Below are 71,512 nucleotides of genomic sequence, written 5' to 3' on the forward strand. Positions count from 1 at the left end.
GCACATATCCTCCTTATATAGACAATGAAAGACTGAAGATAGTTTATATAGACAATGAGAGACGGAAGATAGCATAAGGTTAAATCCCTTGTGCGTGTGTAGAGAGCCAAGAACCAGTAAACCGTCCGAGCTGAAAGAAAAGCCTGTGTGAAGACTACAAATGGCCATACCTGTTGCGAACACCGCATTTTCATGAATGGCTAGAATGATTACTGTTGAGAGTGAATGACTACTGTTGAGAGTGACAGATCACAACAAAGTGTCTCGTCATGCATGAAGTTGGATTGCCAAATGAGCCATGCTCTTGGGAGCTTAGATGGCAGGTATGGTGTTGCCTGCAACCCAGGCTGAAACGCTAGATGAGAAGAAGATGATGGTGTTGCCTGCAACCTGCAACCCAGACTGAAACCCTAGATGAGAAGAAGATGATGGTGTTGCCTGCAACCCAGGCTGGAAACCCTGGATGAGAAGAAGATGACCTCGCAGGATCCCCTCTCTCTCTCTCTCTCTCTCTCTCTTTCTTTCTCACACACTCACACTACACACACAAACATACACACTAGACCTCTCGTCTTTTTTCTTTTTCTTTTTTTTTGATTCAAAAGCTTAATATCACGGTTTTATGGGAAAACAAAAATAACAAAAAAACACTTTCTCTCCCTTTCCTCAAAATTTCAGTAGCTCTGGTCCCTATGGAGTAAACAGAATATTGTTGTGAGTATGTAACCTCTCTTGTATTGTTTCAGTACCTAACCACATTCATGATTGATGGTTTTATCGGAAAAACAGAAATAACAAAAGGAACCCTTTTACTTCTTTTGATGATTCTCTGTTTTTTTCCTCCAAAAGAGAAGAAGAAAGTTGAACAGAAATATTTGACTAATTAGAAAGGGAGTTTAAAATTTTAAGTTGGTGTCTATCTAAAATTTCCTTAATCCTTACCTAACAACCCATGTGACGCCAATTCAGATGCGCATGTGAAAAATCTCCACTGAGATTTTGATCTCGACCGTCCATTTTGGTGTGTTCATAAACCAAATCTCGACCGTTGGCTTCACGGTGCGCAGCACTGAAATGAAGCTTGTCAAAAATAGAAAGCTGGCCAGATGGCAATATATGATTGAATTTTCATACCCAATGGTCGAACCAGCATGGAACCAAAATGGGCAGCTTAACCATCTGGTTTATACTGGGTCAACATTCCAACCGGGTCAAGGAAACTTGTATATCAACCCTATTTGCATTTGTAGGTAAGGGGTTGGACATTAAACATTTGGCCAGACGAGTTATGTGCAACGCTAGAGTTGCTCCATTGTGAACAAACGTGCATTCCTCTATTATCCAAATCCATGCAGCAAGAACTTCAGGGTTACAGCACAAAATTCTGTTTGGATCAACCTTAATCGTCTCTTCTATCACCAATTACTTCATATGGAGAGTCAAGAAGCTCCTACCTTCAACATTTTAGCCATAGCATGAGAGCCAAAGCAGTAGCTAAGTAACACTAGTTGACCTACTTGGGTGGCCACAAGGATGGGGCACACATATAGCATTCCTCGATAAGGACTACAATCACTATTAAGAATAGCATTCTCATTATGGAGATGCCTGATAAGACTTGTGATTAAAGCAGCTTGAAAAGTTGAGGGTTCACCATTTGATTGTGTATGTACTGCAAATTACTTGTATGAGTCGCCGTACTACTGTGAAAACATTCCGATTACATGTACTACACAAGGAATGCAAGCAAAGGATTGAAAATAGAACAGGGGAATCATTTTTATTTCAAAAAGATGATTCAGTAATACAACTCTTCTAAACACAAATCTGATAGAAAAAAACGCCTTTCCTCCTCTAGTTAGTTCAGAAACAGATTTCCTACAAAGTAAAGAGAAAACACCCTCATGCTCCATATTTAGGGGCCTTCCATAGTTTAAAGGCTGCCTCATGCAAAAAGCGATCTGCTGGCATAGCAAGGTTTGCACCATTCTGTATAATGAGGCATAAAAAAGAGAGGAACAAGTTAGAATTTGAATTTCAGCAAAACAATATATCCAATTTTGAGATTGACCCACTTTTTTGGTGGTATGTAGCCAATGTACAACTCAGAATTCCAGTCATGCAGGAAACCAGAAAATGAAGGGGCCCAGAAGTGGTAAGCTATCATTCTAAAGGCCTCAAACGTGATTGAGTAGCACCACGCATTGGCAGTACTCAAATTTTTCCTCAACACGTTTCCTACAAGACCAACTAGCCTTGCTAGCAAAGCTGCTGTTTTATGACCAAGTTGTAATCCGGAACCTATCTTCTCCCAACAACCTATGAATTATACTCATTTGACCACCAAAAGGGTTTCTGGTAGGGTGGAGTGATTTCACCATCTTTTTTTTTTTTTTTGGAAGGGGGAGGACATAGTGAGGTCATTCAACTGAGAGATACTCCAAACCTTTCAAGCCAAATCCCAGATAACAACCTACAGGACTAGTTCCAGGACTAGTAAGAGAGGTACTAGATCAATGTAGAGCTTCACAGGAGGGGGGAATTATATGTGGAGACTGGGGTAAAAGCATCACTGCATGATCTGTATAGCTGATCTTAAAATTCATTTAATCTCCCTCTAATTCTATATTGTGACTCGGCCAGTTGGCCCTCTATTTACACTAACTCCACTTTAGAAAAGAGAATGCGACAGGAAACAGGTAGATGATATCTAAAAGTTTGCATAATTTCAAAGATGATAGATTCAATAGGCCGGTAAAACTTCACTTCATTATAAACAACTGTTAACAAATAGAAAAAACTATATCCACTGTACAAGAGTTCTGTGTTTAGCAGGTTCCAAGGAGGATCAAATCTATGCAGGTTCTTTTGGATGTGCTTTTGGCACAATGGTGGCAGCCTCCGATACAGAAACAGTAAGATCAAAAGAAGGTCTCAAGTTCAAACCTCCGTTCCTCCATATAACATCTTCCCCTCCTCCCCCCCCCCCCCCCCCAAAAAAAAAAAAAAACCCACGGCCTGGGCCCCCTGTTCCTTGCATCTGCTCCCCAAAAAAATTACTGCTTCAAATTTTGTGCTAGCCTTAGCTAAAAATATGTAGGTGATCATTTCCCCGGACACAAACAAAAATTTCTCCAACCAGCTAAGCATACTGAAGTTCCAGGTGGAGAAAAAAAGGGGTGGGAGGTCAACATACTAAATAAAATTGGACCAATTGCAGTAATGTCCTCTGCTTCCATGACAGCCTGGTAACTGAGTAATGAGTATGAAACCACAAACCTTCTAATCGCAAAATTATGAAAGCAATAGTCATGACTCAAGTAATATATGGTCATATTAGTTTGAATATTAATTTTAGATACTACCTCCTTAAATTCCTTGAATGAAAATGTCTCCACCATATCCTTCCGAGTTACAGCTTCCTGCCATTGCGCAATAAGCATTGGACAATGGTGCCTGCAGCATAAAAGTAAGATGATTTCTTGTATATTTTGCAACAACCATGAGAAACGGTCAGTTTTACTTTGCACTTACCTAATGTTATTTAGTAAATGTCCTCCTTTCATGGTGTACGTTTGATGAGGGATGAGTGACGAAAGATTGGAGGTTATCCCCTTTTGTGAGACCATCGATAAATTAGGATCCTCATTGTTAGACACAGCTCCATAGCTCACGATGATAGAAAAGTGAAGACGAGAGCCAACTTCTGATCCAGGTAGAGCTGCTTGAATAACCCCACCAACCAAATGATCGACCCACTCCAGCTGATTTTCCTTCTCACCACGCCCAACATGCAATAACACTAAATCAAATGAACATGTTTCTAGGACCCTTCCCTCTTCAAAACCCAACAACTTTAATATCTCTGAGACTAGAACATCCTGGGAGGATGAGTCAAGACCTTTAGTCAACTCATCAGACTGGATCACAGTTAAGCCAAGTTTTTCCCCAAAATGTTTAACATTTGCATTCATTGTCAAAAGGGCAGCTCGTAGTCCCATGAACCTGAAGTTTAATACAGAAAGAACTTGCTTTACAGTCCACATCAGCATCATATTTGCAGAGACCAAAGCTATTTTACCTCTCTGATATAGTTTGCAGTAGAGGTGCTTGCTGAGATTCAACAGTAGCAGTATGCTCCCTCTTCTAAAAAGTGAAGTACATCAGCCAACAGGTTCAGCTAAGTCCATGCTTTAGAACATCAATAAGTTCTATAACTTACATCACTGGTATAAGCATCATGGGAATCCAACAGCTGTGCCAATTCTCTAACCACTCTCTCATCTTCAGCTTCTGCATTACAAATTCAAGTGAATCTGAAAGTTTTAGACAAATCAACAATAGAACTGCAGTGATCTTGAATAGGAATCCTACAGTGATAGAATCCCCATAAAATACCACTAGATCGAGCACCAGTGATTTCAGATGCGGAGAACTGTCAGTCAGCTGTCAATACTAGTCAGAAGTGGTAAGAAAATAATTTCATTCCTGTACCATCCTGGAAACTAGATAATGCATGCTCTACTTTGCTCTTAAGCTCCACATTTTTATGTTGAAACCTGATATTGCTCACTTGGTGATACCTAGGTTTAGAGAGCATCAATAGCTATGTAAATAAGATATGACTTCATCTTCTAAGCCTCCTCCAAGTCTCCTATGTGTTTCCTAGTGATGATCGCTTCCTCCTGAGTTCAAACTAAGTACTCTAATCCTTTAGGCAAGCTCTATGGAGACATATTACCAGAGAGAGCATGAAGTCATAGTTATCAAGGTGTCACCTATGCGTCCAGGCGCTGTGGTGGTTCTCGGCGTCGAGGTGTCATCTTGTCACCTTTTTTTTGGTGTTGCCTTGATTTCCTTCCCCCCTTGGATGCCTTGTCGCCTAGACTCAGTGACATTTGTGCCTGAATCATCTGAGAGGAACAAAATATATGGATATTCGTAGTCGGAAGGCATGAAGAGAACCTAGAATAACAGCTTCCAAGATTGACACACTCCCAAACACAGCCTTTCATTCTATCATCTACAACTGAGGTGAAATTGTCAATCCACTTCACAACCAAATTACCACAAATATGTCTGACAAGTTCAGCCCCTGATGTCTTCTATGTTTCATCTGTCAACCAGGGTCTAATGAGATTATCAAATCACCAACATGAATATGGTTAGAAAGCCACCAATAAATCCGGAACCAAAGGGACAGGAACCAAAGGGACAGGAACCAAACCATATTAGAGAACACCCAATAAGATGAATAGGATCAGTTAGATTGGCTAGAAACTCTCTGGTCGGATAGCCTGTTTTACAGAATTGAGCAAAGTATGATTTGGATATAATGCTTAGATCCCAACATAAGTAGAATCCTACAGCAAATAGGAGAATCAAAACCTGCAGTATGAATGAAAGAATTTGACAGCTTTAAACAGAATCAGTTTAAGCATTTGTGATCCATGCTGCAACAAACTTGAAACCAGAACCTGTAAAAGAAATCATATTAAGCATATCAAACCAGAAAAGTGACATTTTGAGGAGATGTACTCGATACAGGAAACCTCAAATAAAATGATTAACAGAACCTGATCCCATATTCAGTGGGCAATCGGAGAGAGATATTAGCAAAATTTCATCAAAGAAGAATGCTGTGATTAAAGGTGAAATAAGGCACAAACTAGAAATTTTGAATTTTACCGCAAACTCTATATCGCAGGGATGAGGATTGAAAATTCTCACCAGGAAAGAAGAAAAGATAGGAGAAGTAATAGAAGATTCAGTTCTTGAATCCACCCAAACCAAAGATCTGGAAACATACCAAGCGGTGGAATCCACAGAAATCCAGTGAGTAAGACCACTTAAATTCAGAACTCAGAAGACACAACTGCAATTGACGAACCAAGTTGCATCAAGCCTCTTCTTCATTCATAAATCTAGTATGGCTTAGTTGTGTACATGCTTATATATCTACCATAATGTAGACTTGGAATCAACAAAGGAAACAGTAATAGCAAGCGTAACCCCCCACCCCCCAAACCAAAAAAAAAAATCAACCCAGCTGTGGAGGTGTCCTAACTGGAGTGGACTAAACAAAGGAAAAACGCTGAATAGGGAGTGGAGTTCTAGATACCTAGTCCAGCCTAACTAAAAACAACTAAAACTCGAAAAGAAAATAGCAAAACAAGCTTCAGGATTGGAGGTTTCACAGGAAACCAAGACAAGGCCGGGAACCAGGAAACTGGTTCCAAAACAGGAATTGGATGCTATTCAAGCCTTTCTTCTTCTTCTGTCTTCAGTTAGCATTTCCCAAATATTGCATCAGAGTCAGTTAAAATGGAGCACAGATCACTGTGATCTAAGCTTGACGCATCTTCTTCACTGCATATTCATACCATTCTACAGCAGTAATTGGTCAGATATCATTTGATGATAAAGCTGCATGGAGGCTTCTCACATTTTGTAAAGAGAACTAAGGCAATCATCCGCACCAAGATCATATTGACTTTGGGATAACCTCATTTTGGTAATGTACTTGCAAATGAACTAGGTAAAATCTAGGTAAAATGGTGCACAACAGGAAACATGCTATTAACCTCGTAAAAAGTGTCATGTACAAGTTGCATCCACACTATGACACTACACCTGAACAACAGTAAGAACTCCTAAGCACATATCAATGTGTAGCTTATCACCCAAAGTAGCACTAACCAACATATCAATGTGTAGCTTATCACCCAAAGTAGCACTAACCAACCATGATTTGAGCAAATGGGTTTGCTGAAATTGTGCAGTCAGTAATCAATATTTTCCTAAGCTAAAAACAATCTAGAGTTGCTGAAGACTCATAGTAGTCATCATAGGAATATGTTCTTCAGCCGAGGACCTATGGGATCATGTTTAAAGGTGAGCAGCTGACGATTTTGAGCACATCAACTGATCAATGTGACTTTAAAAATCCCTGAAGATAGTCAGTCAATGAAAAATCACAAGGGTCTTGATTTGGCAATTCAGATTGAACACCTTCCTTTTCAGCTGCTTCCTAGAATAATGAGTAGGGGTATAAGTAATAAGCCCTTCAACAAATAGTGAGTGAGCTAAATACCTCCCTTGAAATGAAGTCCATTGGCCCCATCTTGATTCATTGTAGATTGGAGAATAAATGCTGACTTAAAATTCCCTGAAATGGATCATTACAGCTGAAATCCCTTCCCCCCCCCCCCCCCCCCTGGGGGGGTGGGGGTGTGGAATACCACATTGCCAAGATTCTCAGGTTGCATGGTTTTGACATTGTTCTGAAGGCCCCCAACCCAGACAATCACAATAACAAAATCCAGTTTTCTTGATTGGATCAATGACCGTAATGGAACAAAACATCATTGTCATAGCATCTAGGTGACCAAAGGAGTTCGACAACCAACGTGCCTTCCTAGGTGACTAAGGCAACCAAGGCACTATGACAACTTTGGAACAAATTTATATCTTACAGAAGAGGGAAAGTTAGGAAAATTTGTACCAACCTGCATGAGGCAACCAAAGCACTATGACAACTTCAGAACTAACTTACAAAAAGGGGGAAAGTTAGGAAAATGTGTACCAACCTGCATGAGGGGAATGTGGAAGGGAGAGGAACCCACATACACCTTTAGCTGCAAGAGAATGGAGATTGGCATGTGAAGGAGAAATCAGATGTGCCAGCCCATCACCATACAGCACTAAACCTCGGCTTGGTTTGTCAGCCATTTCTTTTTCAAAGCAACCTATAATCTATAACAATGGGAAGATTTTAGCTGTGGTTGAAGGTAAAAAAAAAGTGGGAAACATGGACATCGAATTTGAAATATGAAGTCTAACAGTAATGCCAATATGTAATTAAAGTAAGAAGAATGCATGGGGACACAAATAACCTTAAGTATAAAAACCCACTGTACACTAATACACTGTTTTGTTTGCAAGAGAAAAAAGGGCAGGAATGATAGAAAGGTGGGACACACTGGTAGTGGGGGTTGGGAAACTCGAAAGGAAGGGAGGAGAAGCAAAGAAAAACATAGAATATGTGGACCCCACAAGCTTATTTAAGTTTTCCACAAAGTCCCACCCAAAATAGTGGGATTTTTTTAGCATGGGGTGGGAAAGGTTAAGTGACACATCAGCAGACAGGTTCTTTAATTTGAGGAAGCTTGTCCACTCATTTTCGCACCCCAATGAACCAAACAAAGGGAGCTTTTAGAATTTCATTGAAAAGAGTATACTTTTCCCACCCCATTTTATTCCAGCAAACAAATGGTCTATAAGGCTCTACATACCACATATTCAGATGTGCAGTTACAGAAAAAGAAATAAAGATATGTGATCCTAGATAATGCATGCCCTACACACCATGTTAAAGAAGAATCATTTGGAAAGCCTAAACGTAGGTGGTATTAACTGCTAGTGGATGGGTAAGGAACCCAAAGGATCAGAATTTATATAACAACAGAATTTAGAAAACTTTCAGTTTAAGTTTTGAACGTGCTCTTGAGCCCAAAACCCACCGTGCGCCAACTCCCACCCCCAATAAAAGTTACTTTAGCATATTTTCTTACATTTTTGCTATCCATGGAAGATACTATAATATGGTTGGTGACTCCTTTTATTATTCAACAATAGCTAAATATGCTTCCTTGTCATCAAAGCAAGGAAAAAGAATGAAAATTAATTTTGAATACATTTAATGGCCATAATTTGATTTTCCAAGAAATTTTTTTCATAGAGATATGAACTGAAAGTCGCTCATGCAGTTGATTTGCCATGGTGTTCCCAAAGCCCACACACCTAGGACGTTTCGTGTTCAAACCTCCCGCCTTATCTTGAACCCCTAAGGAAGGGGGGGGGGGGAAGAAGTGTCAGATATGTCTAACTGCCTATCTTGAAGTTTCCAGAACAGATATCTTATGTCTAAACTAAACAGTCAACTGTGAAGCTCAACGTTCCATGGTATTTCAGTGCAGAGTAGGCAGATTGAACTCAGTTGGTAGACCATGCAAGTTCATGCAAGATTATCATTTATCAGGGCTGACTAGATTCACTGACGATGATGACAAGCAATGAAGACAAAAATCAACTATTTATGGTGGTCAAGGCATTGAAGGGTTCAAGTTTCTCCAAAGAACCCTCCAAGGCTATAATGCATAATGGCTTCACGTAGTGGCAACAAGAAGAGGAATATTCATACAAGGGTGGGGACCATCTGTTTTGAAGAAGAAATCAGATAAGCTAGACTTGATGACTGACAATGAGTTGCCAGGGTTGAAGGTTATGGGGAACAAAATGATCCATCCATATCTTGTGGTTAACGCTCTTTGCAAGGTCATTAGGTTGGCGGATCTAGAGGAAGACTGGACTAAGTGAGACCATAGTTGTCACGGCGACAAGGCAATGCGAGGCGGTTTTAGCTAGTTGAGGTGATGAGTCGACGAGGCGCCCTCCAAGGTGCTTTTGAGGCAGTCGAGGCCTTTTAAGTGAAATTTTTACTTTTTAGTATACATCTCATACACTAATTCCATTAATTCTCAACTCTCTAAGTATCAAGTTTCCTGATTTTCCCATTGCAACTAAAGTTCCTGAAATTCTGATTCCTAAACTGAGTCATTCTTCTTCTGAATCTCGTTACTGTTTACTTCATAATCAATAATTTTGGTCATTCTTGATTTTATATTCTGAACTCTAAAATCACTGCATAAATCCAGATGTTCTGTCTTGATTTCTAATTTCCCAATCACCCAATTAGAAGAGCAAAAGCCCCCTAACTTGAGAAAAAGCCCATTCTGGCTCTTGAATTTATTCTTCCGCTAGAATTCCAGTATATCGTCAAGTATGGAAAACCAATCAATCAAGACAACTAACTGATCCAAGTCTAAACCAAAATACTGCAGGTTTTCTGTGGCTGTTTACAGGGACCTACTAGTAGCAATGGTGATCAATCCTAGTTAATTAATAAGAACGACAGGGTGATCAAAAGCACACAAGCCAATAACCAGCAAGTAAACGGTAAACCCAAACATCAGTTTTAATGCAATCATCTTGATAGGCTAAATGAATGTATACAAAGGAAAAAAATCCTACGATTTCATCAAAGATAGAAATAGGAAAAGAAGGCGAGTCGAGAAGTTACAAACTTTAGCTGTCTGATACAGTGCTGCCAACTCAAGAGCGACCGAAAGCGAGAAGTATACAAAGGAAAAAATTCTTGCTCTTACAGTCTTCAGCTGCTGCTGGAGGTTGCTGGCTTGCTGCTGCTGCAACTAAGGTGGTTTTTGTATGACGAAAAGAAAAAAAAAGCAGAAATAAGAGAGTCGCAGGTGTCGCTAGCAGTCGCAGTAAAAGCGGTTATCTTCTGCGGTGATGTCGCCGGTGTCACTGGTGGTCGTCGTCAATCGTCTGGAAGAGAGTTGCAGAGGGAGAGGCAAAGTGGAAGAAGAGAGACGTTAGGGATTAGGGATTTCGGGTTTTCACTCGACAAATTCTTGATTTTTCCCTTTCGTCTTTGTGTTTTTTTTTTTTGGGGGGGGGGGGGTTAATGAATTAATGTTACAAATGATCCCATGCATCCCATGTAACATTTATATAAGCATTCAACCATTAGATTGTTCCCAATTGGAATCTAATTTCCAATTTATTTTTTGGCCTTTGATTTGGAATAAAAAATAATGGTTTTTTAAAATCCCATAAGGCGGTCGCCTCAGGGTCCGAGGCGATGCGGAGGCGACGCCTCAGAGCCCGAGGCGACCGCCTTATGGGCTCCAACTAGGCAAGTATCACCTCAGACCCTCTAATGCCGCCAGCAAAGAAAAAAATTCGAGGGAAACTCAAGTTTCAACTAGGTGAGAATGGGAAACCTAGGTGGGAAATTAGGATATTTCGAGGAAACTTAGGACCTTTTTTGTGCAAGTTTCGATAGGTTTTAGGGAGTATTTTAGGGTAGGACTTTGCATTTAAGCTAATTAGAGTATAAAGAACACATTGGTTGTATTTTGCTAAAAAAATCCATGTAGATATGTCATTTAATGTACATAACATCAATGTAAAGTTGTCCTAGAAGTACACTATAAACTTAACTACTTAAGTACATAACATTCAATATATAATTTCTAACTTCAAAACATCAAATACAAAGAAATTGACAATAAAAAGGAAAGTACAACTCAGTGCCAAAAGGAGTGTCTCGGTGGATCCATCTTGAGAGTTGAGTAGTACTATGATGTAACATCCTCTCCTCCAACCAATGAACATAGACATCCCATGACATTTTATGCCTATGGTTGTCAAGGTAATCAACAATTGTAACTTTATAAGTTTGGTCACCAACATGCCTAAGATAACCAATCAGATGGAATACGCAATTTGGTAGGGAAGTCTTGATGGAGGGGATATTTGGGGAAACATGAAAGAAACAAAAAAATTGATAATATGGGAGAGCTATGAAACTTGCAAGAAAAAGTCCCAGGTTTCCACAAAATTTCCCAAGTTTCCACGAAATTTGGGATTTTTTTTTATCAGCTGGGTCTAGCTGAGTTGAACCAAGTTTTGAGGTTTCAACAAGTTTCGATCAAAACTTGGGATTTTTTTTGTCCCCTAGTTTTTCGTTTCGAGGTTCCCAAAATAGGAAATTTCGGTGGAAATTTGGCAAGTTTCGACGGAATTTTGTTCTATGGCCGCCAGGACACCAAGTAGAAGTCCTGGTCGCTAACAAGTGGGTTGTTTTTTAAGAAACAATTGTATGGTTTTAGGGGCGGGCTTTGGTGTAGCGGTTGGTGGACCACAGTTGTAGCCCCAAGGTCAAAACATCAAAACAACCTCCGAGCAAAAATTGTTGAGGTAAGACCGCGTAGGAAAACTGCCCTTCTACCCCCGGACTCTGCTTGTGCTAAAGCCTTTGGCATCGGGTTCGCCCTTTAGTTGTCAAAAATAGTAAATTTTGACATGAGTTAGATGAATTCAACAGAACTCGTATGGCATTGCCTAATCCAAATAAAAAATGAGGAAAAGACACTTCAGTACCTCTTTCATTTAAGTAACATTATGGACACTTGAACTCAATGAAGGAATGGCTACTTCATTGATGAATGGGACACAATGGCAGAGAAGTGGCAATGGGATGTCAAAAGGGGTAATTATTTGAGTTATATTTATTGTTAGGGAAGAGGTAGGTTGGTTGAGGGACAAAAAAGATTCCAAAACAAAAAAAAATTAGGTGGTCGCTCTATGTTGAATTGTTGCAAAATAACATGTTATTGCAATAAGAAGGTCCATATAAACAGAAATTCTCCGAAGTGTGAGCAAAAAAAAAGAGCAACAAGAAATCGTCTAATGCTGCTACCTTGAACATGTCTTGAATTAAGGGAGATGTGTAATTCACTACTTTAACAGGTATAAAAGCATAAACTTGAACAACGTAATAGTAGGAACCAAGCCTCAAAACAAGCCCAGGGTAATATTGGGAATCAACTACTGAGAGAGATATCCTTGTCCAATGATGTGGAGAGTTTTTATTGGTTTCATGGATCTACCCATAGGCCATGAAGGAAGAAAAGGAGTTCATATAAAATCCACCACACAAGAAAAAGTTACCATGAGTTATTGTTCACGTGAACAGTGCCACAGGCCTGCTGGCTCATATTGACAGCTGGTCTGAAGATTAGATAGTGCCAATATCATATCTCTAACTATTTCATTAGTCTCTACTTTATTAGTCATTTGTTTCTAAATTAGGGTTTCAATCTTTTAGCTACATTTCTAGTTCTGTTTCATAGCAAAGCTCAATTGAATATACCTCAAGTCTCAGCTCGTCTAGAGACTCTGTACAAACTTTTACTGTTGCTATTGGGTTCAACCCATGACTCTATATAATGTAATGCCCTTAAAGGCCTCCATAAGATTTGATCAGTTTTAGTTCTTCCTTAATAATCGTGATCTGCTGAAGACCATTCAAAAGACTAAATCAGCCAGTGGAATTGATGTTTGATTGTTACATGCCTGATAATACCAGTACATCAATCCTAGAGTAGAGTAGGTTCTTAGCTGAACTGAACACCGCATAAAGGAATGCCTATTTATTGTTGCTTCAAGAAAAACCCTAGGTAAAGGGACTGTAAGAGAGATGGATGTAGGTGTTAGTATCAAACCAGGTTAAGTTCCTCATGATTGTGTGTATGCTTTGCACACAAAGCAGCAGATTTTTTATGCTTTTATAATAGAATATCATATAATTCAACAATTTCAAGGTGCAAAAAATTCAATAGTTTGATCCTCTAAAGGAAGGACATGTCAGTAGGTCTAAAGCACATTTCAAGTAGAGATCCATAAACAAACTTGACAAAAGTCTTACATGAGACACTTCTGATTTCTCCAGGATGCAGCAAAAGCTATTAAATAGATACCAAAGAAAAATAATTGAATACAAGGACAACGTATTATCAAATAAAATTCTACTAATATAACATAAAATTGAAGTTTATTTGGAAAATTAATGGGTTGTCTGAAGAGAAAAAGGGGGAGAAATTTTCCAATTATCTAAAACTAGATTAAAGGATGCTTTTTTTAAACCTGGCACAATAAAATACATATGGCAATGATGCATACCTGTTTAATGTGTGTATTACGGTTGCTCTAATACCAAATGATTGTATTAAATTTGACTGATTGCTAATCTCCTTACAAGTCCTGTAACTATATGAATGAAATGCAAGACTACAATAATTGTGCAAGTTCTAGCTCCATTGAACAGGAATAGATGTTGAATATTGGGAACATTTGAGTGGGTATTATTCCATTGGCTGCACAGGTGGCACAGGAAAATTTCTAGAAAGGCCTTATCTTTCTTCCATTTACTAATATCAGAAACATAATAATGCAACATAATAAGTTTCACTACAAGGCTTGAGTTTCACATTTACTTTACTATGAAACCTACAACCGTGACAACCTAAAAAATATTCCATTAATTCTGATATTTATTTGACTGACCTTCAGTTAACGGCCCTACTTCTCACAATCCCACGACCAGGAAACGCCCGAGACGGAAAAGATGGAGAAGAAATGAAACGCCGCAATCGAGACGGAGTAGATGGACTAGATCACCGGAGACGGGGAAGATGACGAAGGGGGATCGCCTTCGCAAGGACGGGAGCAAGGTTTGGAAGCTTTTTTTTTGTACAAATGGGGCTCGGCGACGGAAGAGGCAACCTGCAACTGAACTTGCGTTGGAGCTCAAGAAGCCCAACAATCGAGCTCGGCGACGAGGACTTGCCAGAAAGAGAACCCTAGCACCTGGGCGACGGAAGAGGACTCGCGAGAAAGATAACCACCTGGATTTCACGATAATGGGTGATTGTATATGTGGGTTTGATTTGGGTGAGTCCGTTTGTAAACCACCTCTCCAAGCGATTTCGATTTTTAGTATAAAACGTGGATTTCATGTGATTCATGGGATCACCTGAATTCCGACTCAACATGTGAACCAAAGCCAAACGTTCTTTTGTTTCTAATATTATGATTCCTTAGAATCTGATTCTTGAAAAACGCAGAACCAAACGCCACTTTTTTTTTTTTTTTGGTAGACCAAACGCCACTTTAGTTAACAGAAAACGAGGAAGGAGCCCAACCTGAATTATTTTCACATCGCTTTCCGGTATTTTTCAGTTTTTTTATTTACAAAAATTTAGAAAGTTCGAAAAATTGTTATGTGTCAACACGGGTGACTATCGCGATAAGCCAATAAACACACTGGAAAGCATTATTTTGGCTTAAAACATCACCTAAACTAATGTTCCGAATTGACATATGTCCAATTGTATGCGAACAAAATTGAAAGTCTGAAAAACTCACGGATTGATATGATATCCTACTTGATCGACACAAATAATATAATAGTCTACAATAACGAAACAAGATGTTCACATAAACATTGAGATCGGAACATAATAGAGTTAAAATACAAGCAACAGGAGAAAGAAGCGACATTGGTGATATATCAACGATATATAATTAACTTATTGTCAACCTAGTGTCAGAAGGAAGTGTCATGTCGCCCCACTCCGACATGGCCATATCCTTACCCTTCAAACCATGAGTTAAAGTATTAGAATAAATCGATTTTTCTTTCTTAAACAAGCATTTGTATCATAGTGGAGGAACCCATCGTATCATATTCTTTCCTTGCTTAAGAAAAAAGCAAACCATGAAAGGTTCGGAATCGGTTTACCCAAAAAGAGAAAAGGTTAGGAATCGGATTCGATTTTTCTCAATGGAGTATTTAAAAAATATGTAAAAACTATCCATAGAATATAGGAGAGGTGTGCCTAAGTTAATCCCGAGACAATATATAAACTTCGGAACCCAAAAAAATATATATAGGACCTTGGGCATGGTCGACTAATGATGTACAATTTTTTTTTTTTTTTATAATAAAGAGAAAAATATATTACTTAATAGTGCATAACATCAATGCTGCTTTTTGGATGCTTCTATGATACTACTACTGCAACTACTTGCAACATTCAATGCTAGAGAATTAAAGTAATGTAAGAGCGTTGGGGATTTAAAGTTACAAAAAGACACTCCGTGATCGTTAGTTAAAATGTTTAATAAAGGTTGGTATCATAATCAAAGTCCACAGTGTTGTATGAGGTTTGGCCAACCCTTCCAACGCGTCCTTTTGGTTGCACCAAATCTTTTGACAAAGTGGAGCCCGACCCGAGCAACGCCCCCCGCCGCGCCGCACAATACTGTTGGCAAATCCCCCCCCTGCGCCGGTCCCGCCTGCGCTTGCGGTTTCTTTGGGGTAGCTGGTGGGTTTTGGTTGGGGATTGTGCCCCCGGGCTCGGGGGTTGTCGTTGTTTGTTTTGGTCGGTCGTTTTCGGCTGTTTTTCCTTTTGTCTTCCTTTGGGCCTGGCTGCCCGGTTTTTCTTGGGGCCTTCTCTTTCCCTTCTTCCTTCTGTTTTCCTTTTTTGTCCGCTCTTTGTTTTTTTCGTGCCTCGTTTTTGCCTTTCGGCCCCTTTTCCTCTCCCTCCTCCCCCTCTCTCCCTCTTTTGCTTCTTCCTTTTTCCTTGTCTTCGCTTGTTGTCTCCTTCTTTTGGGTTTCTTGTTTGTGCGTCCGGTTTCCCTTTGGGTTCGGTTTTTCTCTGGGTCTTTGTTCTCCTTTTTTTCTCTTTCTTTCTGTGTCTTGTTCTTGGTGGGTGTTTGTTTGCCCGTGGCGGTCCCCTCCGGTCGTGGGTTGTGGTGGGCGTGGCCATGCGAGGACAATCTTGATGACACTCTTGCTCCCACTCCGAGTCAGACTCGGAGAGATGATGATGACAATGGTCTTGGTGGTGGTGGAGTACATGAACGATTACATGTTCCATTATCAGAGACATAGCATCCCCTAAAGAGATACACTAGAGAGACTTATTACACACATGCCACCCAAGATAATGATCATGGTGGTGAGCTTCATCGTGATCGTACTACGAGCTATACTCAACTAGGGAGGGGTTGAACCATGGGGAGGAACAGTAGCATATGCATGGCTATGGTTATAGTGACAATACTGCTCATACAACCATTTCGATTCGACAGACAACTTGTCGGTAGCGATGAGATCCATAGGCTCCACATTTGCTTATGGCTATGGGGCTTATGGTTATAGTGTCCATCCCACTCATGGACATAATGATACATATCTGTCTTTTAGGAGCTCACACTACCATGGGTACGATGATAGATCATCCATGAGCTTGGATGACTATAGAGGCACCACATGAACCACATCTACTTGTGGGAGTTATGATGGTTGAAGTAATCATCATCAGAGTGTCCTAACTATCCCTCCAATGGCTCGAGGACAACTGGTATATTGGAGGCGGTATTCCAATATTGTATAAGACCAAACCTACCATTATATGAACCAATACTAGCACCAATACCACCACACCCAACAGGGTCTCTTGACTCTCTCCATATCTCTATTCTCATTACCCTCATGATGGGAATAGTTTTGCATCAATAGATGGCACCAATTGTAGAGCTCTAGTTTCTTTGTACTTCAATAGCCATCAACATGAAATGTCATGGAGTAACTTCAAAAATATTATGGAGGTGAAGCTCACAACTGTAGTCTTCAGGCCTTCTAGCATGAGACATGAGTCACAACAAATGGATCTACCGAGACATATTACTTGGTATTGACATGATACAAGTGGTACCACTACTAGTACAAATATATTATGCTTAGTTGTATTTTTATATTAATATTGTATAATGATATTTATTGTCCTTGTGCATATTTATTTTGGTTTAGTTATTTAAAATAATGTTCTAGAATTCCAGTTTTGCCCATATACAGTCGGGTATGTGCTGATAAAAAACACCAATTTAAGTGAGGTTTTAGGCAAAATCAACAATTCCAGTGTGTTTATTGGCATCAAATTAGGATAGACATCAAATTTGAACCCAAAATGACTTAAAACACCCCCGAAATGGGAGGGTCAAAATTTGACCAAATTTTGCCTATATTTCCTTCGAAATTTCAGCAAATTTCACTAGTTCTCCTGCCGAAATTTCGCACATTGCCTCAATTACATTGTCTAACGATAGATACAGGATTTTGCCCATACCACAAGAACATTTATAGTTTGATATAATAAAAAAAAAAAAAATTATAAGATTTATCCTGTCTTAACGAAGTAGGATTCAGTGGGGAAGCCAAATATATTGCTGCCACAAATGATTTGAGGTTGCTTCTGCAAATCATTACCATCGTAGAGGGAAAACAAGAAGGATGAAGGGTTATGACATGGAAAAAGGGAGCAACTTTCTCCCTTTTCCTAGATTTGGGACCATAAGTTTCTAATGTCATCACTGTAACCAGTGTTGCTGAAGCAGGATGGAAGGTGCAATCGTATCTTCAAAAACAGAGGAAGCAAAAGGAAAGGCAAAATATTTAACACCAAACTTTCAACAAACTCTGTCATACAACTGAAATTTTGATACCTACAATGGTTTACACCAAAAAGAGACTTAAAAAGACTTGGTGAATTATCATAAAATTGTCATTTGATGCATATGGTGTCGTGATTTTTAAGCATTCAACAGCATTCAAATGGCTTTACCAATTAGATAATACAGTAATCTTCTCCTTAAAAAACAAAAAAACAAAAAATGAATCCCTGATGCAAATAAGCTTATAAGTTCCTAAATAATATTCCACCAGATCCCTTCTACGAATTTATGAAGCAAAAAGAATCCACCTTATCAAGCCCAAAATAGCAGCATCTCATAAGTATTCATTTCTTTTTCTCATGGTAAGATCATGCAATTAAGTTACATGATTTCAACCTACTCGGTTCTCAGTACATATCTGAACCATCACTAAAATAAGATACTTAACTATACCCTTCCCAAAATTTAATTAATCTATACACTATCATGAAGTACATTTCCCATCATGTCCTCTGCAAAAATGGCCATACATGGCTGAATGACTAGTCAGGGCTTCATCTCTGACATATTTTGGCTCTTCATATACCTGTCAGCTTACTCCTGTAGCATACACGTTATCTCTATGTTTTCCTACCTTCTCCAACCTTCTGATATGTGGTACATGAAGATCCAATAGCCGGATTCATACTTACAGAACATAAATGTAGATAGTTACACTTCCATTGCACAAACGTGCACATGCCACACAAACAGAACCATGGCTAATCACTACAATGCGCTTTTAGCCTTTCCATGAAATGTAATGTCTCTGTATAGGCTGGATCTGTACGACTAACTGGCTTGCAGGAACTTATATGATCACTTGAGTCTAATACCTGCTCCAAAATCAAGAGAAAAACAAAAGCATTAGCTGGTATAAAGTCACAGTGATAAATATTTTAGACCAAGGAAAAGAAACCAATTTATGGACAAGTTGGAGCATAAATCTAGGCACCATCCCCAGCTGCTTTGTAATGCAAAAGATAACTGACAATGTGACAATTTGTTCGTACAACTTTGTATCCATTTTCCCCTCATATGGTCAAACTCATCTTTGCGCAATTCCCTTGTGCCATCAAAGGAGTCGAATTGCTAAATGACGACTGCTTGCTCTCCCCAAAACAATAGTCATTTGCCTAATTTGGCAGAACATATTAGTATAATTTTTGTGGCCTTTCAGCACCTGCTCAACCTTATGGCCTACTGAAACTCCCCCCACCACCCACCCTCCAAAAAAAAAAAGGAAAACCCTTTTGGCCCGTCCTGCATTTCAAATTTTCCCTCATATTTTCCAAAGCCCACATATTTTCATTTCTCGACACTTGTAAGATTATATCGGACTCAAAACTTGGCACACAAGTACAGGAGGGTGGAGCATTTAGGCCCCACAATACCTAGCTGAACCATCTCCCGCACAGCTATTACATTATTCTTGTTAAAAGAAAGACCTACTCAGATCTAGATGATGAAAGCCCTACGTCTACAACAAAAATCTGACACAAAAACGATTCTCCTGATCCTCCACTCTCCAAAATAATGAAGAAATTACAATATCAGTAATGGATTTCTTCCAGAAACACTCTCCATCTTGGAGCACATCTTGCACCAACATAGAAAGGCAAACCCGGTGGCAAAGGTTTCGGCACAGGTAGAGCTGGTGGAGGCAATTTCCTAGGCAGTCTTACCCCAAGAATTTTTGCTAAGAGACTATTTTGATGCCTTGACCTCAAGGCTACCACTGTGGTCCACCAACCATTGCACCGAGGCCTGCCCCTTCTCTTGCACCAACATACTCATCATTGTTTTCTCTTAAAAACCCAAGCCTCAATAGCCAGTGTGGAGCTTCTTGGTCTTCTCCCTTATAGAATCAGCATGTTCCTATGACATTTCTCCATAGTCACAGCTATGCCAGGGAAATAAGTACCTTCTGAAAGTTCAAACCTGAGTTACCAAATATTGTAAATTTTATGCATCAAAAAGGCCACAAGCATGCAGCTTCATGATAGGATTTGGGGATCTGAACTCTAAACCCTAATTTTTTTCTGTCATAAAAAACCAAGAAAAACAAACCCATATCACCTGCTGTGTTCATTTGTTTTTCCTCCAAAACCACTAGGAATCAACTGCATAATTATGCCCACCCGATAATTTCCCACCGAAAGAAGATTGTAATTGTGTTATGAGGAATAAAGAACTTAAGGCAAACTCATGAGGAATTCCCCCTTACTTTATGCACTGTAGAGAGTGGGCCATTCATTTTCCAAACTTCCACCCTGATAACTTTTTTAATATGGTACATGAGTCATCCTTCCAAAATTAGCACACAGTTAGCACATGCAGTTTTCTTAGTTCTTAAATGTACAGGACAAATTATCATCTAATAATCACATAATAATTTTCAGTCCAGTCTGACTATAAAACATGTCAGTACAGTTTTTCAACTTCAGTTTGAAAAGTCAATTCTGCTTGAAAAATAAAGATATGAATGGACGCTATACATGGTGGTCCATATAGTTGAGATTCCCATCAAATTTGACCACTTGGCCTTTTCAGGGAATTCTCCATCTAGGTAAATGACAGATCACTCACATGGGAGTGACCACCAAACCGGTTGGTCCAGCCCGGGCCGTCCTTCTAAATATCACCATCAAACATCACCCAACTGCGAGCTCTCCCCCCCCGCACACACACAGAGAGAGAGAGAGAGAGAGAGAGAGAGAGAGAGAGAGAGAGAGAGAAGAAGAAGAAGAAGAAGAAGAAGAAGAATAGAGGGGTGGGGTGGAGGAAGAAACTTACAACAAGTTCACCAAACCCAGGATATGCAGATTCAATAGGTACAATTTCCATTCGGAATGCCCATCCCCCATAGCCTTCAACAATTGGAGTCACCTTGGTCTGCGAAATAGCTCTAATCAGCCTACTTAATTGTTTCACCGGTTAAGGGAATAAAAAATAAATAAAAAAAGGAAGAAAGAAAGAGAGGATCCTCCCTAATTGCTGTAAAAATGATTTTGAAATGCAATGGATATACCTATAAGTACAATTGTCCATACCTCACTAAAACTGAGAACCTCAAGAAATCCTTTATTATGAAGGTGACGAATGAAATCATTAAATTCTATCAGTCTTGGAGATCCACTCCGTAACTCCCCTATCTACAAATATGGGTAAGAAATAATTATAATTCAAAGCATCATACAAGAACTATAAACAAGAATGCAATGGTCAGCTCAAGTTATTATGAAGAAAGACTAACGGTAGGAGCAGGACGAAGTACAAGGCCCATCCTCCAAGGCATGTCTGCAAGCTTACTGCCAAAATGCGGACAGCTATAGAAAACCTGAGGAAAAGCAATAATATTTTTCATGAATTGCTCTGTATATAAATCTGTCGAGCTCTGCCTTGAAAAATAACTTGCATAGTTCATGAAGAAAGCATACAATTCCGATGGTATTGTTTATAAACTGATTCAAGTTATCTTCTCTTGCTTGGTACAGCATCTGCTTAGCCACCAGACCTCCCATGCTACAAATAAAAACACATGGTTAGTATTAGTGAATATGTACTCTGGATACAAAGGTTACTGTAAAATTAAAATCCAGAACCCATCATACTTAAAGTTGATAATATTACTGAAAGGGAAAAAGAATGTTTTCAGATGCTTCAGACAAGATTTATGAGAGGCAATGCACAATAACATGATAACAATAAATTCTACTCGTCATCTCCATTATAGTGGTTCTACGTGAACATCATCGTGTTTGTCAGGGCCATTTATATAAGTCTTGTGCCTGCATCTAGACTGGAAGAACCTATAAACAGGAGAACAGTGGCATGAGAAGCATCAAATCTAGGTTCTCAATCCTGCTTCCGAGGAGAATCTGTTTCCAAGTCTGGAACCTCAACCAACAGGTTGCAATAGCAAACCTAACTATCAATGTTTGAGTTGTAAAGGCATACAATACTACACCCAGTGCCCAAGGCACCAGAAGGGGCAAATATATGCAGCCTGACTCCTTGCTTTGCAAGAGAAGCTGTTTGGGATGAAGGTGGGTACAGCAGCTTGGTTCCAAAATAAATCAAGCAAAGTTCAGCCTTCATCTGCAGGATTCTAAAAAAGATCCTTTGATACACATGTCTCTTTGAGGGGCTCAGCAATGAACTGGTGCTCTTATTCCCAAAAAGAACTAATAAAATCCGGATGATACTGGACACTTAGTCACTGTATGGACTTGAATAACCAAAAAAGGGAAATGGGAATCAAAACTGCAGCAGCAGTGGACTACATTCCTCTTTGGATTCTGAGTAGAGAAAAGAAATCAGAACAGAAAAAAACCAGTAGAGAAAAGAAATTACTTCATAAGAACCACCATAGTGATAGGATTGGTCATTGAATGTTCACGGATTATTTCCTTCCAAAGTTTCCACAAAATGACATGAAAGCAATCAAATGGAAAGGTAAGGAAGTACACTTAAATGATGCAAAACATTTGACTGGATGAGCATGTCAAGTTCATCCAACTCGAGAACTTTGTTATTCCCTAAAAGATTTCACTTCTCATTCCTCAAAGAGACCATCTGAAACAAGCTTTACCCAGGAGAAGTACTTGACTCCAAAAATGGCCCTCCCAGAACAGCCAATCTCCTGCATCCCTCTCGCTTCAACAGCAATAAAAACTCAAACACATAATTTCTAGAATCATTTCATTTTGATGTTTCAGTTAGACCAAGATGAGAAATGTTGAAATTTCACCAAAACTGTGCATTTTTCAATGAGTTTGGCTTGGCATTCAGGGAGATGACCAAATTTTAACAGAATGATGCATTTATTTAGACTGAAGCAAGTAGACCACCAAAAGAAAACTAACAAAAATTGGGTTGAAACATTGCCAGTCTCATATATTCTAGAGAGTTTTGTTTCAATGCCTCTGAAACCACTGAAATATTCAAAAGAATTTGTTGAGAGTATGAGTTATGCATTCACAAGCATAGATTTTGGGAATCAAATTAAACCAACTACTGGCATTCTCCTTCCGATAAAGAGAAACTATTTTGGGCCCCCTCACCAGATTTTAACAAGTTGATCCTCAGGTAATGATCCAAATTATCTACCAAACATGAGCTAGTTTCTTGTGACCTTCACTTGCAAGGACCCTTATTAACTTTTAGTTCATGTAAACAATTCCAGCTTCTTCTTGCAAATTACTGTTCCCACATTTTTCATTATCTATCATGCTAACAACATACTCATACTGTGGAAAACACATGGTAATAGAAAAATATAAAATAAAAAAGATAAGGGATAATTACTATTGGCCCCTTGTACTTTGTTTTTATTACTATTGTATCCCTTGTACTTTTCAAAATTACTAATCCAACCTTCAACTTTGTCTATAATTACTATTGCCCCCCTACCGTTAAGTTCCGTTAGTTAACTGATGATGTGGCATCTTTATATTTTCTCAAAAACCCCAAAATAGCCTTATCATATCGCTTTATTTATTTACTTTTTGTCAAGTTAAGCAGCCTTAATTCACATTGTGGGAAAAAAAACTATAATCCATTTTATCTTTAATAAAACAAAAAAACAAAAAATACAAATCAAGAAAGAATGATTGAATAAAACCCAAATGGGAACTGTAGAGGAAGGGAAATGAATTCAACTCAAATTTACAATATTCACCAAAAAAAATCAAAATAAATGAAGTTTAGTGAAGGTGGGAAACCAAATCGGATTTGAAGTCCATTTAGGGGCATTATGGGGCCATGAGGCACACCATGTGTGTATGGGCATGGATGCACTGGGGGTGTTGATGTATACAGTTATGTCACCCTTACTAACAGTTCAACTTTCTAGTGTAAGGGGTAGAACGCACAGTGATACCAGTGATACAATTACTGTTATGTTGCTTAGTGCCTTCCACAACTCTGAGTTCAGAAATTTTGCAACTTCTAACTGTATTAGATCATATTATGGATGGGTTCATGCTCTTCTATTTAATGACGGAGGCAAAAGCGGTATCTTTTCGGAGGTTGGAGTGGGAGGACTAGCAAGGGGAAATTGGGGGCAAAAAGGTAGAGCCTTCAACCTGTATATCAGATGATTCATAGTAGAAATTTGAACCTAAACCTCTTTCAACAAATGGATTCCCACAAATAACACCCAACTGAGGAGGGATCCAAAGAAAAACTGTTGAAGTATATACATTTGGGCTATTTACTGTTCACTGACACTATTCACGTGAACAGTAAAAAATCTGTTTTTACTGTTCACGGTACTGTTCACGTGAACAGTATATGCTAGTGATGCTACCGTACTTTCTATTTCTGATGTAGGAGTCTTGCTACATAAGTTTGGGAATTTTTAGAAAGCATAGTTTCTATTTTGGTGTTAGTTTCTATTTTCAGAACTTTCTATTTTAGGAGCTAGGAAGTTACTAAAGTTGTAATTTTTTGTTTCCTTTTTCTAGAAGGACAATTAGTTGTCTCTCAATTTGTATTAGATTCATTAGAAGCTATAAATAAAAGGGCTCTGTGATTCTAGACTTTTAAGCAAGAATCACAAGCCTCTTCTACTAGTTCTTCACCTCTCTTTTCTTTGTTCAAGTTCAGTTGTTGTTTTGACTATTTAATGTTTGTTTTCTAACATGGCATCATAGCAAGTTTAATCAACCTAGGAACTGTTTTCTCTCTCTTGGCTGCCCAGTTTTTTTTTCTTCTTTTTTCTTCCTTTTTCTTATCCAGGGTAACCCGAACCTTTGCTGCAGTAATTGTGAATGACTATCCTTCTTCTTTTACTTTTGAAGCATCGAGTAACAAAAAGGCCCCAAGCTTTCTGGGGATATGTCTACCTATTTGATTCAACTGAGGCTGCTACTACCTTGTTTTTTTGTGCAAATTTGAAGTTCAATCTACACTATACTGATGTCTTGGGATTCCTCTTGATTCTTGCGAAGATATGCCCATAATTCGGATTGCAAGACCTAAGTATTGTCTTCCATTGTTTGTGCTATAAGTTTAGTTGCAAGTCGTATACTAGTACCCCTGTTTCATTGAATTTCTCTCTTCTGAAAATTTCTGCTGCTACCTTCTTGCTTTACTACTTCTTCCGTTGTTTATTTCAGAATCAAGTTTAACCTTCTTTTTATCTAATACTTCTACAAAGACCTAGACGGATTATTTTTCCTTCATATCGAGATCTGTTAGAGTTTCAAATCTAGCAGAAGTTTGCTGCTATGGTCCGAGATCTGATATTATTTGCTACTGCAGCAATAACAACTGTTATTGCACTTCTTCCAAGTGGATTGCTGCAACGACTACTGCAATTTTGAGATTCCAAGCTGGTTCAATATATTTTTTTTCCTGATCTAATTTGCTCCTGCCTAAGGGTTAGCAGTTGTCCATAATTTTTTTCCCCCTTGGTGCATAAGACTTTGTCCTGTGAGACGATTTTCTGCTGCTTGATCAACTTTATTGGTGAATAATACATTGCTTTGTGGCTGCTACTTTTCCTTCTTGGGTTTCTTTTGTGTTCATACTTTAAGATGCTTGTCACTGGTCATCATTAAATTGTCCACGTGTAATGCTACACGTGAGTGGGAGAATGGTACCTTATTCTATATCTACTCAAGATGTGCTGATGGATATTATTTGTGAAGATCTTTGTCCTCAACTTATGACATTCTACAACGATATCGTTACATGTCTTTACCTATATTGTCCTTTACCTAACTACTTGGTCCATAGTAACCCATACAACCTTACCTACTTGGTCCGCAGTAACCCACACTGTCTTTTACCTTACCTACTTGGTCTGCAGTGACCCATACTGTCTTTTACCTTATCTACTTGGTCCACAGTAACCTATACTGTCTTTTACCTACCTACTTGGTCCACAATAATCAATATTGCCTTTTACCTATCTATACTTTGCCTATTACTTGCCTTCTTGTGAAGCATTTATATGGACATTGGATATTTCTCCCACTACCAGCATTATATGGATAGTATCTTTGATCCTGTTATTCTTATGGACTTTGTTCGTCTTCAACATCGTCGATTGTTCTCATTATTGGATGGTTCTGTTGACATGAAGAATTAAACTTTTTTTTTAATTTGGTGTTGATTATCTCCTGGGTGAAGTTTTCTCAGTGTTTATTGACGTCTGCCATTGCTACACGATTCAAGAATGATGCTACTTTTCAAGTTTATTCTTATTGTGCAAGCTGAAGTTTTCTTTGTGTACACTCCAGCTTGAGGGGGAGTGTTGAAGTATATACACTTGGGCTATTTACTGTTCACGACACTATTCACGTGAACAGTAAAAAAAATCTGTTTTTACTGTTCACGGTACTGTTCACGTGAACAGTATATGCTAGTGATGCTACCGTACTTTCTATTTCTGATGTAGGAGTCTTGCTACATAAGTTTGGGAGTTTTTAGAAAGCATAGTTTCTATTTTGGTGTTAGTTTATATTTTTAGAACTTTCTATTTTAGGAGCTAGGAAGTTACTAAAGCTGTAATTTTTTGTTTCCTTTTTCTAGAGGACAATTAGTTGTCTCTCAATTTGTATTAGATTCATTAGAAGCTATAAATAAAAGGGCTCTGTGATTCTAGACTTTTAAGCAAGAATCACAAGCCTCTTCTACTAGTTCTTCATCTGTCTTCTCTTCTTCTTCTTCTCTCTTTTCTTTGTTCAAGTTCAGCTGCTGTTTTGATTATTTAATGTTTGTTTTCTAACACTATAAGAAACTAATTGGTCATTTTCCATCTACATGCGCCATATTTTAAGTGATTGCCTCTGCAATTAAACTCATCAGTTAAGACAACCCCAAATGTGTAAAGAGTAAATATATGAAGACATGTATTAAGCTTAAGCATCAGAGTAATTAAAAAAGATCTGAAGTCCAATAGCCTTGTTTTACCAAACCAAAATAAGCACAAACCTGTGAGTCACAAACACAACAGGACGACTTCCAACGCCTGCAGCAATAAGTTTTTTTAGCAGCAGCGAACTAACTTCCTGTACACATCAAAACGGTCAGAAGAAGATTGACTGAAGTTGAGAGAAGAGAAAATAAAATCAAGCAACTAGAATAAACATGGAGATTCCATACCAGAGAAGAAGAATACAGGATGCATAAACAGGACTTCAAAAGTAATTATAATACAAGTTTACAAGTTTAAAGACATTACGATTATGAACTTCAAAATGATGACAAGTGAGGAAAGGATTTAGATATAACTCGGCAGTTGAGGAACTATATAAAACAAAGCATGTCACAAAAAAATGCAGAAAACTGCAAGCATAAAAATTACGGTGAAGTAATGAATACATCAATTCAAACCCAAATTCAATAGGGTATCCTGTAATTATCATGGTAAGAAGTAGTTAACGAAGAAGGGTTAGGTTATGCGTGTGTTGCCTTTGATCCAATACATCTCTATTGTGATGGACCAATTTAATAGGTCCACCCTCTCGGTAGAGACGAGATGATGTGGAATCCAGGACCGGACAGGAGAAGAATAAGAAGCAGGGCCATCAAACCATAACCATGTGGACCCGCACTGGAAAGGGACAGATCGAACCATACCCCAAAAGGTCTTAGAAGGGTCAAGGGCCAAGAAAAGAGTCAAAACACTGCTCAAAAGAAGTATCTCACAGGCTCACAAGTCACAACCCCATATTTGACTTGGTGGAAATATGCCTAAAAGATCTTGTTATTTATGAAGCCAAATCTCAATTTAACCCAAGAAGTACTGGTGATTCTTCCTAATTTCCAGCAGTCCCATTATATTGGGGATCAGGGTTTGTTTACAGTTGTACTATATGAGATGCTATAGGGGGTTAAGGCTGGTATCATTATCATCAAAATAGCGGAAGATCAACTAATATCTTGGCTGTGCACATAGCCCACCGGTTTCCTTCTTTAATTTTCTTCTGCAAATTGCAGTATTGCTGTACTGTTACTTCCAAACAGGTCTATAGGACCCAAGATCAGATTGCATGGAGGATTTAGGAGTTCAATTTAGTTTCTATTTTTATGATTGCAGCCTCTACTAGTTACTAGATTCTTTTGTTTCTAATTTTATTCCTTGCATGTTGGCTGGATATGAAGCCCAGTAGTTTCTAATTTTAGTTACCTTCTATTTCAATTATCACTAGTTGCTAGGGCAGAAGTTTCAAGTTTCAGCTCTACGAAGTTTCCTTTTTCATTGTAACCTCTGCCTAACCAGTTAATTATGCACCCCACCCCCAACACTCCTTTTTTAATTGTTAATAAAGAACAACTTGCCGACTCTTGCCTTCGGTTAGGGGAGATTCACCTTGTATTAGCAGCTGAAACAGCAGTGGGTGAGAAACCAAGGCTGACATAGCCATTCCACTACCACCCCCCTCCACCTCTTTTTTCTCCTCTCTTTCCATTGCAATCAATCCCCCTTGAATGCTACGTTCTGTGACTGCAACTGCACCTCAAGAATAAAACCAGAAGACCTTAATCAATTCCCTCATTTGTTCCAACAATCATTGCAGCTGATTACAATGTAGGGAATGTCCGAGATTTCTGCACCAGCTTCTTAAGCCACTTCGGATCACAAGATCTCTGCAACCAGAAATCCATTTCAACTGAGATTTGAAGTGGAGGCATAATCTAGACACAAAACCCCCAGTTAATCCAACTTGAGTACATGTTGCTACCTGGTCTAGTTTATAGGTCTAAACCTTCCATTTTGGATTCTCCTTCATATCTTCTTCACAAGCCACCAGCATAGGAAGAATTGCTGCAGAGGATCTTTTCTGTCAAGTATCTCACTCTATCAGAAATTGATTTCACTCTAGCGGCTAGGTTGTATGATGTCACCTGTCCTTTGATCTAGATTTCAATTTGAAAGATTTATCCAGATCCTAGTGTCACTAGGAATCTCCCATAAATTAATATCTTATCCACGGATCAAGCTAAAATTTTCAGAGAAGTTACTAGCCCTCCAAAGAAGAACTATACCAGCTTGACCATTAGATCTGATTCTATTGGAGATCTGTTTGCAGGAGAAAGAGGGGTGGGATAGTTAAAAAAAGGGGGATCCATGTGAAGTGGAGTGAGGGACAGAAAAGTAAAAGATGGAAATGAGGGATAAAAAGAATATATGGCCATCACAAGCTTAGCTTAAGTTTTCCACGAAGTTCGGGTGGGATCTTCTCAAGGCGTAGGCTAGGGAAATTGGTTGCCACCTCAGTATACAAGCTCCTTAAAGGAACCTTGTCTGCTGATTCTCCCACCCCAGTGAACCAAACAAACTTCACTTATGGAATTTTCATTGGAAATAGTACACTCTTCCCACCCCTTTTTGCCCACCCCATTTTATTCCATCAAACAAACAGTCACTTGATTTCTCTGTAATCTGGAATTTGCCAACTATGTTCACAATTCTGTTTTATACTATTTTACTTCTTAATCAGTATATGCATTAATCATTTAAGTTTAATATGAAGAGTGTTGTCTTTTAAGCATTGAAACCCATCAAACAATATCAATAAATAATGATGTCCACAAATGTTTTAACCAGGGTACCTGAGTAGGGAAAGGTTTTCTTTTAAAAGACTGATTTTGGGGTTGCAGTTTGTATCAAAATTTAACGGTACATAAGCTCTGCACATATTTTGTGGGCTTTGTTCTGTATCATATCAACATGGCCAATCTCAATACGTATGACTTGACACAGTAGCCCTAGATGAACACATCTAATGGACAGATCTACCAGAAGCCTACGGCATATTGTAGCCAGAAGCGCATCAAGAAGATGACATCAAAACCATTTGATAAGACTGTTCAAGAATGATCAAGACACTAATATTGATTTTCATATTCATGACATCATAGCCTTCTTAGGTTAAGTATATGGATCACAGACACTATAGGTTGAATATACAGATCAACAATGTAAGAAATTTAACACACCCATTTAATGTGGTTGCCCAAATTAAATCAACAGCCTATTCTAGAGTTGTACCTTTATACAGATAGGAAATCATAATTGAGTAACTTTAGACAACTGAACTCCTACCTTAAAACTTTTTTCTGGTTTTCCATCAGTGTGAACTATATGCTGTCTAGATTCTCTAAAGAAAGGCCTGTGATAACATTTTTTTTAATTCTTCTGGCATCAACTTAAAAGGTTACGAAATAAACAAGTTTATTTTTCATCCAATCAAAACATAGAATAAGGTCCTAAGAATTCTGTGTGATTTAGAAAAGCAAATTCTTTGACCAACTTGATATAACAGAAAAACCTTTTTAAAATAAAAGAACAACTATGATAAATCATCCAACAGATAAAAAGGGCAAACCTGAAGAGGGAGGGTAGCTCCAGACCACTGAGTCAGGTTTGTCTGCATGAATCATTCAATTAGATGACATATGTTCATCAGAGGGTCCCAAGTCCCCAACCTGGAGGGTGACCTTAGAAAACTAAAATTACTAGAGCTGCTATGAAGAGAGGCATGAAGGATGGCAGTCTTCACAAGAAAAAAGAACCAAATAATTTAGAAGTTCTTAAATTAAATGTTAGAAAAATAACGTAAACAAAACATGCAATATCAGACTATTAATGCATTACAATACAATACAAACCTTGTATTTAACGCTAAATAGGCGAGCACGAGGAAAATCAACTGAAAGCCATTCTCCAGGCCAAAATGTTCCCTCTTTTCCACTCTCCAGATCAATATTCTCTACCAGGCTAGATTTAGAGGTCGAGGACTTGTCCTCCGCCATGCGCCAAGTTCTAAAAGGTCCCCCACGCAGACCATGAATAAAAACAACATCCAGTAAAGGAACCTCTGACTGCGAGAGTTCGCCAGCCATGGTAGAAGGAGAAACACCCCTATCATTTGAATCTCTGGTTAGAGGTTCACCGTCACTGTTGACAGATTCTTCATGATATGCAGATACATTACAAGATGGATTATTTAATGACGGAGATTCTGGCTGAGCTCCACCTGAAGCATTTTCAGGACATTTCCAGTGCGGCAGTTCTGGATTGATTAGAAAGATCTTATCTTCATAGGTGGGACACATATTTCTTTGGATGCCAGCACCTACATCGGGACCAGTATCATCTACAGGATTTCCATCAAGTTTTCGTGAGCAAAAAATATTGAACAGTGTTGCCCTGGCATAACTCGAATTTTAAGATCATTGCAACCAGGGATATTCCCATTGGCACAATCTTCAAGCCATTTGCACCAAGTTTCATCTTCCATAACAGCCTTCTGGACTGTTGGGAGCACAGAAAGAATGGCAAGCAGCTGAGCAGCATGTCTTCGAAGATGTGCTGTAGGAGGAACACGAACACTTGAAGAATTATTATTATTCGCATCTAAAGCATTTGACTTGGAAGAGATATTTGAGGTTCGTTCCTGCGTCTCACGGACCCTTGATGCATCATATGCCTCAATAGCGGCCAGTTGTTCATAGTCATCCCTCAATAGGAAGCGTCTCACTAAACATAATACTCCAAAATCAGCTATTTTGTTTTGCGCAACAGAATCTTCAGTGCAAACCTCAGACAGTGCTTTAATGCCCTTCAGTGTAGCTACTGCTGAATCTGCGGCATCAAACTTAGGTGGGCTGTTTTTTTTCATATTTTTTAAAGCCCCGGCAAATGGTTCCAGAGAAAGAAGATCCACCAGAGGGAACATATCAACTGAATCAGTGGTCGTACTTAACTGCCTCCCTGCAAGACTAACAACAGCACCAGCTAACTGATTTGCAATCTGTGCTGCAGAAGCGGCATTTGAATGATTAATTTGAGTCTGCAAAGATCAAAAGACAATCTGTAGACGTCAGAAAAAGAAAAAAAAAAAATCAGTTAGTCAACTTTTAGACAACATGGGAACCCAAGGGATAAGATAATAACAGTGAACCTTCACTTTATCGCCCTTAGGCTGTGTGCTTCTTTTGAGTGATGTTGTCTTGCTGGAACCTAGAACATCGGTGAGCAACAGAGCAAGCCATCCTTGAGAAATCGGGATTGAGTATGGCCCACAGTCTTCAAGAATGCGAGAGAGAATTTTTATAGCTGACAACCTGGTTATGTCTGAGGAGAGCTTTCCACAAATCCAAGGCAGAAGGATACCAGACCATTTTTGGCTTTCTTCAATAGATAAATGCTTGTCTCCAGTAGAAAGCAATTCCAAGGCTTTCGCCAATGCTTCTTGCACATGCTTATGCTTTTGAGTTTTTTTAGCTGTTTCTCTCATCAGATGAAGACCCTTCTCCATTACTACTCTTTGGGCATCAGGACTTCTCTGGACTGAAACAAGAAAAGCTGAGAGTGCCATCCAAGTCAAAGAAATATCTTCAGTTTTACTTGCCTGAGAAGCAGTAGAAAGAAGAATGAAGCTCCAATCAGGAACAGAATCCGTTAGGGGTAAATTATGGTCTTCCAACAGCAGCCTAGCCACCAAACTCCCATGCCATTTCACCGTTCTTTCAGGTGCCATTAAAGCAGTCATGATAGCATATCCGTCATGGTCGAGTTCTTGAATATGTGATCGATTAACATCCGATGCTGATGCCCATTTTGCCAAGGCCCATGTTGCAAAAGGCACCGCAACATGTTGACCCTGCAGATCATCCCAGAGGCCTGGAGTAAGACCAGGAGTCAAGTTCCCTTGCCCAAATAAATTATCGTGATGTCCCAGTAACGTAAGTGGTCTAGGAACACACCTAACTGACTCCAAGTAATTCACATTAGACCCATTAGTCCTTGAAAGTCCCAACACAGTTGTACCTCCAAGAACTTTAATTCCAACACCCCGAATACCTTTTCCCCCATCTTCATCGTCCTCATTCTCAACTGACTCATCAAAATGCATACCACCATCCTCGATAACTTGAATGGCGGCTGCAATATCCCTCATATCAGCATTTCCAGGTAGAGATGGCTGAAACATAGTCTTGTCCAAGTTATCACAATTGGAAGTAACAATGTCCATGATGGCAGCAACAAGCATGCTCCTACCTTTCGAAGTATCAAAAAGATCAAATGAACTTCGACTAATTTGCTGGTCCCAGGAGAAAGCAAAAGGTCAATCTCTGAAGCTATATCAGATAAAATCCAATCCAATCCAATCAAGAAAAATTAAAACAACTCACCTTCTTGGACCGCTGAGGTTGCGAGCAGAATATAAACCTGAGAAGATAAGGAACAGCGTGTGGCCTTCCTAGCACCGCCTCGCAGACCTTGGGGTCAGCAATCAAGTGGGCAAGTGCCCTTGCAGACTCAGCTTGGGTGCCTGAGTTATTATCTGCCGAAAAAGCAACCGTCTCGAGGAGCCAATCTACAACTGCCCCACCACCTGCACTAACGATAGCCGACCTGCGAGAATCATTGGCGGCAGCAATGTCCGCAAGAAGTGCAGCAACCCTCAGCTCGAACCCGGAACGAACTTCCTGATTGGCCGTCGACAAGACGGAACTCAAAGACTTCCATAGAACACCGGCGGCGACGCCTGTATTCCTCATTTGATTAAAAACCCTGTTGAAAGATTCACTGGAGCGGTGGGCGGAGTACTCGAGATTAGCATAGATGTCACTGGCCTTGTGCTTGAATCGATCTACGTCGGTGGATATGAATGCGGCGGAGGTGATGAGGGCACAGAGGGCGAAGATGGATTTACGAGAGAGAACAGACGTTGATGTGGTGGTGGAGGAAAGCGTCGATGGATGGCGGAGAACTGGAGGGGGAGGAGAGACATGTTGGGAATGCTGGAGGTCTTTGGGGAATTCGGATGGTTTTCCGAGTGGACGAGAAGACGAAGAAGAAGAGGAGAAGCAGAAGCTGCGTCGTTTGCAGCGAAGGGTTTTACGGATCCAGAGACTCAGCATATCGAAAATAGCTATAACTAATCATCGAAACAACTAGAAATGTTGGAGATGGAGCTCTCTCATATCATCAGCAACTGATGAAAAGACGAGGACGAACGATTTCTGTCACTTTCAATTTCGAAACTTGCAGCAGAGGAGAGGAATCCGAAAGTAAACGTGAATGGTTTCGGAAGCGCTTTTCGCGCGCGAGAAAGAAGCTGGCGGTTAGTTCGGGCGGCAAAGCGTCGCGAGTCGCGTCATCACGATTGCAGACGCTAAGGATGGTCTACCGTCTACCTCTTATCTGTTAACATCCGGATTCGGATCTTTGACGGGTCATCCAGAACTTTACAGTTTCCACCCGCCCCGGGGCAAATTTGTGAGGAGTGGAGCGGATTAGGCTACTGGGCTTTTGACTGGCCTAAGGGCTAGGGCTTTTCTTAAGCAAACAATGCTGGCCCAATCTATCCAGTTGAAAGTTGAAACATCAGGCAGTTAGCTTTAATTGGGAAATGGGCTAGTCCAGTGAATAAAGCCCATAACATTTGTTCCTAGTCCTAGTCCAATATGGAGGGGCTTTTTGGTCATTTAATTAATTATAGTATTTGACTATTTGATCTGAATGGAAGAAAATTTTCTTTTTCTGGACATACCATCCAAGTTAAGACACTTAGGGATTTTTATTCGGTGGTGATCGCCTCACATAATCAAAATAAGATTGAACGGGGTTGAGAATCAAATGGCAAGGTTTACTTATAAATACTAATTTTTATTTTTACATTTTAAGGGTTGAAAGTTTATGAATTTATAAAAATCAGACCCTCATTTACCCAACTTCCAAATCCCTGTTCAAATTTCCGCGACTTGGATGGAGATGGTCCTCAAGATCAAACAATGGAGAAGGTCCTCAAGTAAATGTAGCGCAAGCTCTGCTCCTTACTTTGCCTGGAAACGACAAAACCAAACCTACCATGTTAGGAAACCTCAAAGTAGAGCTCAAATACCAAAAGAAACAGAGAAAACATGATTCAGAGGAAACTACCAAGCCTGAAATCAAATTTGGACAAGGTTTAATAGCGTTTCAGCTATGTTCAAGCAAGGCATAAGTAGCAAACTGTTGAGCAAGGTCTTCCATGTAGTTCACTTCATATGGGAATTTAGGGCTAATCTTTGGGGTTACTCGTCAGGAAAAATGTTAGAAGGAAACCATAGTTCTCTGTCCTCTAAGCTGAGAAGAAAACTAGCCAATAAAACTTAAAACTATAGACCCAGAAAAGAAAAAACAAAACAGAGAAGTTCAAGCACATAATAGAGAACCCCAAGAACAAGAGCCCATATAAGAGAGACAAGAAAACTCAAAAAAATGCTAAAAATGGCGGACAATGGAGGAATGGAGAGGGAATTTCAAGAACTGAAAACAGCAAAGCCGATGCATTACAAGTGTTTTGTAAATTAGTAAACTTTCAACCCTTAAAATGTAAAAATAAAAAATAATGTTTACAAGTAAATCTTGCATTTGATTCTCAACTGTTTGATTTTATTTTGATTACCTAGCGGGATCACCACTGTTGACAGCAGCCTGCAACAGCTACGACAAAAAAAAATCCGACACTTTGGAGCAAAAATAGAATCGTTTACAATAAAGGATAGTAGGGTAATCCATCAAACCTTGGCCGAAGGCCGAAGGGATCGATAGAGTGTTGTTTGAATCGGATAATCTCTAGTTGATCATCAGCTTTTGTACGAAGGAAGACTCTATTCCTAACTCCATTAGATCAATCATGAAAATATCTTCAGCTTAAGGGGCTACTTCACCTCTTGCTCGTTCTCTCGTATTTTTGGGACTCGTAACAATGTTGTAGATTGCCTAGCTAGGAAAGTATAGTCCTTAATAGGGAGACTATGTAGGATATTTCCACTCCTTAGTTGTAAGATCTGTGTGTTGTAATCTCAGCTTTGCCTATTCTCTAATTGAAGTTTTATCATCCCACAAAAAGAAAAAAAGCAAAACAAACCAAACCCTATTGATGGAAAATTCAAAAACACTCCTTGGCAAGTTTTTTTTTTTTTTTTGGCGGTTTTTTCCCTGGCAAGTTAATCAGCCTGGGAATTGAGCTTTCTACTGATAAATGAAAAGCACATAAACTGAAAACAGGAATTGAGTTTTAGGATCTCTTAAACAAGACCTCTACTAGCCCAACCAAGGGATGCAAGAAACTTTTGATACTTGGGTATAAATAGATTGGATTCGGCTTGGCTAGTGACAATATCACATCCACATCTTATTATATACCGAATAGATTCAGATAATATTCTATTAGTTTTTAGCTGGATTCAATTAGATTCGAATGCTATTCGAATATTGTTTTATATAGATTCTTCTAAATGAATATGAACATGCATTGATACAAGTTTTCAATTACCCATTGGCATCTTTACCATTTTATTTGCATGGATTTTATTTGAAAATTTAGAATTTAATAATTTTCATTTTGCCTACTGTTGGGGTAATTGTATTACAAATTCTTCAAACACACAAAAAATAAATTTGCAATACAATTGAGAGATGAAGATCTTTAAACAATCCGGAGAGCTTGAAGTTATAACCGAACGAACCACGTACCGATCAATGAGGTTGAGTCATACCTTGAGTGCTGTCTTTAAGGTAATTGATGCACCCTACTACCAAGGGTTCTTCGCACCACCACCTCCAAGATAAAGCAACCTCCAACTAGAAGATGAGGTAGTTCTTCTAGTCCCTTCAAGGAGCCAAAAGCTAGAGCACAACACTTAGACAGCTCAAGAAAGAAATTAACTTTGTAATACAAATTGTGCAAGTGTGAGGAGTGTCTCAATTACACACCACATGGAAGGAAATGTTGGGTTTATATAAGCCCAAACCTCACCTTACACCCCTTAGAATTCTTAAGGCAATGAATTGGATTTAATCCATTCAATAACCTCAACCCCACTCATGGTAATGGCCATAAATGGTCATGAAGTTAAAATGAGAATTGATGGTCAAGAGTTAGAATTGAAGTAAATTCCACCCTTCAAGTAACCCCACCACACCACCATGATCAAGACCATTAAGACCCATGACCAATGTCATGAAGAGCCTCATAAACAAGGTCATGAAAGGCCTCCTTTACTCATGGTGCCTCATTACTACCCTTACCTCATGGGTCCCACACACAACAAAATAATTAAATAAAAGAAATGCAAAAACTAAATTTGAAACTTAATATAGATTTTTAATAAAAAACCTAACATCTACTCTTTTTACTCTTTGACTTTCTTACATTTTTTTCACTATTGATTTTTCTTTTCATTATTTTTTATAGAAAATATAGAAAAATATATCCATGTATCTTAAGGAGAAGAAGGTAGTGGAATGTCCGTATCTTGGACATCACATAATTTGTAGTAGTCAACGAGAAAATTAATAGGGTAATTTTCATCTTGGACCCCTAAGGTTTGATCCATGTCACTTTTAGTCCAAAAAAAGTTTTCCTTTGCATATGGCTCCCCTGAGGTTTTTATAAATGACTAATTAAGGACAAATCATAATTTTGATGACAAAATACCCTTATGGTGCAATGGTCAAGATTGCACCAAAATTATAATTACAATTTTAGCCTATTCATTTTATATTCAAGGGTCTTAAGATTTCAAATTTACAAACTTATACCCTTACTGAAACTCAATGAAATCTCATTCCCATTTTGCAAGAAAAGAAAACCACACTTTCAAGAATATTGAAATCTACAAAATATCTAAGCTATTTCTTGAAGGTTCACCTCTTAGACAACGTACGAATCTGAAGACAGAAACCTCTTTTTATCATAAAAAAAAAAAGAAAAAAGAAAAAAAGAAACCGAATAGATAACTCATACATTTCTCTGAAAACACTAACCCTAGAATATTCCTAGCTTGAAGATTAAGGAAGACGATTTCTCCAAATCTAACTCGAAACTGATCTGCTTCAACCCTTGATTTCGTAGCCTTATACCCCTAACCCTTGACTTTCGTAATCCGACTTGTATTTCTGTATTTCATACTAGCGTACGAGCCGTTGACTCCATCGATTGGAATAACCATGGTCCCGCGAACCTTTAAGAAATAGCTTAGGTATTTTGTGGATCTTTCAATAAGGATATAAGTTTGTAAATTTGAAATCTTAAGACCCTTAATATAAAATAAGAAAGGTTAAAATTGCAATTAGGTAATTTGTAAATCTTTCAATAAGGTATACGTTTGTAAATTTGAAATCTTAAGACCCTTAATATAAAATAAGAAAGGTTAAAATTGCAATTATAATTTGTTTTTTTAACGAACACCGTTAGATCGAAATGACATACATGGTACAATCTTAACCATTGCACCATAAGGGTATTTTGGTCATCAAAAATATGATTTGTCCTTAATTAGTCATTTCTAGAAACCTCAGAAGAACCATATGCAAAAAAAAAAAATTTAGACTAAAAGTGACATGGATCAAACCTTAGGGTACAGATGAAAATTAATATGCATAGCTCAACTAGATATATGAGCCAAAATGAGCTTTCATCGAATCAACGCACGTGTGCACTTTCATGTTTTCTAAGAAGTTAAAATAACAATTTGTTATATCTCAACTAGGTACAACTGTAAAAGAACAAAAATGAGCTTTCGTCGAATCAACGCACGTGGTGCACTTTCATGTTTCCTAAGAAGTTAAAATAGTAATCTAGACTAGCCTAATTTGTCTACCATGGAAATCCTGTACGTGGAATCTTGTAGATAATCACAATCGATTAATTCTTTCTTTGGAAAACGATAATCATTATCAATTACAGTCATCATCATCCTTTAAAATTATCTTTACCTTTGACCAAGACTGTTTGTTTGAAACTGAAAAAGTTGACTATTTATTTAGGCACTTAGTGATGGTGACACTAAAACAACCAGTCAACATTGCTACCAGACACTAAAACAACCGGTCAAGATTGCTACCAGACCAAGGAAATTTCTTAGTAGAAGTTGCAACGACCATGGCTTTAGTTCATGGTATTGATACAAGAATTGGTCTAGCATCGAATTTGACATTAGCACCAATGTAGAGAACCATGGCTAGGGTTACAGCCAAGTTGGGTTGGCCAGGCTTTTTCAAAACCGGTCTTAGCCCTAAATGCTAGTTTATTTTGAATTCGGAACCCGACGAAAATCAAAACCAATGCATAGAATCATGGCTAGGAGTGCAATAAGGTTGACTTAGATTTGGCTTTTTCAAATCCAAACCCGGCCCCAAATGCCAGTCAAGTCAAAGTTAGGATCAAAGTTAAAATCAAGACCAAAAAATAAAAGGACCGGATCAAGTGAGATGAACGTTAAATCCGCCCTTGGCACTAATTCAAAGTTAGAAAATTCTAGTCCTTGACTTTAGGGTAAGAGTCTTGAATCTAGGTAAGGATGTAAACTTATTGAATTTGGCTCAAATATGTTAATATCCAAATCCGAATCGGAATCCATTTATTAAACACATTATCTGAATTCAAATCCATATTGGTCAAATATTGGTTAAAATAGTGTCCGTCAAATATCTAATCGAATCGGATTATATTCGACTTAAAATTGGCATATTCAAATCTGGATCCGATTATCAATTGAATCATCCAAATTCTAAAAAATAAAATTCAGATGCTCTTAAGCAGATAGAAATATGAATCAAATACGAGTTTTTCACTATATGTTTACATTCCTAAATCCAGTTCCTTTTCGAATTTAGGACAACTCACGGGTTACAATTTGAACCCCTAGACCATTGCCATGGTCAGGTCAAAGGCAAATGAGATGAAAGTAAGACCTAATCAAACACCTAGGGAACCTAGCGGAAGACAAAGCTCCCCCATGAGAATTTAATCGAGCTATGCACAAGCTGGCCTAAATGAAACTCAGACCCCATGAGGTTGGTTCACACTCTTCTCGTCTACTATTCAAACTCCAAACTACTGGCAACTGGGTAGGGGAAAGACTTCAACCAAGCGTTCCCCGTTCAACGCTAAACCTGAGAAGTCTTTCTCCCGTAGCTTTATATGCAATTAAACAGAATCTTCTATCTGAGGATTAGATGATCTACCCATTATTCTAAATTTCAAAGTCCACAAAGGCGTTTCTTAGAGTCCTTCATGGCCGGCTAGCTGCACCGGTTCATGATACATTCGTGTTGGGTTCCTCTATCCTCTTCATCCTTCCATTATCAAAGCAAAGATCGATTATAAATACCCATTTCATTCCCTCTCTCTTACCAGACAATATTCTTCGATCAAATCCCTTCTTACTACTACAAGTATAATAAAGCTCTAATATCTGAAGCTAGCTAGCTCACTTTCTCACTTGTTATTTTCTCTGAATCATATTCTTCATGGAGAGAAAATTATCATCTGTTCTTCAGATACAACCTCCCACCTTTGGAGATCTAGTTACCGTTCTCAGCATTGATGGAGGAGGTATAAGAGGAATAATTCCAGCAACCATTCTCGAGTTCCTCGAATCCCAGCTTCAGGTCTATTTCATAATCATAAACTAATCCTAACCCATCCATGCATGTACCTTTGTGGGTTTTATTGATCTTTCCAAGCAAGCACTAAAGTTATATTGATTTTTCATGAGCAGGAGCTGGATGGTGAGGATGCAAGACTTGCAGACTACTTTGATGTAATTGCAGGAACAAGTACTGGTGGTCTTGTGACAGCTATGTTAACGGCCCCAGATGATAACAATCGTCCTCTCTTTGCTGCCAAAGATATCAAGCCTTTCTACCTTGAGCACTGCCCTAAAATTTTCCCACAGCAAAGGTATCAAACAAAATGAAATGAGAAATATATATGACTTAGTTTTATCTTTAGAAACTGAAGAGCTAAACCATCCTTCTCCTTCTATTGAGTCACAGGGGCCTGTTTGCTTCAATTGGACAGATGTTCAATGGACCCAAGTATGATGGAAAGTATCTACATAGCATCATAAGGGAGAAGCTAGGAGAAAGGAGGTTGAGCCAAACCCTAACCTGTGCTGTCATTCCAACATTTGATATCAAGAAGCTCCAGCCTATCATCTTCTCAACCTATGAGGTTTCTATCTTTGTTCTTTCCATTCCTCTCTCTTAGTTAGTTCAAGTAGATTAATTATGGGCATGACGAATTAGTAATCCTTCTCATGCAGGTTAACAGGAATCCCACAATGAATGCTCAGCTTTCAGATATATGTATTGGCACCTCTGCAGCTCCAACATACCTTCCCACCTATTACTTTAAGAATGAGGATAAAGATGGGAACGTAAGGGAATTTGATCTTACGGATGGTGGCGTTGCTGCAAATAATCCGGTAATTTCATTTCCAATTAAAGACCTTCTATCGTACATAGGGCGAACTTGGTGTCAAAGGCTTCCACACAAGTGGAGTCCAGGAGGTGCAGTTTCCGACACAATCTTACTCCAACAGTTTTTGTTGGGAGGCTATTTTGATGGCTTGATCTCGGGACTACACCCACCATTGCTCCAAGGCCCACCCCTACCTTCTATTTGTACAACATGGTGAAATTTTTTTTATTGGATGAATACATGATGAGATTAATTATAAGCTGACTCGGTTTTCTGATTTCCTACATGGTTACAGGCCTTGTGTGCAATTGGTGAGATCACCAAGCAGGTGATTCAGAAAAACCCAGATTTCTTCCCTATCAAGCCCATGGAATATGGTCGATACCTTGTTATCTCCATAGGAACTGGTGTAGCAAAGATAGAACAAAAATACAATGCTACTGATGCAGCAAAGTGGGGTTCTATGAATTGGCTCTTTAACGATGGATCAACACCATTAGTGGATACCTTCTATCAAGCAAGTGGAGACATGGTTGACCTCAACCTTGGTGTGGTCTTTCAAGCTTTGCACTCTGAAAATAACTACCTACGGATTCAGGTAACGTACCATGCAAACAGATGAATCTATCTTAAATAAATTATAATTTCCATGAATTATTACTAACTGTGCTCTATGATCCAATGGAAATTCAGGATGATACACTATCTGGGACTGTATCTTCAGTTGATATTGCTACCGAAGAAAACTTGAACAACCTTGTGAAGGTTGGGGAAGAATTACTGAAGAAACCAGTTTCAAGGGTGAATTTAGAATCTGGTTGCACTGAAACTGTTAATAATGGAGGTACTAATGCAGAAGCTCTTAAAAAGTAAGTCAATTAATTTCATGTCTTTCTAGTCACCGACTCACCATCTTATCACATCTCTATTAAATTCATTGATTGATTGATTATCTTCTTTGTTATGAACAGGTTTGCGAAATTGCTCTCAAAGGAAAGGACGCTTCGTCGGCAAAGATCACCTAACACGAAAGTTTGGAAATAATTAGGTTCCTCGTTGTATTGCTGCTTCTTAATTCTTTGGTGAATTATAGACTATGTAAAAGTTGAGTAAAACCTCAACAGTTCTTTAATTCTTTGTCAGTATGAACAGAAAATAAAACTTTATCTTTTCAATTTCATTGAATCTTGACAAGATCAATTGGGTGACCACCTAAAATGGGATTAAAGAATGGGAGTAAAGAATCATCTGTAATTTGAATTTAATCATCTCCTTACCTAACTAATGAGAAAAATGGATACATGGAGAATTCGTTAAGAATGAGCCACGAAAATAAACATTCTAAATTGGTGACGCCAACATCAGAGTCTCTAATTTTCCTTAGAAAGAACAAAGGTTATCTTTCATTGAATTAAAAGTTTAAGACTGATAATTAAATTTAGAATTTTTGATATTCATCCCCAAGTGTTGCAATGAAACTATGGAACCTCCCAATTATATAAGTTTGCAAATAGGTAGACAGTCACGTACCGTTTTTAATTAATAATTAGAATTCAAATATATTTTACTATGACTAAAATACCCCTTATATAAAGGGGTATAAATGAATAATCGAAATTTGTTTTCGAATTTGCATTCGTATTTATTTAGAGGTATCCAAATCTGTCTGATTACTAATAGGACGTGGATATAGTAATAACCCTTTTTGACTAATTATTATCCATCAAGTAAACTTATCTAGTTAAGTTACTTATTTGGATTTGTTTTCTTAATTTTATAATTTTTTTTACTTGAGATATGTGAATATTTTTTGAAATTTTTTACTAAAATAAAATCCAAAGTTGCTAAATTCTTAAATTCAAATTTGACATTCACAAATAAAATGGTAAAGATGTCAACAGCAGTTGTCAAAAATTTTGTATTTAATTTGCATTCATACCCATTTAGAAGAATCTATTTACAATTTACAAACACAACTATCCGAATATCATGCGAATCTAACTGCATCTGTTCAAAAATTCATAAGGTTTTATCCGAACATAATGGGATACAAAAATAGTATTACCACCATTCAATCCGATCCACTTACATCTCTACTTATATATTAAAATGACTCAAATACCCTTTAACTTGAACCCTATTTTTAAAATAAACCTTACATGCATAGGTGGGTGAATAAGAATCTCTCCAGCACCCACTTTAATATGCTTCAATGACTTCCTAATGGGTTTGTCCTGGCGCCTCCCATTCCCTTTTTTAATCTTTCTTATTTTTCTCTACTTACCAATCCTGACATCCTCCTCTTTTGTTAACTAAGTTTATATGATATTTCTTTAACTGTCCACCATTCAACTTACACCATGAGAGAATCCACAAAACAAAACAACAGAGGAGGAGAAAATTTCTTTGATAATCATGATTAATTAGATAATAAATGAAATCAAAGAAAAACTCTTAAGGCACCCTCAAGATGGATAACCGATGGCACAAAGTCCTCAAGCGTCTCATGGAAAGAGTGAGAGGAGACCCCAGCCAAGCTCGAGGGAGAGAGAGAATCTACCTAGTCATTATAGAAAATACTAAGTCAACTAAGGGAGTTCATTCATGGTTGAGGAAGGAAGCCAAGCGAGACTTAATGGCCAGAGCCTTTTATGAGGTGGGGTTGAAAAGATGGAACATATGGTCCTCCTCTTGAGACTCCATATCAGCTCCTCCAACTCTCTTTTGTCATGTTTCACAAGTTACGATCCAAGATTGGGATAAGATTACAATTTAGAAATTGAACCATAACTAGGTGTCATAAATAAGTGACCATTAGTTATGAGTTATTGTGAAATGTTACTTCTCATAAATGACCATAAACTCAATTTGTCAATAAATGCTCAAATGTATTGACAGTTAATGTTTTTTATGGAAAAACGCATGGTACATTAACCTAGTAAATACATCAAGCCAGACACCATCATGGGGTTTCTAGGGTTCAAAAAAATCATTTACATCATTCTATTATATTTTACAAACAATCTCTAGTGGGATCAATGGCAGGAGGTATATGAAAGGGTCAACCTATTCGCTTCGCCCCCCCCCCCCCCTCGCGGTTTGTTTTATCGCATTGATTTCATCCATTTTTACATCGCTTATTATGTGTTTAATCCCCCCCCCCCCAAAAAAAAAGGAAAAAAACCCCCCCCCCCCCCAAAACCCCCCCTTCTAAGCCGGCATGCATCCTCCTCAGCCACAGTTCCCCAGAGTTTTATGGTAAAACAAACCTCCATGTGGATCTCAAGGGCCTCCAATACCCTTCCCCTTTGCCTCTGCAACACACACCATCACCCTCTTGGTCGGAAGGCTTGTTGGGGATGAAAAGACGAGCAGAAACGCCGGTTTTGGGTACAATGATGACGTCCTTGGAGGAAACACTGGTTTTGGGATTGGTTGCAGAAGCAGGGATGGTTTCAGTTCCTGCTAGCCTCTCGACATGACCGTCCTAGAAGATTCTGATGAGAACATATATGAAGATTTCAACTCAACATCCACACGCTAATCAGTCAAAAGTTTTTACACCTTTCGTTTTTCTCACTTGAAAATTACTGCACAGTCAAATATCAAAAGCATGTTTGTAAGAAACAAGGAATTTACAGCAGCCTTTGTCCTCTACATTCAACTTATTAGGACCCTAAACATGATTCCTAAGTGATATTATTTCCTTTTCATATCCATTCTGCAGAGATAATTGCAGTACTAAATTCCAGATATGTTCCTCACCATTTTCTTTCCTCCATCGGTAGAAACAACAGTGTCCTATTGTCTATTAAAAATTCTAACATCCACCCTACTTGGGCTTTCTGTTTCACAATATTGTTATAAAATTAACATCACCATGCTTTTAAAAAACTAGCAATCACTTCATTCTTGGTAGCTAGGAGAATAGCTTAATTTACAAATAATCAATTCAAAATTCTTATGGAGCCAGGGTGTTCCTCTTTAATTTAAAGTATTTAATGTCTTAGCATTCTTATTCGTTTTTCTTTTGTGGTGGTGGGGGGGTCTCTATTAGGAACCTGAAAAACTGAAAGCAAAAAATATGGTATGAGAAAAGATAATACCATATTGCATTCTATGTAATTGGATGGATTTAGATATCCTTAATTAATCGGACTCAAATACGAATTTGAAAACGAATTTCAGTCAATGATATCTACAAGTTGATCCATGGTAATGTTTCTTGAAAGCAATAGCTTGGATTTGCAATAGTCAACAGGAAAATATGCATATCTCAACTAGATTAATGAACAAAAATGACCTTTCATCAAATCAACGCACGTGCCTTTGCATGTTTAATAGACTGGACTAGCTTAATTTGTCAACGATGGAAATCTCGTACGTGGAATCTCGTATATATATTTTCATCTTTGAAAGGATAATCACAATCAATTCTTTTTTAGGTGAACGATAATCATAATCAATTCCATTCATCATCATCCTTAAATTTTTTTTAATTGTCATATCAATTGTCATTTTGAAGAAGTCAAAGTAGAGACTTGACCAAAGCTCACGCCTTGGATTAAGATTGTGTACTTAATAATAAAAAAGTGACTACTTAATTAGGCGCTTAGGGATGGTGACACTACAACAACGAGTTAAGATCGTTACTAGCTAGGCAAAGGAAATTTCTCAATAGAAGTCGCAATGACCATGGTTTTAGTTCATGACATCGAAATAGGGTATTTACACAAGAACTGGTCTAGTATTGAATTTGACAGTAGTACCTATGCATAGACCAAAATCAAAGCTAATGCATAGAATCATGGCTAAGAGCGCAATAGGGTTGGCTCAAACTAGGCTTTTTCATATCCAAACCTAGTGCCAAATGCCAGTCCAATCAAAATTAGAATCAAAGCCAAAATCAGGACCAAGAAATCAAAGACGGATCGAACAAGTGTCCAAGACCTCAGGATAAGAGTCTTGAATCCTAGCCATATTCAAAATCAGGGCAACTCAGGGGGGACAAATTTGCACCCCTTTACCAAGGCCATGGATAAGTCAAGGGCAAATGAAATCAAAGTAGACCGAATCAAAACAAGTCGGCTACGAGGGGAAAATTAGGTATCTGGTCTGATTGGTTCGTGCTCTTCTCGTCAACGTTCCAAAATCCAAATAACACGTTTAAACACGGTGCCTTGTTATCTACTGGTTATTCTAAAATTTGAAGTCCACGAGGGCGTTTCATGGACTCCTTCATAGCCGCCTGCCTGCAAAATTTAATTTCATCACGCATTCGTGTTGGGTTCTTCCATCCTCTTCATCCTTCCATCATCAAACGAAAGATCAATTATAAATACCCATTTCATTCCCTCTTTCTTACCAGACAATATTCTTCGATCAAATCCCTTCTTACTACTACAAGTATAATAAAGCTCTAATATCTGAAGCTAGCTAGCTCACTTTCTCACTTGCTATTTTCTCTGAATCACATTCCTCATGGAGAGAAAACTATCATCTGTTCTTCAGATACAACCTCCCACCTTTGGAGATCTAATTACCGTTCTCAGCATTGATGGAGGAGGTATAAGAGGAATAATTCCAGCAACCATTCTCGAGTTCCTCGAATCCCAGCTTCAGGTCTATTTCATAATCATAAACTAATCCTGACCCATCCATGCATGTACCTTTGTGGGTTTTATTGATCTTAAGCACTTAAGTTACATTGATTTTTCATATGAGCAGGAGCTGGATGGTGAGGATGCAAGGCTTGCAGACTACTTTGATGTAATTGCAGGAACAAGTACTGGCGGTCTTGTGACAGCTATGTTAACGGCCCCAGATGAAAACAATCGTCCTCTCTTTGCTGCCAAAGATATCAAGCCTTTCTACCTTGAGCACTGCCCTAAAATTTTCCCACAGCAAAGGTATCAAACAAAATGAAATGAGAAATATATATGACTTAGTTTTATCTTTAGCAACTGAAGAGCTAAACCATATTCCTTCTCTTTCTATTGAGTCACAGGGGTCTATTTTCTTCAATTGGACAGATGTTCAATGGACCCAAGTATGATGGAAAATATCTACATAGCATTATAAGGGAGAAACTAGGAGATAGGAGGTTGAACCAAACCTTAACCTCTGCTGTCATTCCAACATTTGATATCAAGAAGCTCCAGCCTATCATCTTCTCAACCTATGAGGTCCCTATTTTTGCTCTTTCCATCCCTCTCTCTTAGTTAGTTCAAGTAGATTTATTATGGGCATGACGAATTAGTAATCCTTCTCATGCAGGTTATCAATAATCCCACAATGAATGCTCGGCTTTCAGATATATGTATTGGCACCTCTGCAGCTCCAACGTACCTTCCCACCTATTATTTTAAGAACGAAGATAAAGATGGGAATGTAAGAGAATTTGATCTTACTGATGGTGGTGTTGCTGCAAATAATCCGGTAATTTCATTTCCTATCAAAAACTTTCTATTATACAAAGGGGGAAGTTGGTGTCAATGGCTTCCACACAAGTGGAGTCCATGCCGGAGGTGTAGTTTTCCAACACAGTCTTACCCAAACAGTTTTTGTTGGGAAGCTGTTTCAATGCTTTGACCTTGGACCTACATCCACCATTACGCCAAAAGCCCACCTCTACCTTCCATTGTACATGGTTGTTTTTTTTGATTGGATGAATACATGGTGAGATTAATTATAAGCTGATTGGGTTTTCTTTTTCCTATATGGTTACAGGCCTTGTGTGCAATTGGTGAGATCACCAAGCAGGTGATTAAGAAAAACCCAGATTTCTTCCCTATCAAGCCCATGGAATATGGTCGATACCTTGTCATCTCCATAGGAACTGGTGTGGCAAAGATAGAACAAAAATATAATGCCATTGATGCAGCAAAGTGGGGTTCTATGAATTGGCTATTTAATGATGGATCAACACCATTAGTGGATACCTTCTATCAAGCAAGTGGAGACATGGTTGACCTCCACCTTGGTGTTGTGTTTCAAGCTTTGCACTCTGAAAATAATTACCTACGGATTCAGGTAATGTACCATGCACACAGATGAATCTATCTTAGATAAATTATAATTTCCATGAATTATTACTAACTGTGCTCTTTGTCTCTTTGATCCAATGGAAATTCAGGATGATACACTATCTGGGACTATATCTTCAGTTGATATTGCTACCAAAGAAAACTTGAACAACCTTGTGAAGGTTGGCGAGGAATTACTGAACAAACCAGTTTCAAGGGTGAATTTAGAATCTGGTGTCACTGAACCTGTTAATAATGGTGGTACTAATGCAGAAGCTCTTAAAAAGTAAGTCAATTTCATGTCTTTTTATCACCATCTTATCGCATCTCAATTAAATTCATTGATTGATTATCTTCTTTGTTATGAACAGGTTTGCGAAATTGCTCTCAAATGAAAGGACGCTTCGTCGGCAAAGATCACCCAACACTAAAGTTTGGAAATAATTAGATTCCTTGTTGTATTGCTGCTTCTTAATTCTTTGGTGAATTATAGACTATGTAAAAGTTGAGTAAAACCTCAACACTTCTTTGATTCTTTGTCAGTTTGAACAGAAAATAAAACTTTATCTTTTCTTTTTTTGGTCAAAAAAAACTTTATCTTTTCAATATCATTGAATCTTGACTGGATCATTTTTTTTTTTTGGGGGTGACCACCTAAAATGGGATTAAAGAATCATGTGTAATTTGAGTTTAATCATCTCTTTACCTTTTTTATTTTTTTGGTAAATCATCTCCTTACCTAACTAATGAGAAAAATGGATGAGCCACGAAAATAAACATTCTAAATTGATGACGCCAACATCAGAGTCTCTAATTTTCCTTAGAAAGGACAAAGGTTATCTTTTGCAATGATACTATGGAACCTCTCAACTATATAAATTTACAAATAGGTCCACACTGTCAGAGAACCTTTACAATTGATATTAGAAGTCAAATATCTTTTCACTATGACTAAAATACCCCTTATATGTATGATCATATACCCCTTATATGTAAGGGTGTAAATGGATAATCGAAATCTACTTTCAATTTTGCATCTGTATTTTTTTTAGGATATCCAAATCCATCCAATTACTAATAGGATGCAAATATGGTAATACCCCTTTCCCAATTATTATCCATTTGATGAACTTATCTAATTAAGTTACTTATTTGGATTTATTTTCTTATATTTATAAACTTTTACTTAAGATACGATAAATATTTTCTAGATTTTCTACTGAAATAAAAACCAAAATTGCTAAATTCTTAAGTTCAATACTAACGCTCACAAGTGAAATGGTAAAGATGTCAACAAGTAGTCAAAAATTTGTATTCAATTGCATTCATACCCATTTAGAAGAATCTATGTAAAAAAAAAATCAAAATATTATCTGAATCCGTCCAAAAACCACCGTCCGATCTAAGTTCGATCCGTTTACATCTCTAAATTCGTCCAAATATTATAGGATATGGTAATACCATTATCACTATCCGTTTACATCTCTATTTATATTTTAAAATAACTCAATACCCTTAACTTAAACCCTATTTCCAAAATTAAAATTTACATACATAAGTGGGTGAATGAGAATTTCTTCACCCATTTTAATATCCTTCAGTGACTTCCTTATGGATTTGTCCAGGTGCCTCTCATTCCCCTTCTAATCTTTCTTATTTGGGTAATTTTCATCTGGACCCCCGAGATTTGGTCTATGTCATTTTTAGTCCAAAAAAATTAAGACTTTGCATCTACCTCCCCTGTACTATGGAAAAAGTCAATTTAAGGACAAAGTATCACTTTTATGACCAATTTGCCCTTTATTTTTTTTAATTTGAATTTTTACATAATTTTAAAAACTTGAGGATTCAGATCGAAGAATAATTTAAAAACTTGAGGATCCAGATCGAAGAAATTCCCTTTTTTTTAAAATTTCTTCAACAGTAGTTGTGCTTCAGGATTCAAACGCATTTTCAGTGGAAATTCCAAGCTTCAAATGCATCTTCCTGTATGGACCTGAAAAAACAACATATTCCCCATTTGAGTTCTAACTGAACAAATCTGGAAGCAAACTAATTAGAAAAAGGAAAGAGAAACCAAAAAGAACTTCCTATTTCTTACCGTTTGAAGATTTTCTAATGCTCTTTTGTAATCAATGGACAATTATTTGAGCAGGTTAATGGCTTATGGGGTTTATGTGTTGTGTTGGCTAATACTTTATGCCATTGTCGATTAGTTGTTCTTTGTTGAACGACTCCAAAAGCTTCTTGGGCAATTTGCTATAGAACCTTTTACTTTTTCACCATCAATGGAGAGGAAGAGAATCAGAGATGTCAAATAAGGGGAAACCATGAATTTTTCTAACCAAATCAGAGATGTAGAATAAGGGGAAGTAGGCCGCTACACAGAGGGAAAGATCAAGAATTTTTAGGGTTTCCAATTTGTGTACTTTCCCTTGCAAACGTCGGCCGCTACACAGAGGGAAAAGATCAAGAATTTTTAGGGTTTACAATGTGTACTTTCCCATAATAAACATTAGCGATGGTTGAACCAGAAAAAAAAAGAAGAAAATAAACATGGAGATTATGTATATAAAAATTTTTAATTAAAAAAAGGGCAAATGGGTCATAAAATGATAATCTATCCTTAAATTGACTTTTCTATAGTACAGGGGAGGCAGATGCAAAGTCTCAATTATTTTGGACTAAAAATGACATTGAGCAAACCTCAGGGGTCCAGATGAAAATTACCCTTCTTATTTTTACTCTACGTACCAATCTTACATCCTCATCTTTTGTTGCTAAGTTTATGTGATATTTCTTAACTGCCCAATATTCTATTTATAAACACAGGAGAGAATCCAAAAAACAAAGCAACAGAGGGGGAGAAAATTTCTGTGATAATCATGATTAGATAAGAACTGAAATCAAAGAAAACTCTCAAGGCACCCTCAACATAGATAACCGATCGATGGCCCAAGTCCTCAAGCCTCTTCTGGAGAGAGTGAGAGGAGACCCCAACCAAGCTCAGGGAGAGAGAGAATCTACCTAGTCATCATAGGAAATACTAAATCAATTAAGGGAGTTCATTCATGGTTGAGGAAGGAAACCAAGCGACACTTAATGGCCAGAGCCTTTTCTGAGGTGGGTTTGAAAAGATGGAACACATGGTCCTCCCCTTCAGACTCCATCAGCTCCTCCAACTCTCCTCCCCACCCACTCTTCCCCAGAGTTTTATGGTAAAACAGACCTCCACATCTCAACCTATCTTTTTCTGCAACACACACCATCACTCTCTTGCAAGCCAACTTATGCAAATTGGCACAAGTCGCTGGATTAAGCAGTGGGTCATCACAGCCACTGGTTGTCGGAGACACCATCAGCCACAATTTTAACAACAAAGCCTTGTTCTCTTCATCAATCGCATTGGGATCCAATGACTCTTCCCAGTAGACCAAAGGATGAATCAAACCCAACCCATCAAAATTCACCCCTTCTAATGGGGTCTCAGCTGCACGCAGAGCCATGTCGTGGGCTATATTAGCTCCTGCACTCTCTCCCACCATGGAAACTCTGCTAAAGTCGGCGTGTTCGTTCAGCCATGCTTCAGGGCCGTTTCTGTTGGAATGCGAAGCGACCCATTCAAGAACAGCCCAGGTATCATCGTAGGCTATTGGTAGAGGATGCTCTGGGGCTCTCCTGTAATGAACAGACACTGCGATCACTTTAGCCTCTGCAACTAGAGATGACACATAACCATCGTAAGTAGGGGAGAAGGGTGTTTCAATGCAGAATGCTCCGCCGTGAATGTAGACGAGGAGTGGAAGTTTCTTGCCGGAAGGCTCGTTGGGGATGAAAAGACGAGCAGAAACGCCGGTTTTGGGTACAATGATGATGTCCTTGGAGGAAACACTGGTTTTGGGATTGGTTGCAGAGGCAGGGATGGTTTCAGTTCCTGCTAGCCTCTCGACATGACCATCCTTGTAGATTCTGATGAAAGGTGGGAAATCAAAGACTACTTCGGCACTATGTGAATCCATTGACGCCGAGAGAGAGAAAGGAAGAAAGAGTAACTCCGGCGCGTTTCTTGGTGAGAAAAATATAGGTTCCTCACCCTCCATTTTAAGATGAGAGGAAGAAATGTAGGTGGAGATCTGCATGCTTAATTGACATTTTCTAGAAAATTCATTGACCGATCTATCTAATCTAAGCCGTCATTAAAAGATTCAAAACCAGCATCTGTGTTGGTGACTGCGAAAAGCAAATTTTTTTGGTAAATAATAATAATTAAATAAAAAAAAATACAGGTGTTGGTGGAACTTTGCTTTGGTCCTACACATTTCAGTCAAAATTTCAATCTCAGTCGGGCAATGCAAGTGTTGTCTACTTGAAAGAAAATGATCCTTTAAAAATACATCATTTTGAACCACATCTGGATGCTGCTCAAGTCAAATGAAGCATTGGTCGATAAAGTAAACCCATTATGTTTCCCAATTCAGCCAAAAAAATGTTCATGCTATTGCATCTGAATCTGGTACATACCCACCTTATTCCAGCGTTTAGCATCAATGCTTTGTTATGTAACTAGTCCGCAGGGTCTCCATTGTTTTACGCTGGAGCTTAAATGATCAGGGACTATAGCAGACCATGCATTTAAATCTGGCAAAGGTCCTGTAAGTGCAAGATAGTTTTCCCCATCTGATCTTTTCATTCTCTTCCAGCTTAGCTGCAACAATCAGATTACAGATCAGTGATCTTCTTACAGATACGATATTGCCATTACTTTGAATCAAATTTCTCAGAAAATTAAATGTCAGAAGATTGCAATGTAACTACGCAATATTTAACCAAATAATTGAAGATTGAAATAGGCATGCATGCAGGGGGTGGATGGGGCTGCATACAGAAAACGGATATAAGGAAATAATTGCAATACATTTCCAGGAAAAGCTTTGCATAGTGCAGCAATAGTGGGATTCTGTAGCCATGCACCATCATCTGCAGAAAGCTCTGAAGACATTACTCCATCTCTGACGATGGATGTTTCACCATGATTTCCACCACAATTTACCATGATGCGACCATGAGGCATCAGTCTACTACTCATTTCCAACCATGTCGACACCTGAAATGCATAATTTGATAGAAAAAAATTGGGGGCACTCAGAAAAATAGAGTCCAAAGGCCCAGGTGAAAAATAAGAATGCTATCAATTAGGCAAACTGACATACAACAATTAAAATGTAAATCCTAGAAAGCATCTAAACGTTATCTACCAAGAAAAAAGACGAGCATATAAGCCTTGAAGAATTGATATTGCATATGTTGAGTGAGAAGCTAAACCCTGTAAATTCGGTGTCACAACATATGCAGGCCCAATATGAACCTAGAAAATTAACAATAACTTCTTCAAGTAATGGAATACAGTGGGCCTGGCAACTACCACAAAATCCAGCTCAGAAAGAAGAATATGGTGCACATATATAACTAAAAGAACCTAAAAGATCTACCATCTTCTATTTCATCGACAAGTCAGACAATTATATAAAGGCAAAATGGTGGGTTTAAGCTAACAAAATGACAAGTCAGACAATTATATTGAGGCAAAAATGATGGGGTTTTTAAGCTAACCAAATCACAAAAACCATGCAGTCCCAGAAACACACTAAAAAGAACCACAGAACACAGACTACATGCAAAGGTTAATTATTGTTAATTTTTTTTTACTTTGGATTCTCATTTATCTTTCTACGAGAACATCAATAAGTTCTGATCCAAGAGAAGCCAAATATTTATTTTCTCCTCCATTGACATAACAAAGCCTGCAGTTGAAATTTCAAAAGTTATGTAGTTCACAATTTTCCACAAATCCTAGTAAATGTCCAAGGACAGAATTCCTACGATGTCCTACTGAATTCAGATATCTGCATGTTTTGAGTAGAACCCACATGTTAGAAGGACAGACCCAAACATTGCCCAACAAACACCTATAGAAATTTGTTCTTTATGACAGTCCATGGACCTTGCTTGGTATATTCTATTACCAAATCTTGTTAGGATGACTTTTATAACATTGTATAAATCAGCTTTATAAATGGACTTCACAACAACACTCCATCCTTTGTCCCCAAACTGAACTTCCACTCAGGCATTGTAGCATCAAGATGGAAACATTGCAGCATGCTGCAAAAGATAGCAATTAAATTGTGAAAACTACAATTCTTTGCCATCAGCAACTCATAACAGTGCTTTACCATGGAAAAAGTTAATCCTACCAAGGTCAACAATAAGCGGGTGAGCCATGGCGCAATGGTTAAGGAAACAGGCTCTCCCAAGAAACAGGGGGTAAGTCCATGTACATTTCTCCCTCCCAGACCCTGCAAAAGTGGGAGCCTTGTGCACTTGGATGTTCTCTCTTCTTCTTCTTTTTTGGTTGGGGCGGAGGGGTGTTATGCTCAGTAAGAATGAGAATATATATGAAGATTTCAACTCAACCTCACACACTAATCAGTCAAAAGTTTTTACATCTTTCATTTTTCTCACTTGAAAATTACAGCACAGTCAAATATCAAAAGCATGTTTGTAAGAAACAAGGAATTTAGCAGCAGCCTGAAACTTTGTCCTCTACATTCAACTTATTAAGACCCTAAACATGATTCCTGAGTGTTATTATTTCCTTTTTCATATCCATTCAGAGATAATTGCAGTATTCCACATAAGTTCCTCACCATTTCTTCCTCCATCTGTAGAAAAAACAGTGTCCCATTGTCTCTTAAAAATTCTAACATCCACCCTACTTGAGCTTTCTGTTTCACAATATTGTTATAAAATTAACATTACCATGCTTTCAAAAAACTAGCGATCACTTCATTCTTGGTAGGAGAAGAGCTTTACAATAATCAATTCAAAATTCTTATGGAGCCAGGCTGTTCCTCTTTCAAGGCATTTAATGTCTCAGCATTCTTATTCTTTTTTCTATTTTTTGGTTTGGAGGGTCTCTATTAGGAACCTGAAAAACTGAAAGCAAAGAATGAGCCACAAAGCGACCAATGGAGAAAAACCAAGTGATGAGAGGAAGCATTATAAATTTTTGTGAGACTCAGATGGAACCGCCATGCATAAACAACTGTTCCAGCATTCCACAGAGTTTTAACCCCTGAATCTATATAAATCCATGAACTTGTGGGGAAAACAGAGGTATCCCAATATTTTAGCTTCAAATCAAAAGCGTAACAAAAAGTTCCAGGGCTGGTCATTCTGTGAGATTACTAGCCATACCTCTTGCAACTCTGGCAAAACTTTTCCATCAGAAAACAAGTCCACAATAATGCCTGAAACATTGAGTAAATTCACCAATCATTATAGGTGCCTTGGAAGCATGTTGATTGAAATCTATCTCCATGAATATACAACATACAAACATGATGTTTAAAAGAATAGAAATACAATAACTAGTTTGATGCATATGACTGCAACCCTAAAATTTGCTATTTAGAAAACATGTAAATCAGTGCATTGCTAGAGTTCAGAGCCCTTACCAGAAAATCCACCATGAACAATGGCTGAAGAAGAAAGTGCATCACCAACATGAACATGAAGAACACCACCAACTTCATTAGACTTCTCTAGATCAGACAGCTTAAAATATTCTCTAGCTTTATCAATCAGCTGTGTAGTAGTATCATGAAACCAATTCATGGTAAGCAAGAAGCTCTTACGCAGGATGACAGGCAATTTCATAGTGCACATTCAGGATTGTTCAGTGTAGAAATGTTAAAGGTATGATTTTCATATTCCTTGTAATTTCTTATCCAAGAAACAGAAGAAAAAGCACGCACATTTTGTTTCCCTTCGTGTGTGTGTGTGTGAGGGGGAAAGAATAAAATATTCATTACCAAAGGAATTTTTTTCCCTGGAGAGAGAGAGGGGTTGGAATGGGGGAGGGGGAACAAGAAGTCTATTACACAGCCTGCCTGTAAGAGGGGATGGCACAGACATGTAAAAGGAACTGGAAGAACTCAAAGAAACCATAATAGACAATAAAAAAGGGGATGCAGCACAGCAGGAGGCAGCCAAAACTAGCAAAAGCCTAAGGATGACAGAGAGGACCTGTTTGAGATGAGCACGGTCAATGGAGTCCACCTCCACAGAAGGGTGCTAGAGAACGAGTGAGGCGGGTTTGTGAAGAGCTGGGCCTGAGGTTGGGACAAGGCTTTGAAGAAGGCTTTGATGGGAAAAGGTTTGGCTCAATAATTTGTGCAGAAGTAGACTAGGGTGTGATCAGGTAAGGGATGGAGTGGGCTGGGTGAGTGATACCCCAAACATAATAGAGAAAGTGATGAAGGGCCTTAAGCAAGAGAGTGTTTGGTTAGGATGAGGCCTTAAGCAAGAGAGTGTTTGGTTAGGATGAGGCCTTAAGCAAGAGTATGTTTTGTTAGGATGAAGCTTGCCAGGAGTGGGGCCCTCTCGAAGAGAATTGAAGCGATGGCAGGATGGGAGAAGCCATGGTTATCAGGTTTAATGGACCAAGGGTTTAGCTTGGAAGGAGGGACAAATGGCTGCCTTGAAATATGAGTTAGGATAGTAAGATAAGATACTTAGCAAGATGCCATTACTCAATCGGGTATGCCCTTTGATTTTACATACAGGTCTGCAACTGCCGTTATACATTGACCAAGTTAGGCACTAGGTGGCCCATAGCAAGCCCAAGAAAAGGTTTTCGAACCTAGGAAAATCCACATATTTTGTTTGTTATTGATGGTTATGTTGGATTTATTCCACATGAGATTTTACCTACTACTGTTGCTAATGATTGGTGTGCATGAGTTGATATTGCTAGCATTACGAGGTTCAACATGCTCACTGGCATCTTTGGCTGCTATGACGCTGGTGCTGATTTGATATCCATTCTTGGTGTTCAAAACTGGAGCCTTTGATATGTGTACTTCCAGCTTGAAGGGAGTGTTAGATAGGGTGCATCTTGGTTGTGGGTTGACAGATGTCCATGGACCTCCATAGGCTTCAGCATTGTTTTCCACTTGTTTATATCTGTTATTTTAAGTTCTTTCTTATCTTTCTTCTTCCCAGAGAAAACATATTTTCAAAAACCAATGAAATAGTCAGAAATAGCTTTTATGGATTAAGACCACTACATCCCTTCAGCAAGATCAATTGATGTAATTAAGGTATGTGGAGATCCAAAAACTGAAAATTAAATAATAACTTTCCAATCACAAAACAAGAAGAAGCAATCTAATTAAATTTAGATGCAATTTTTCTTACAATCTGATCAATCTCCCAGCCTTCAAGCCTCAATGAAGGCCATAGATTCAGCAGTAAATGAGCTACAGTTCCACCACCCTAAACATCCATAAACACAATAATTTATTTATCCATTATAGAAATTAAAAAACATTTTAAGTCCAAGTAGAAAGGATATTTCAGAACAGTGAGAATGTCAGTTACCAAACCTAAGATCGCAATAGGGCCTTCTGGAACAATAGCCGGCAAGCTTACAAACTCGTCCTGAGTTACAAGGCCATAGCTGAGGTAATGAATTTTAATTTGCAGCACTTGCAATTGTAAATAATAGATATACTAGTGAAACAGAATATGCAGAGGTAGTAACAACATCCTATATGGTGAATAATTATTGCCTTCAATATCAAACCATCCAAATGAGAGTTGGTGGTCCAACAGTCTGAGCAGTCTGTTTTGGATAATGTGACATGTCTTATAGTTAGATAAAACATAAAACATCAATATGTGAACAATTAAGTTCGTCCAGTGCTTGCTGCAATGGGTTTGTTATGCTATTCCCCCCCATGTACCTGCAATATCTGCCTACTTGACTCCCAGGTCCCAGGTCTACCCAGTCAGAGTGTCAGACCATGAAGTCTAAACAATGTTTTAATTGTTGGGACCAGCCAGCACCTTTATGAATCAACAGTTTATAGAGGCTTTGGTTCATGAAGGTGACATGGACCATCAAGTGGAAACAGAAACCAAGAGGTCTACGAGTCCATGGAAACACCAATTTAAAATGACGTGTCTCAGATTAACAGGGGAATAAGTGGCTAAAACAGGTAAAAAATAATTGGCTGAGAGAGTATGATTAATATGATAAACTGAAGCAATATATCATTCACATAATTGACGAGAGGCTCTCCTTCACATTGGACCACATGGATTGAACAGCATTATTCCCCAAATGGCTGCAATATGAGGTTAAGAAATTTAGATGTCTCACCTTGAAAACATTTCAAATACATATTGCAGTGTCTGAGTATTAGCAGCACTGTTCTTAACTTCAAGATTAAGGGCATTCTTTGGTGGGAGTTATGTAAACTCACAAACATCATTAAAAATCAGGCATAACCTTAATGGGAAGGGGATCTGAAAGGCAAAAGTCAATCAATAGATTTTGCTCCCCCCCCCCCCCCCCCCCCCCCCCCCCCAAAAAAAAAAAAAAAAAAAAAAAGCATGAACAGAAAATGAGAAAGAGTGATTCAATGCAAGGTTTTCCGATACAGATGGGTTGTGCATAAAACACAGTTGCAGGGGTCATATTTAGGTGACATTTTATTGGATACAGAACAACAAAATAAATAAATAAACTATTGAAGAAAAGAATACCTTCACTCACCCAATATGCACCTGTCCATATTTCTGCCCTATTATAAATGCTATGAATGTTGTCTGCAACACAGTCAGATCAAGTTAAGCCGAAATTTTTGTGAAATACTAGCAATGCTATGGATGTCCCTGCAAGAGAGTAAGATCGAGTGAACTAACGGGTAGAGTCAAGAAGCAGAATCCTGGTTTTGGGTGTATCCACAATTAATATTTCGTTATAGTCACTTCTTAGGGCCGTCAACACTTTGAACTCCTCCTCTTCCTTCAAGTTTTCGTCTTCCGCACTCGCTCTCTGTCCATGAAGAGCCCTCGCTTTTAATTGTGGTAAAACCAGTCTGAGGGATGTGACGTGTTTGCTTTTCCTGCATGGAGCTGCAACCGGGAATTCTATGGGAGTTGAAAAAGAAGAAGAAGAAGAAGCAGAAAGTAGAAAGAATGGGTTGAGTAAGGAAGGCAAGGCTAGCATCTCAGCAAACTAACCTCGCTATCCTGTTAGGGAAGGGTGTTTATTTGAGTAACAGGTGAGGTGAGTGATACTAGATGCCTCTTTAGTGACTGAGTCGCAACATTTTTGCTAACCAAAAAATAATAATAAAAAGAAAATCGTAACATTTTAATATATAGTTTTTTTTTTTTTTCGATTGGTCTGAATTACAGAATCCGGATCTTCTCCCCGTCGTGAGTGCTCCCCATGGCTTCCTGACCACATATATCAGTGGGGCCCACTGGTGTTGAAAAAGTTTTTTTTTTTTATTTTTTTCCAAAAAGTGTTTTTTACCGTGGGCCCCACTGATATATGTGGTCAGGAAGCATCGGGGTTGGTGATCCGGACTCTGAATTACAATGGGATATTCCATTATTATAATCCCCCATTGAAGCCAATGTTATTTTGGCGATCTCCATTTTTTCGAGTGACTCCCTTGATAGATGGATTTAGTATAAGAAAAAATGGAATTTTCTCTGTTAGATCTGTCTACTTTCAATGCTTGGCTATGGCAGACTCTCGAAGTAATATTGCTTCAACATCATCTTCCTCCAAATTTTGAAAACAAATATGGCACATTTCCACCCTCTCCAAAATCAAACATTTATTGAGGAGATCATCTCATGAAGCAATTGCGACAAGCAATTCTTTATTTGTTAGACAAATCACTTTAGCTCCCTCTTGCTTGGTCTGTGGTCGTGGGAAGGAAAGTGTTTGTCATGCCTTATTTTTTGCTCCCATGCAAAATGTTATTGAGAACTCTCTCCTTTGCACGTTGACACATCATAATTTAAAGGAAGTCATATTCATGATTAGATGTCTTTTATTCACACAAATTTCAAGGATTGCAATGATTTGAATATAGCCCACCAAATTTGGAGTGATTTAGATTGGTGTATTTGGAACACTAGAATACTTATCTCTTTCTTGGTATTGATGTTTCGATGTGACTCACTTTTCTTTTTTGTGTATAGATATACAAAATCTCAACATAAGTACTTACGATGATAGAGGAAGGCAACCAATTCCTTTAATTCCTCCTATGGAAGATGTGAGGTATTTTTAGGTATTTGTGAATGGGTCTTGGGATGGAGACATGAGCAAAGGCGGTAGGAGTTGCATCTTATGGGATTCAGCTGGCATCTTTATAGTAGCACAGTGTTTTGAAATGAAATTCACCCAACTACTCCCGTTTTGGGTAAAATTCCAACCCCCTAGTAGGAGAGAGGGGATGAGTCCACATCATCAATATGGTGGGATCCCACCTCCCTCCAAGAACATGGTCTCATATCTCAAACTTACATCGTACCTCTTGAGGAGATTCCCTGTGGATGATGCAAATTTCTCATCGGTGGATGCCCAAGCTGGGTTCTTCTTTCCTTATCCACCTGACTATCAAGTGAGACTTCAAGTGAGACTTCCACCTCTAATAGCTGATAAGATAAGAATTCTCCTGATTATATAGTGGTGGAGATAGTGATAGAATTATACACTGTCCTCAAGCAAGCTCGGAATGTAGCCCAATCACCAGAAGACCCATAGGGTTTTCATACGATATAGTGGATTAGATGAGGAAAAACAAACAAAAGAAGAAGCAAAACCATCCATGTTGGCTACTTGGCTAAAGTGTTTTCCTAAATTTTGTAAAAGAAAAAAGAAAAAATCGTTTACAGTTCTCAAAATGAGCCATTCCATTGGAATAACGGTTCTCCCTGGGAACCAGAGCTCCCTCCTTCATAAATCATCACGCTTCTAACCAATTCGTTGAGTCACTTGCTATGATGCTATCCCATTAGAGGAATTTACAGCACATTTGTTATACCATAAGACCCCTGCTAAGAAGGGTCCCTCTATTGAAGTCCCAGGAGCTAAAATTGTGGGACTTAGGTTGTATGCTATGTGCTCTCTGTTGCTGCGGAAACTAAAATACAAATCTATAGCTTGCTTCTCAGTCTTGGATGTGAAAACTAGCCAAATAACATCCAGCATGTACCCTCACAATATATTTCTAACTGGATATAGGAAACTGAACATTTTTATGATTTGGATCATCCATGCTTGCAGCAATTGGAAGAAACATCAATAAAAGACAACGCAAAGGTTAATGAAAACCAAAATAATTGGTTCAGATCCTTTTAACTGGTAGACCTTAAATGAAATAACTGCTGTATTCAATCCATACTCTTCTTAGAGGTCCCATTTCTCAGAAACAAAGATATACTCCTTCCAGAAAGATTATATGGGTTTGCCCTCAGAAGAATGATGTTTAAAAATCTCTTTTAAGAATTAAACTTAAGGACTACAATACTGTGGTCTAAAACATCAGATTTGAGGAACACTTGCACATAATACCAGTTAGCCCATCAGACAATATGTGTTGTATGAGATTGTTAACAGCCTAATTTATTTACAGTGAGAGATGGTCTACATAGTGTCCATAGTAAAGTAAATTTTGTCAATCATGGAAACAAGTACATCACATGTAAGTAACTTCCGATTTTACACCACTGGTCTAAAAAGCAAATAAAATTATGTATGCTACGTAGAAAATGCAGCACATAAATATAAGCCATTCAACTCTTGTTACAACTCATGTGTGCAGCAACCATTAAAACACAAGGTATGAGAATGTTTAATTGAATGATCCGAAATTTTCATTCTTAAAATCAAATGAAATTTGATCAAGCAATTAAAAAGAAGAACAAGAAATTGGATCAAGCAATGCAACACCCACATAGCAAAAATCATAAAAAGCATGGCTACAGCTGTTCTTGAGTACATCACATGGCTCGCACACACATAAACAACTAAATCCATTGGAATTAATAAAATGTCTAGCTACACAGCCTTCACTTTTGCAATGTAAACTTATCAACATTTGGGTGCCAACCAACCTATACCCCTTCCCCCTTCGGAAGGGTAGGGAGTGCTTTGCAAGCTACGTGATGTTTGAGATGGTGTGCTAGGAGTGATTGAGAAATTAGGCCATCAAAAGAAGTGAACAGTTAGGTTACAGCCTGGAACAAAATTGTTTCTCAAAGAGATTGACTCACCAAACCCCCCCCCCCCCCCAACCACGCCAAAAATAGACCCAAAAAAAAAAATCAATGCCACCTAGGAATACAAAAATGGAACTTACACAATGTATACTAGTAAAAAGAAGGGGGGAAAGAAGAAGAAAAAAAAGCACCAGTAGTACTCAAAGAGTGCACATGCTAAAAATGCAACAATTTGACCAAGTCATGATACTCATAAATTAAAATTCGCATATGCAGAAAGTGCAAACACCAATAAATTGCATATCCACTCCAAAAATACAATAACTTAATTATATTTGAATGGAGAACATTAATTGTTAAATACAATTTATGCGCAAGGATATTGCACATGGCCATCAAGCTAAATTATTGGATAAAAATCAAGAGCTAGTAACAGATGACAACCAGGATATGAGTGTTGCTAAATGCTCATATATGAAAGGATCTTTTGATAATAAAATAAAATAAAAGAGAACTGTCTGATGGTTGATTTCACAACCCTAACAGAATTCCCCTTGGAATAAGTCAAGCAAGGAAGGCGACCGCAAGTCTGAATCGTGGCATACAAATAAAGTAGAGGATGTGATACAAAGAATAATATATATGAATCTGTAGTTTTTAAAGAGAATCAGTTGTTGCAGGAGTTTGGTTTATGCTTAACAGTTCACACAGTGAAGGATCAAGGGAAGTCCGTGTTAATATAATTGTAACAAGTACAGCTACCACAATAACCAGCTAAGAATTACTTGACCTACATATGATTCAGGTACATGTCATAGTTATACTTTCATGTCCTTGCTTGTGTCTTAAGTCAGCTGACTATAGGATAGTTTATCAGCTTTATTTACTTTCTGTCTTATTTTGTAACTAAACTTAGGAAGGTTTTTGTGTGAGGGTAAGGAAGCTGCACCTCTCTTAGCAGTCTCTCCCATTGTCATCTTCTGTTCTCCTTTTCCATTCTCTCCTCTCAACATCTAATCCCTGGTTTACTTAGTTCTTTTTTGTCACAATCCCAATTCAGGAAGATGTAAGATCCTAGTTAGTAGCTAATGTAAGGCTAAATTACAAGTAACCAACCTGCAGATTAGGAGCACATGATTCAACCTCTAACACAGCATAAATATGGGTACCAGTATTATGTTAAAAAGATGTTACAACCCTTAACCCACAAACAATCAGCCAAAAACAAAAATTCAGATCTAACAACTGTAGTATTCAAATGCAGCTTGAATCCTATCAAATTTAGGTCTTTAAAAGACATTGCTGAAAAGCTCGGACCAATGTCTATGTAGTTCTATATTAATAGATGATCAAGTAGGAGTCAGCCTTCCAACATCTCAATTCAAAAAGGTAGGCATTCAGGATATGAGAAGAGTAGTCTATTGGGTTAGACAGGAACACGAATTGCAGTGTTAGATGGGCTGTAACTTGAGAAAACTTAGGTAATGGTATATCAAGATGACCCTAAAATTTGGGACAGTTCCAATGATTAGATTGGTGTAGATCTTAGTTTGAATCTTAGGTTTGTTGGGGGAGTCCAAAAGTTCAAGAAGCAGTTAAAACCTTGTTTTGGTGTGTGTTGGTTGGTGGTTTTGGATTGTGTGTTTGTTGGTGTTTTATGGTTGGGTTTGGTTATGTTTTTTTTGGGAATAGAGTGGATGTTTGTTGTTGAAATTGGGGTTGGTTTTGATTTACTATTGTCGAAGATATTCTATAATATGCAGCTTGAACAATAGAAGAAGCTCTTGGAAAGAAAAGCAAAGAAGAGAAGTGATGTAGGAAAACCCAGAAACTGGGGTCTCGTGGGCTTTAGACTCTTAGAATTAAACACCTATTCTGACGAGGATTTGCCGCACTTGAAATCTGATAAATCATGCATGTAAGACAGCTAAGTAGAGAAATAAACACATAGTCTTCTGTAAGCACAACTAAACAAGAATCAATGGGAAACAGGGGATGGGGATCTTGGCACCATAACACTAAATTGATTCAAAGGTATTAAGAAACTTAAAGAAAATAGAGTTTCATAATCAATATCAGATTTCTAACAAGGAATTCAACAATTAACAATATGGGTTTTAGGGTTTTGTTTTAAACAAAACTACCAAAGAATAAATGAGAAATATTTTGGGGGATATGTTCCTCTGATCCGGCCAAACAGAAAAGCATTTATGAACAGAAATAAGATAAAGAAAAACATTTTGAGTAGTGGTGAATCCTAGGAAGGAGGAAAAAATATTTTGAGTAATGGTGTATCCTGGGAGAGAGTAGGTGATAAGAGAGAGGGAGAGAGAAGAAACAAGAGAGGGAGGAGACTAACAAAAGAGGGAAGAAAAAAGAACAATTTTTTCTGCAAAGAGAAGAAGAGGGGGGGAGGGACCGGGGGTTTGGGAGAAGAATTTTCATGAACTGTCTTTTCGGATGTGATCTTGTGAGAGCGGGGATCTTTCAGTGGGAACAGGGTGAAAGGATGAAAGAGCTTCCGGGAGGGGGCGTCCCCGGGGGGGAGAGGGAGGAGGGAGAGAGAGAGAGAGAGAGAGAGAGAGAGAGAGAGAGAGAGAGAGAGAGCCGTGCTCTTTTTTCATTCTCCATTCATTCATTATTGCCCATTGCTCATTGCTCCAACAAATGGAGAGATCTTAAGCCATTCACTCGAAGAGTTAATAACCAGGGCCATGGCGCCCAGCCACCACCATTCGGCCATGTTGTTCGGACCCTGCCCCCCCAGGGGACAGCGGCGCATGGACATTGCTCGCCTGGACCTAGGGGAACTACCGTGGCCTCACTTTGCCCCGCTTGAGGATCTTGATGCGGGATATTTCCGGTTGGATGAAAAATTTTGGCTTTGCTTGTGCTTCGCCCCCCCCTCCCCTCTTCTTCTTCTACAAATTTCTTCTCTCTCTTCCCCTTCTTCGCTATTCTTCTGTTCTCCCTTTTCCCTTCTTCTTTCCTTCTTCTCTCTTTGTCCCCCATTTGGTATTGAGCTGGTTTAGGTGTCTGCTGGCTTTGGTTTCGTTGTTGATTGCTGGTTTTGTTTGGTGTCTTTAGGTCGCTGTGGTGTCCGTGGACCTTTCCATATAACTGTTCATCGTGCCCATTGCCCCCCTTGCTCGTTGCTCCCTGGGGTCTGCCTTCCCCAAGAGGAGTTAAATAACCAAAGGGCAGCATAGGCAGCCCAAACCACCACCATTCAGGCCATAGAATGTTACAACCATACAGGGACAGCAAGAGCAGCATGGACATAATGCTCAAGCCAATGGACCTAGGAATGAAAACTACCAAGTGGACCACCAGAACTTTGACCACCGCTTCGAGGATCTTGATAGAATTGGGGATAATTTCCAAGGTAATGGAATGAAAATATATGAATTGAAGCTTTAGATTTGTGCGTTTGCAGTACCCCCCCCCCTCCTCCACCTCCTCTTCTTCTTCTTACGAATTTCTTCTCCCTCTTCCCCTTCTTCAAGACTAATTCTTCTAAGATTCTCCCTTTTTCCCCTTTACTTCTTTATTCTTCTTTCTACTCTATTCTATCCCCCATTAAGAAGAGAAGAGAAGAAAACAGAATTGGATAGCATGCCCATATATATTGCTCAACATCACCACACCAGAACTCTTACCAAAAAGTCATATTAATTAATCAAATCATCTCTAATTGATGGGGGAATGTATTACATACATATATATAGACTGATACAGTACAACTAGTTACCGTTCACACCACAGTTACATGAACAATAATCTAGGAGATTACTATTCCTATTTGGGTGGGGCCCAAGTCCAGCTTGCAAGGAGATAAAATAGGAGATGTTGTTTAGTGTGGGAATTATAAAGATAGTATAGGATTTTGTTATTTACTTATTGGGATAATTATGTAGGTAGAATTTTAGTTTGGGTAGGTTACAGAGGAATAACTTTTAGTCAATTCAAATCACTAAGAGTACTAGTTTTCATTGACATATGTTTCATTTATTATTTAAGTGCTGGTATCCAGCTTAATAAAGAAAACTGGAAGAGACAAATAATAGATTGTCGTACGAGCATTTGCAACCTCCCCCCACCACCACCAAAAAAAAATTATTTTTATCTTCTTATGAGTCTTCTTCTCCCTCTTCCCCTGCTACAAGCCTGTTTCTTCTCAATTCTCCCCTTCTTTATCCTTTCTTCTTCTCTATTTTGATTTCTGAACCCCTATTATACTTTCTAAAATTCCTTATTTGACTCATAAAATAACTCTGGAAGACAATAAATAATGTAAATGAAATCAAAACAGAATTATGGAAAGCTGTTAACTATAAAAATCTAACTCAAACACTGACCCAAAAACTGAATCTAACTACTAATCCCGTGTATTAGCATTAGCCCCAGTTTATGGGCTTACAAATTAGGCCCATTACATTAATAAACCCAAGAATAAGAAGCCTAATAACTATAGAACCCATCCATGTGCTAAAATAAAGAAATTTAAAGCCCAATTGACCAATTTAGGCACTTTAACTACATCAAACATGATTCAAAATTCAGAGACTCCAGTAATAGAATGGAAACCGAATGTCAGTGGCGTAGGCCCTGCCCAGTGAATAGGACCTTATGGTGTAAGGGTAGTATCAAGTATGAGCATTTAATGAATGGGTGGTTGCTGACATATGATGAGATGAAGTTGCCATAAAAATTTTTAATGAGTAAGATGATAACAGAATTATCATTGTTACCTAGGGAGTGGGCTCTCCTTACTGCCGCCTACGCTTAAAACCCCCCCGGGCCTTCCTGTTGTGCCTGAGGACTTGGCTTCTTTCCTTGTTGACTAATTGCTCTAAGCCCCCCACCTCCGCCCCCTCTTGTGCATTCTTATTGGGGTTTGGTTTGATATTTTTTTTTAATTAATCCAACAGGATTGACATGGAAATTTCTGAAATCCCAACCATCAGACGCCAAATCTTCTTACAACCAGATATAGGACTTAGACAAGGGAAAATATCCCAAAAATTTCAGCTCAAATGGTTCTCAAGTTGCACAGATGAACAGTCTCAAATCAGCGGCAGAAAATTAGAAACAAACACAACTATGGGGTTGAGCAAGTCTCAAAAGATGCTCAACTGCTCCACATATGGGCCTTGGATGCCCTGAAATAGTTGCAGGAAGATAACAACAGAAAATAGAGGAAGTTCAGAAAATGAGTAGAAGAGTTCAATATCTTGGACGGGCCTCACTCAGAATCAGGAAAATGGATTGCAACCAACAATAAAATTATTTGTTCATTAAATCATTTGGAGACGTCTCAGGCTCATCCAATTTTATAAAAGTTGCTGGAAGACAAAATTGGAAAGTAAGAAAGCAGGAAACTACTAGAGATTTAATTTAAGGCTGGATCATGAATGACCTGGCACCAGAGAGGACCTTCTTGAATAAGTTAAATGCAGCTTGGGTGTTCAAAAATAGGAAAAATTTGATGAACCTGTAGCACATATTCCTTAATCAATGATAGTACTTATAGCAGATCATACAACAAAGACAATGAAGGCTAGGATTCAATCAAGTGTCCTCTCTCACAGGTCTCTGACCCACTTTTCAGGCATCTCATGCTTACAGTGTTTCACAGTATAGCATTATTTACAACCAAAGCTCTATCTCCTTTTCTAACAGCCTTAAACCAGCTTGGTTGGTTATCAGCCTAGTCCATTATTTATCAATCCAACTGGTAACATGATTAACATCCTCTGTTCTTCTAGTAATATTTCAAAACAAAAAACCAATTAAAAGAAAACTCAACACATTCCTAATCTATCTAGAAAAATAAATAAAAGAATCACCTTCTAAAACCCCATGCAACAACCTTCTTGGATTCAATGTGCCCCATGAAAGCTGTCTGGATCCAATAAATCTGGGTTGATGCTTCCTTGTAATCTTTACCCCAGTGAAGCAAATAATCCTAAATTATACCTACTTGAGCAAATAACTGAAGGATATCCTAATTAGTTAACCTATGTCAAACAGCTGTAGGACAGTAGGGTCCACATGTTGGCAATTTAATCTTCAAACTGATCCCATCCAGCTGACTGTGGGCCCCCCAAGAAGTGGAATTACTTCTGGAAAATCTTCCCTAATAAATCAGCAAACACGATTGCAATTAAATCTCCCACATATAACTAATTGAACTCTACTTCTAGCAGTAAATCCATTTCTCCTAGAGGCAGAAATCTATGGGTTTGAATAAACCCAGCATTGGAGTAGGAACATTCCAGAACACAACGCATCAAACTTCGGAGAAATATCTACATCTAGAGGAAGTGAGACAACAGAAGTGTTTGAAAACACTATTCTTGGTAACCCATCTTATTGAGGGGCCCCAAAATTTTCAGAAAAAATTTCTAGGGGTGGGGTGGTTCCTCAAAAGGAACCTTTGCTAGTAATGGGCTTTTCTGGCCTTACCATGGTTCCAATTCAGAGTGCTGTTTCAGATTTTGCTCCCAGAAGAAGGAAAATTGAAGAAGAAGTCGGCCCTTCAGGATGAGTTACTCAGAGCTTGGCATCCCACCACTCCATGGCTTCTCAACTCTATAAGGCAGATATTACTGATTGTAATAACTCCTATGCTTGATAAAGTTTCTTCTCCCTAAAAAAGGGTACAGAAAGTAAATAAAAACAGAAACTTACGTAAATAGTGATTAACTAATCAGCAATAATATCTCCTTTCTTTTCTTATCTACAGTGGAGCTTATGGAATAGAAAATATTCCAATGGACTCCCTTCCGTGCAAGGCCTATGGACCACAAGTCCGCAAAACTGTTCTAAGTGAAGATTAACTTGTAAACAATACTTTTTCCTTAGTTGCGTCATGCTAGGACCTTCCTTTAGATAGGATTATTTAGACACAAATTGACAGGCAAAACATAAATTACGTACTTGGAAAGTAAATTTGCCATGAACAAAAGTAAGCCAATATCACACATATTACCAAACTCTCAACTACCATGTTTCAAGTATCAACTAACTACCACATACTAAGTACCAACTACCAGCTACAGTGAACAATAAGACATAAACATAAGTCATATAAAGTTAGAAATCCTAGCCTTCCATGTCCCAGACTCCCAATTGTTGAGTACACATAAACCTTGAGGAATAGGGAGAATCAACACTATTGTAATAAAATCTTGTGAGAATGAGCAAAATAAGGCAAAAAATTGAAGGAAAAGAGTTTCCCCCTTCTCCAACCCAAAAACAACAAGTTTAAAGCCCTTCCTATCAAATTCCTCCCAGGGCCAGCATGATTCAAGTTATAGCTTTTTCATAAAGATATGATAATGTAGTCCTAGAATAATAGATGATCAATTAGGAGAGACTGTTAGGGGTCTACAACAGTTAGAAGGGATGAGGCTTTACAGAAACAGTGAAGGCCTATAGGAAGGGCTGGTACAAATTTCAGCCAATTCTGATTGTAGGATTTGGTTTCCTAAAAGTTAGGGTTAGTACAGATAATTAAGGAAACTATAGTCAAAGGGTCTAGAGGAGTTATCATCTGTAACTTGGAATGAGTGCTATGGTTTAGGTACTGAAGGATTCCCCCAAAACTCAGAAGATTTTAATGATGGAAGTGGGGTTTCTGATTGGACAGCACTTTAGGGAAGATGAAGTCAAGTTTATTGGAGGTTAAGTTTTGATGATTTCCTTGTGTACCAAAGGGATTTGACTGTGCAGGATGATCTATAGAGGCTGTGGGTTGATTTTGGATGGGCTCTAATGGTAGACTTAGATTTCAGGTAGTTTCTATTGTACTAGGATCTTCACAAACGAAAACAGAAAAGTGGGAAGGAGAAGATGATGGAGGTTACTTAACCTGGATACTAGTCACCAGGCTACGGTAGCTAGGATATTACTCACCTAGTAGCACTGGATATGACTCACTAAGAAGCTCCAACTTGGATGTTACTCACCAAATGTCAGCCTGGGAATGACTCACCAGACCGATCCCACAAATGAGAGAATAATATATAGCAACGACTGTCTGCTGCCAGCAGACGTGCTGATTTCAATAATTAAGTCTTCTTTAGCTTCAAGATAAACTAGTAATACTGACTAACTTCAAACGGACCCAACTAGTTTAAATCAGCTCTAAACTAATTCAATACAGAACTAAATTAACAACTACCTATTTTGGCACTCAATTCATAATCCCAGTTTAGGTCCATTAAGTTTGTCGATAACATTGATAACTCATAGAATGAAGGCCCAATACATATATGACCATTCCCTAGGCCTATCCTTAGGGTGAAAAAAATGTATTCAGACTAGGCTGCATCATATGTCACTCAATATATTGAAATCTTTCACCGAGATATGACGCTTTATAACTTGTATGCTATCTTGCCTCCAAGATTCTCGAGATTTTCGAGATATTTTTGAACTATGCTAGAGACTAGCAAGTTGGCCTTGCAGCATACCAAAAAACTGGAGAATATTCTCCTATTTTGATTGTTCAGGTTAGTACAGCATGAATAGTAACCAAGGGTAGTTGAGCCAAGACAGGATGTTCCAATGGATATAAATAAATCAAGAATAACGGCTCAAAAGAAAACCACATAATTGGAGTTCCTTCAAAAATCCTGCCACATCAATTTTCCCCTCTTAAGAAAGAAAAAAAAATCATCCTTGCATTTTAGTAAGTCGATGAATCATCTTGTACGGAGCATGTTCATCTCAACAAGGAAGACTTTTATTTTATTTTTCTATTATTTTGGTTAATAGTAGAGATGCAAAAGACTTAGAGTATAAGCAAGACGAAGAAATAGAAAAGAAGAGAGAGTGAGAAGGTGAAAATTTCCAAAGAGATAAATACCTAGGTTACCACTCTGAAGCTGCTTAATGTGGAAAAAAAGAAGTGAAGAAGAAAAGGAGAAGACGAAGGGGAGATGGGGGAAACATGAGATGAAGCAAAGTTGTTGGGCAAAAGAGGAAATAAAGCATAGGAAGAAGGGGGTGGGGCAGGAGAAGAGTACACGCATCATGCGCACAGAGCCATGAGGCTGTTCAAGCTATAATTGAATTCATTCTTCCATCCACTCTTAGATATGTTGACCATAAACATTTAACAATAAAATAAATATACACCACCAAGGGGTTGGCTAAGTTGGCAATGAC

At 38.4% G+C, this 71,512-nt stretch overlaps 5 protein-coding genes and 1 pseudogene across 7 annotated transcripts; 2 read left to right on the forward strand and 4 right to left on the reverse strand.

The window, feature by feature from the left end:
* Positions 1 to 1,251: 1,251 nt before the first annotated feature.
* On the reverse strand, positions 1,252 to 14,442 carry LOC149017966 (rhomboid family protein). Its single transcript, XM_089152291.1, has 7 exons — positions 13,993 to 14,442; positions 7,590 to 7,755; positions 4,223 to 4,293; positions 4,082 to 4,146; positions 3,535 to 4,005; positions 3,366 to 3,456; positions 1,252 to 1,989 (listed from the first exon to the last, which is right to left on the reverse strand). Exons 2-7 carry the CDS (start codon positions 7,729 to 7,731, stop codon positions 1,903 to 1,905), a joined length of 927 nt encoding a protein of 308 aa, XP_089008417.1. The 5' UTR covers positions 7,732 to 7,755; positions 13,993 to 14,442; the 3' UTR covers positions 1,252 to 1,902.
* A 3,569-nt stretch (positions 14,443 to 18,011) lies between these two features.
* On the reverse strand, positions 18,012 to 34,098 carry LOC149017967 (uncharacterized). The gene is given in 11 exon segments (XM_089152293.1): positions 18,012 to 18,821; positions 20,782 to 20,880; positions 21,039 to 21,140; positions 21,242 to 21,325; positions 21,426 to 21,510; positions 26,932 to 27,008; positions 30,333 to 30,374; positions 30,616 to 31,172; positions 31,175 to 31,799; positions 31,911 to 33,053; positions 33,145 to 34,098. Coding segments are annotated over 11 exon segments (3,660 nt in total). The 5' UTR covers positions 33,877 to 34,098; the 3' UTR covers positions 18,012 to 18,707.
* Positions 34,099 to 40,021: 5,923 nt separating this feature from the next.
* On the forward strand, positions 40,022 to 48,780 carry LOC149017968 (patatin-like protein 2). Its single transcript, XM_089152294.1, has 8 exons — positions 40,022 to 40,399; positions 40,510 to 40,691; positions 40,787 to 40,964; positions 41,056 to 41,217; positions 41,509 to 41,811; positions 41,907 to 42,082; positions 42,185 to 42,315; positions 48,698 to 48,780. The coding sequence occupies exons 1-7, from the start codon at positions 40,259 to 40,261 to the stop codon at positions 42,255 to 42,257; spliced, it is 1,215 nt and encodes a 404-aa protein (XP_089008420.1). The 5' UTR covers positions 40,022 to 40,258; the 3' UTR covers positions 42,258 to 42,315; positions 48,698 to 48,780.
* Positions 46,510 to 48,763, forward strand: LOC149017969 (patatin-like protein 2). The gene is made up of 7 exons (XM_089152295.1): positions 46,510 to 46,835; positions 46,941 to 47,122; positions 47,221 to 47,398; positions 47,490 to 47,651; positions 47,943 to 48,245; positions 48,349 to 48,524; positions 48,610 to 48,763. Exons 1-7 carry the CDS (start codon positions 46,695 to 46,697, stop codon positions 48,680 to 48,682), a joined length of 1,215 nt encoding a protein of 404 aa, XP_089008421.1. The 5' UTR covers positions 46,510 to 46,694; the 3' UTR covers positions 48,683 to 48,763.
* Positions 48,781 to 51,211: 2,431 nt separating the features above from the next.
* Positions 51,212 to 52,377, reverse strand: LOC149017970 (putative carboxylesterase 5 pseudogene; annotated as a pseudogene).
* A 143-nt stretch (positions 52,378 to 52,520) lies between these two features.
* On the reverse strand, positions 52,521 to 59,409 carry LOC149017971 (uncharacterized). 3 transcript variants are annotated; one of them, XM_089152296.1, is made up of 8 exons: positions 59,012 to 59,409; positions 58,863 to 58,915; positions 57,683 to 57,742; positions 57,500 to 57,577; positions 55,756 to 55,885; positions 55,496 to 55,548; positions 53,154 to 53,342; positions 52,521 to 52,943 (listed from the first exon to the last, which is right to left on the reverse strand). In XM_089152296.1, the coding sequence occupies exons 1-8, from the start codon at positions 59,316 to 59,318 to the stop codon at positions 52,794 to 52,796; spliced, it is 1,020 nt and encodes a 339-aa protein (XP_089008422.1). In that variant the 5' UTR covers positions 59,319 to 59,409; the 3' UTR covers positions 52,521 to 52,793. The 3 variants fall into 3 exon arrangements, with proteins under 3 accessions (XP_089008422.1, XP_089008424.1, XP_089008423.1); XM_089152297.1 differs by lacking the exon at positions 57,683 to 57,742 and having other exon boundaries at positions 52,522 to 52,943; XM_089152298.1 differs by lacking the exons at positions 57,500 to 57,577; positions 57,683 to 57,742.
* Positions 59,410 to 71,512: the final 12,103 nt, after the last annotated feature.

Source organism: Hakea prostrata, chromosome 4 (genome assembly GCF_041222555.1).
Source record: "Hakea prostrata isolate BN-2017 chromosome 4, UWA_Hpros_2, whole genome shotgun sequence".
Classification (NCBI taxonomy): Eukaryota; Viridiplantae; Streptophyta; class Magnoliopsida; order Proteales; family Proteaceae; genus Hakea; species Hakea prostrata.

Bases quoted from the DNA above. Each gene is read 5' to 3' on its own strand.
- LOC149017966 (XM_089152291.1), bottom strand. From the start codon at position 7,731: ATGGCTGACAAACCAAGCCGAGGTTTAGTGCTGTATGGTGATGGGCTG. The intron at 4,294-7,589 runs GTTGGTACACAT...TTTGTAATGCAG, and splicing joins TCCACATTCCCCTCATGCAG to AAGCTGAAGATGAGAGAGTG. The intron at 4,147-4,222 runs GTAAGTTATAGA...TTCACTTTTTAG, and splicing joins ATGATGCTTATACCAGTGAT to AAGAGGGAGCATACTGCTAC.
- LOC149017968 (XM_089152294.1), top strand. From the start codon at position 40,259: ATGGAGAGAAAATTATCATCTGTTCTTCAGATACAACCTCCCACCTTT. The intron at 40,400-40,509 runs GTCTATTTCATA...TTTCATGAGCAG, and splicing joins TCCTCGAATCCCAGCTTCAG to GAGCTGGATGGTGAGGATGC. The intron at 40,692-40,786 runs GTATCAAACAAA...ATTGAGTCACAG, and splicing joins AAAATTTTCCCACAGCAAAG to GGGCCTGTTTGCTTCAATTG.
- LOC149017971 (XM_089152296.1), bottom strand. From the start codon at position 59,318: ATGCTAGCCTTGCCTTCCTTACTCAACCCATTCTTTCTACTTTCTGCT. The intron at 57,743-58,862 runs GTGAGTGAAGGT...CTTGTAACTCAG, and splicing joins TATGGACAGGTGCATATTGG to GACGAGTTTGTAAGCTTGCC. The intron at 55,886-57,499 runs GTAAGAAAAATT...ACTACTACACAG, and splicing joins GCTGGGAGATTGATCAGATT to CTGATTGATAAAGCTAGAGA.
- LOC149017969 (XM_089152295.1), top strand. From the start codon at position 46,695: ATGGAGAGAAAACTATCATCTGTTCTTCAGATACAACCTCCCACCTTT. The intron at 47,399-47,489 runs GTCCCTATTTTT...CTTCTCATGCAG, and splicing joins TCATCTTCTCAACCTATGAG to GTTATCAATAATCCCACAAT. The intron at 48,525-48,609 runs GTAAGTCAATTT...TGTTATGAACAG, and splicing joins AATGCAGAAGCTCTTAAAAA to GTTTGCGAAATTGCTCTCAA.